Source organism: Phoenix dactylifera, chromosome 5, assembly GCF_051530095.1.
Source record: "Phoenix dactylifera cultivar Ajwa chromosome 5, Ajwa_hap1_PhDact_Kaust_v1.1, whole genome shotgun sequence".
Classification (NCBI taxonomy): Eukaryota; Viridiplantae; Streptophyta; class Magnoliopsida; order Arecales; family Arecaceae; genus Phoenix; species Phoenix dactylifera.
Genome location: NC_143194.1, coordinates 26,126,320 through 26,197,781, shown reverse-complemented (window position 1 = coordinate 26,197,781; position 71,462 = coordinate 26,126,320). Strand labels below are relative to the sequence as shown.

Sequence of the window (71,462 nt, the reverse complement as noted above, 5' to 3'; positions counted from 1 at the left end):
ACATTTAATCATTAATAAATACAACATTAAACATTCATATTTTTTTATTTATTTTGGTAAATTCTTATTTGAAATGCTTTCATGGTTTGCTATATATATATATATATATATATATATATATATTATTAAAAAATTTAGTCTGTTAAATTAAGAATAATAAAATATTTGAATGAAATTAAAATTGTTTTTAACAAGACTTGGAGTTTCGCTTGGCTTTTTTTTTACTTTTAAATAATGTTATATTAATTATCAATTATTATAGTTTAGCTACGATCGAACAGCTCAATGTTTAACTTGAACAGAAAATCTTACTCAGTCTGGTCCAGCCCGAGTAAAATATATTTGGTTGGATTCAAGTCATATGTCGAATTGAATGATTGTCCGGTCTAGAATTTTTCTCTAGAAACTCAATTAAATAATAGGTTACATCCGGATCTAAAATAATGGCATGAAATTGGATCTGGTTGGCATTACGTATGATCCAGTCGTATCTGGCCCATTTTGCAACGTCATATTAGATTCGAAGCATGGATTTTTTTTTATTTTAATAAAATCGCCATGTTATGACATTTTGCTCTTCTTACGTCAGCCATTTATCCCATCACCAACCCACTTGGGGTGCATGAGGTGCTTCCTTTCTCTTTTTTTATGTTTCTATATTCCTTCGATAGATTGGAATCATTGGACTAGGGAAAAATTTCAATGCCCTCCTTTCACCTCCTCCAAAGAAAGGGTGTGTGTGAAAGACGCGAAGGGACGCCAACCACTTCATAGTTCAGACCACCCCTTTCCAGCGGCACCGCAACGAAGACGTCGTCAGGCGTCCGTGAGATGGAGTCCGGGAAGCGGAAGCGGGCGGACGACGGTGTCGGTGACGAACGCCGGACGAGATCCCGGGGCGCTGAGGCCGATCAGGCGGTGACGGACGAGGAGGTGGAGGAATTTTTCGCGATCCTCCGCCGTATGCGCGACGCGTCGCGGTGCTTAGCTGTCGACATGGATGGCGGCGGGGCCGGCCGGCCTAGGGAGGTGGCGGATGGATCCAAGCGGGGCGCCGGGCGGTGGAGCCCGGCGTTCGCGCGGGAGGACTTTGCGGGGCCCGGCGCCGGCAACGATGACGGTGGAAAGGGTCGCTTAGAGGCGGAGGAGGCGTCGGCGGAGAGGGTGACGGAACACGCGACCCCGCGGTGCCTCGATCTCAACGCGGAGCCGGAGCCGGAAGCTCTCGTGGTCTCGAGCCCACGCGGTGAGTCTACCGCCCCGCGCTGCGCCCCTGCGCCTGCCTAAGGGTCCGGCAGCTCCGCGACCCAAATTTCAAGCGGTATTTCACCTATCTTTCTTTTCCCTTTTTCTTGTGCAATTCAGTTTGTTTTCCTAATTATTATGTAATTTAGATGAGAAATGCTTGTTTTACGCTAAGTTCTTCTACTTGAAATCTAGAGATTAGGTTAGCAAGGTGAGTAAAGACCGAAGAGAAACTCAGTTTTCTGTTCTGTAAATATATATATGTTGTTTCCTTCCATGCCATTTTGTTATGGGTGGGCAAAAAATAGCAGGAGATCAAATGAAATGACATGAAAGCAAATAGTATGTCAATATGTGTGTGTGAATCAATATTAAGTCAGACACCGAAAAGCAAATTAATCCGATCATGAAATTGGGAAGTTTATGTCATAGGGTTTCCATAAGATGTTTTGGTAATGTAGCCAATGAAGCTGTGCTAAATTTTCTCATGCATGCTTGCATGTTACTCGATTATCAAGTCCCATTGCAAGTACTGTTCTACTACTTGATTTCTATTCTGGCACAGTTAAAAGGTTCAGATTGATATTTGAAGAAGCGTGGGGTGCCACTGTGTTGGGGTTCTTACACCAAGACATCAAGTAGTTGGTCCTCTTGCTTCAAGAAATGTGAGGGCCTCTCTTGGTGACACCCTTACCTCCATGTACTTGTGCCTAGTAACTTGAGCAGCATATGGATGGCAAAAAATGCTAAACTAACATTAAACCAGATGACAAAAGAAAAAGAAGAATTGCTCAAAAAAACAGAAAGAAAAAAGATGAAGAAGAGAATATGAATTGGGGGCAAGAGAATGTGAATTGTTGCCTGAGTCGCCCTAGGGGACCCTGTAATTAGAGGGCGATTCTTAATGCCAGCCCTCATTTCTCAGTCTTACTGGATTGCCTGGATGTTAGTTTAACATTGCTTTTTATTTGTTATCGTGCATCTCAAATCCCTATTTAAGTACTTATCTTGTCAAAGAAATTGTATTAATATCACCTGTATTGGCTATGCAGTGCATGCTACAGTACTCATGGCATGTGAGATGTTTGTTAAAAGGTCCCCCCATCCTCTTCCCTGCACCCCACCCCCAGAGAAAAGAGAAAAAAAGGAGGGCTCACCTGTGGCCTACAAAAATAAAAGATTATACTATGTGATGCACTGCCAGACCTAACTTTCAGTGTTTTGATGCCAGTTTAGAGTTGATCTTGTATGTTACTGGAGCTCTTGAAATACCCAGTTGATGTACTTATCTGCTCAGATTGTTTATATTAATATTTAATATCATATGTTTAGTTTGTCTGAAGTTATAATTCAAATCTTAACAACACAACACTTGATACGATGCACAGTAGGCTAAATATTCTGGGAGATGTAGATTAGCTAACATTAGTCAATTCATACTGTAGGTTGATATATAGATATATCATACAGTGTACATCAAATTTTTAAGTGTTGGCTCTTATCTAAAATAAGAATTGTTTAGATAAAAAACTAACTTGTAAACAAGCAAAATAAGGGATTATCTCTACCTTAGTCTCGAGAAAATGGTAAAGGTAAAAATAGTTTTCCTCAAAGAAAACTGGTGTTAAAGGAACAAAAATTGTCATATCATTGTTCAATTTCCTATTCTTTTCCCCCCTCAATGTCCTGATTCTTTGCTAAACCTTTTCTAAAAGCTCCACTACAGGACTGATGACAAAAAGATAGGGTAGAAGTTTGCTTTTGGTTGCTCTTTTGAGTTGGCTCCTCCCCCCTCCCCTGTTTCCCATCCCTTTCCTCTTCAATAGCAGCCCATACTTATGAATGGGGCACGACAAAGCACTTTGTTTTTAAGTAGGCTTCTTCCCTTTATGAATGACATTAAAGAGGAACAAAGATGAATAGATTTCTCTAAAGAAAATTAAATTCTCCATCCGAAGTCTCACCGAACCTGAAATGAGTGATACTGGGAGGATGTCTTTTATACAAAGCTGCGAGGGTAACGAAGAAGGTTAATTGATTGGTCTCTGTACATTATGCGAGACATTTCTGCTACATTTAAAATATAATTTGTTACATCTGATTACATCTTGAATGGCAACATGACAAGCATCAAAAGTGCGTAGAAAAGAATCTTCTTCTAATGTTAATGAACTGTTTGTTTGTCCACTCTCTTTAGCACGGTCTCCACCCTTCGGTAAACCAAAAGAAAAAGAAATTTTGCAGTAAAAATCTACTTTATTTTTATTTTTACAAGTACATGTCACATTTGTTGATTTGCGTATTGCAAAGTGGGACAAACCTTTGAACTTTATTTGTTCATCATGTGCTATGCACAGTAACTGCAGACATGTAGTAAGCATCGATGTATATAAATATATGCTTTTATAGTTGTCATGTGGGTTACGATTGTAATGTTCCAATAATAAAACAAAGTTTTTCTTGATAAAATGTATTATTCATTAGAAATTAAAAAAATAGTGGATTTTCTTGCAAATTTTGATGGTTGGTGCACGAGATACGTTCCTTGAGCCTACAACCCGTTTGGCTTGCCTATGTGTTTGATGGAATCCTGTGATTTACACTGATCAAACTCGTATATGGTTGATCTTAGGCTTTGCCGACCATCAAGATCAGATGGCGATGATATTAAAATCTGACCCGTGACCTTCAAATTGGCTCCCTTGAAATTTAGGATTTTTGTGAATTCCGGGCCATCAACAGTCCTACCTTAGGGTTTGGGCGCCTGGATCAAACTGTAACCTAGTCAGTTGAGACCATAGCTTGGAAGCAAGCGGGTCCCACCTCAAAGCATTTCCTAGGCAAATTTTTCAAGGCTATGTTCGCGAGCCTCTACTTAAAAAGTTCAGCTAAATGAAAATGACTGTATTAGGAGGTGCTTTTGATGAAGCAACATTTGTTATTAGGAATGCTAGTGGTGCATCTATTAGCTGTTGGCGGTGTTAAAATCTTTAATATTATAGTTCCTCCAATAAAACTGCGTACAATATGGGTGGGATTGTCTTTTGCTACTTAGATATTGTGGGCCTCATATATTTGTGCAGAGGGAGACTCTTCGGCTGTTATCATATGGCTCCCAAATTTACCATCTTTTGTAGCCATATCTCATCTCCTCCTATAGGATTGCTAGCAAATGATGTGTACATTATTCTCTTTTGAAGTATCACATATCTATAGAAAAGCTAACAATGTAGCTGATTGGATGGCTGCTTATGTGGCTAATTATATAGCTGGGATCCAAAAAACTATTTTCTCACTTTTGTTAAAATATAAAAAGAAAAAAGTAGAAAAATTGAAAATCCATCCTTTGGATAGCAAATCAAGACAAAAGGGAGTAAAAGATAAAAGAGAAGATAGTTCTCTCTAAATTCCTTGTTTCTCTCTCTCCGAGAATGGAGAGATTTAAAGTTTTTTCTTTCTTTTTTTGTTTTTTCTTTAGGACTCGTTTGGTTCACAAGCAAAATTTTTTTTCATTGAAATATTTTTTCTGAGAAATTAATTCCTACAAGTCTGATACGTGAGAAAATGATTTTAGTATGTTAGATTGACTATGAAAAATTGGCAAATTTTAGAATGGCTTATGTATGGTTGAGTATATACTCTTTTAAAAAAATTACATGAAATACCTAATATACTCTTAATAAAGAAAAAGTCCTTTTAATGGATTTTGATGGCTTAGGGTAGTTTTGGAAAAAAAGGACTTCAATTTTCTACGGGCGGAAAAGTAGTTTTTTCATTTTTTTTATTTATAAAATATTGAAATCTTATTCAAATAAGAATGTTACTTTTTTTTTTTTGAAAATTTTAACCAAACAAAAGAGCTTTTCTTTATTTCTTTGTTGACCATACCTTTTTTCCATCTCTTTCCACGAATCAAACGTGCCTTTAGTTCTCCGTCTTTCTTCGATTTTATCCCTACTCCTTTCCTTTCTCTCTTTTGTCTTTTTTATTATCCCTTATGTATCCAAAAAGTGTCCGGAACGAGGGGCTCGGAGGGAAACCACTTCTCTTTGACGGTCTTCTCTTCTTTCCTCGCAGACTGCCTAGATAAGAGATTTTAATTTTTTCTAATTCTCTTTCCATCATAAATTTTTAACCAAACCAGAGAAAATTGATTTCTCTTCCATGTTGTCCAAAACAACGATTCTGACTTTCCCACCTCGTTTGCTCTTCTCTCTATTTCAATCCAAACAAGTTATAAAAGAAACTATGGTTTCAAGCTCCACAAGCAGCTTATGTATGGTCAGTCTTCAAGCCTTTTCCGTCATCTATTGTAGTGACATATAAATATCAATTAATTATGAGAAAATGGATCCTAAGCTATAATAGTTGATGATCAAACACTTCACAGACAATAATCCTCTAGTAATAATGCATACTCCAAAGTGACTACCTACGATCTATAAGTAACATAAATTTAACTAACTCTTCTAGAAAGTGAATTCCGAGAAATGCCTAACCAAAAAATGAGGATGATTCCTCACACTTGCAAAGGGAAAAATAAATATTGAATTTGCTAAAATTACATAACTAAACTATTAGCTAAAATCGACCAGGTTCCTGATTAACCATCCATCTCACCAATCATCTTACCAAACGATGGAATCAAAACTATCCACCAAAAACTTCTTATGCCAATTCCCCTAATTTTCTACTGCGCCGTAAACTTTGAACTTATCACCGGATACAATAGCATTGGAATATTGGATGGAGACATTTACGCCATGGGAATCGAGGAGGCCTGTAGGCTGGACCACATGCGTCGTGTCGTTTCCGTTTCAACCCATCCTTCCCATGCGGCGGCCTCGCTTAAAGTTGAAAGCCAAGCAGGTCGTTGCGAGGATGGGAGTTGGTGATAAAAAGATAAAATACGAGACGTGTGGGGTTGGAACTTCGTTGGAACACCGAGGGGCGCCCAAGGCTGAAAGCTACAGTGATAGGTTCGGGACTCGCACAAAGAGAGGCACGCCGGTGCCCGGTTTCGGCGAATCCCATCCGAATCCGAGACTTTTCCGCAAGTTGGGTCTGCGCCCGACAAAACGAGCACTTTGGTTGGATAGCACTCGCGGACGGTAAGCAAGAGACTGATGCGACCGTATTGATGGTTTATTTTGCCCATGAAAGATATGGAATTATTTTTCCTGTTCCTTTGATGGCGGGTAGTAAGACTGTTTTAGAAAAATGATTGGATGCTTATCTTCTTACGAGTACATTTTTGACGCCATTAATCCAACACAAAATATCCTCTCAACGAAAGTCACCTTTTTTTGTATGCTTCTTGGAAGACTAATAATTATCCTTTTGTTTTGTGGAATTGGAAACGGTAAGCATAGTTCGCATCGCATGAAAGGACCTTCGTGCAAGAGACTTCAATGATCAAAAGCTTGGTTTTGAAGATAAGAAATGGAAATGTCCAAATCAATCCAATATAATGAGGAGAAATGATATCATAAAAACATCATATGTCGTGTGTTGGATGATGTCCTAGCGGTCACAACTAACAGCAGGGGAGAGGCTAGGCTCTAGTTGATTCTTTCTCCGAATGCTACAGCCGCAGACTGATTTATAATCGGGATTACATCGTTGGGATGCAGAGAAATCAGCCTTTTGAAAAGTTTGGCCTGTCAGCATTTCGACAGCTGAACAAGTCATTAATCATCCAAAGAAAATAAAGATGGCTGAACAAGTCCACAATGCGAGCATGCGTCATGATGCAGAGCAGACATGGCGCCACTAGGCGGGCATGGATGTGGACAAACCAGACATAATATGCTGCAGAAAACGGTGCAGGCTTCAGCTGGCGTGCAACCTGAAACCATTGAACGCGCACACACACATACTCGGAGAGAGAGAGAGAGAGAGAGAGAGATGAATCACCACAAGTATGGAAATACTCTTATGCACCGTCCAAGGCGTTCGGTAGAAAAAAAAAAATATAAGCTCTATCTATGAACTGAACCTCTTTCAGGAAAAGGAGAGTGAGTATTTTTGACTTTGAGTACCATCGCTTGCTTCAATAGAAATTTCGGAAAACGGTAATATCATCCTCTTATCATGGTATAGTATGGATGCTAAATATGTAAAAAAACAAGGAGAGATGAAAGCGACAAAACTATGTAAGCTTTTGACTAGCTGAGTCAACTCAAGAAACTTCAATGCAACCACCTGTTCAATTTTGCGTTGAGCATCCCTTCACCATCTCAATTCCCTCCAGATATCTCACCTACCATTTTGCTGTGGGACATGCAACTATGGAAAAATTATACCATTATACCCTACATCACGTTGTCATACATCATGCCAGCCACTTCATCTCCTTTTTAGAGGCATTATTCATCATATGCGCGTATCCGAGAAACTATTATCTACACTGTATGCACCATATGGCCGTGCATGTAGCCAATAATGACCGTTGGTTTCCATGAGCCTCATTCATCAAGTATGAATCTCGGTGTTCCATCATAGGTACCAACAGATGTGATCGGCTCAATGCATGATCATGCTAGTGCACAGAATGTTCGCAATAATTTCTTCTTGTCTTAGTGATTGGCTCCTGAAAAAAAAGATAAGCACATTGGCATGGTGCATGTCATAGTCTTTGAACGCGGTATAGAATATAATTTATCATGACAGAGAGCTTAAGATTGACTAATTTGGAATCGCAGCTTCTTTCTGACTTCATAGACGCTCGCCATGTGAGGAGGCTCCAAATAACGACAACCTTGCTGGGAAAATTCACTCGGAGGAAACAAGGCAGGAAAATTATATTACGAGCGTTGCTCAAAATTAAAAAGACTAACCAAGATAGAATAATTAATCCGAGAAGATTAATAATTTGTCATCATAAGAATTAACAAGATATTGACTATGACATTTCACTGAATTGTAGAGTAATCTTTACCTGATGCCATCATTTAAATATGGCAAACCTACCGGCAACCATTTCTAAAGATATTTCCCAAACATTATGCATTAGCTGCACAACACTTTCGCAAAATGCAAAGCCGTGGGGCCAACGAAAAAAGGTGCCCATTCCATGCGATAAGAGGGTGTTGGCATTATTCCCAAAATCACCATTGAATTTTTGCAAGTGCAACGCCTGACCGCCCACATGACCTCTCCAAAATAAAAAGCCATGGTGCCCATACAGAAAAATTCTCATTCCATGTCGGAGGGTTGTGATAGAATTTGAGAAGAAAGAATAGAAACGGAAACCGTTTTACAAAGAAGATCTGGGATGAAGCTACAGTAATAGAGAAAACAGAAAGAATGGAGTTAATCCCTATAGTTCAGAATTACATTCATTTATATAGTAATGGCATGTATTCTGGATTGTTCTATGATCCGGTTGATCCAGCTGGAGTTGATGTAGTCTGTCCAGCTGGGAATGAAGCTGAATCAGTTGATCCTCTAACTGATTCAGTTGAGTCAGTTTGCTTGAAGCTTCTAGAACTCAATACCCCCCTGCAAGCTGATGGGTGTGGAAATACCCGAAGCTTGGATCTGATAAGATGATGACGAGCAGGAGGTAGCGACTTTGTAAATACATCTGCCGGTTGATCAGTAGTGGAGATATGCCTTAGGCAAACTTCATGAGATTGAACTTTTTTCGGCACAAAATGGTAATCTACCTCAATATGTTTTGTTCTTGCATGAAAAACAGGATTAGTGGCAAGAGCTAATGTAGAAACATTATCACAATAAAGTAGTGTAGGTGATGTCATAGCAATAGAGAAATTATTAAGTAATCTGCGAAGCCATATTATTTCAGAAGACTCCAAAGAATCTCCATCTTCATTGCAAATCTTGGAAGCTGTGGTTTCAGATCTATATGCAGGAACTTTGCTCTGATACCATGATAGAATTTGAGAAGAAAGAATAGAAACAGAAACTGTTTTACAAAGAAGATCTGGGATGAAGCTACAGTACCAGAGAATACAGAAAGAATGGAGTTAATCCCTATAGTTCAGAATTACATTCATTTATACAGTAATGGCATGTACTCTGGATTGTTCTATGATCCGGTTGATCCAGCTGGAGTTGATGTAGTCTGTCCAGCTGAGAATGAAGCTGAATCAATTGATCCTCTAACTGATTCAGTTGAGTCAGTTTGCTTGAAGCTTCTAGAACTCAATAGGTTGGCGTAGACCATGAAATCACCATTAGGATTTCAAGTAAAGCGTCGATTCTTGTATGACATGTTGGAATGGATTTCCATCCTTCTTTTTTCTCGGCAGCAGTGCAAAAAATTCTCACAAAGAGGATGGCCCTCAGAACTTCAACTAAAGCGCCGATTCTTAATTGCCATGTCGGGATAGAAGCTTGTTCACTTATATTTCTCTTTTTTAGTTCATACAACGATTGGGTCTTAAAGCGTTTTTTTGCAACTAAAAAAATATAAGCACTGTTAATAGGAAACGAGAAAGAAACAGCTAACATGATTCATCCTTTTCCATTGACAAACCATCTACTTACGGACTCGGTCTGTGCATATTGGTTAAAAAATTTTGGTAACAGTGATCCACTCCCAAAGATGTCCTATAATTGAGTTCCCAAGTATCTTCCAACAGGAAAATTTTTTAGAGAAAAAAGCAATGTCGCTCGCCGGTTGCCCTTTCAAAGCACCCAAGGGGCAAGGTTTGACGCTCGCCAAATGTTGTCCACCTGTCGCAGAGCCTTGTCGGCAAGTGTCAAATCACAACAGTCAAGCGCATCTGAGACCCCCTTTTTATAGCCGTTCGCACGATATTATTTACAGAACAGATACCTTACGGAACCTTTCAAGCATTCCCCTTGCAACAACATCAGCCATCTAACCGGGAGCCAACTTGATGCCTGATTTCTTTACCTACTCTCTTCTTCTTTTTTCTCTCAAATTGACCCCAACTTCGTATATTGATTACATCATATCGGACGTATGTAGCAGCCTTTGTAGAACAATTCCGGGATCTCTCAAAACTTTTGCACAAACCATGTAAGATTCCCATAGCACTTCGCTGCAACAGGCCAAACGAGCACACAGATAGAAGCGTTCCGCTTTATCGACACCCACATGCCATGGTCAAGGGCAAAGGAGAGTAATGGAAAGGGGCAAATAAGACCCTTTACGGATGATAAGATCCAAACTTTTATATTTAAAATATATACATACACATGCCATGACCCAAAATGACCGATCCACTTCCTAACATTCTTTTATACAGATTCCAACCCGAAACTTAGATATGAAAAACAAGGCCATAATGACTAGAATCCAATGTGGGGACTAAAATAAAACACAAGATTGGCTTGCCGCCTCACTCTCTCTCTCTCTCTCTCCCCCTCCCTCCCTCCTTATTCTGTATCCACATAAAAACTTTAATTACAAAAAGAAAAAAAAAAGATAGATAGCTGGACAAATGTACAGTAGGAGAAGAAACCACTTTTCCACATTCCCTCTCAAAACTAAACTCTCGATTAACTCCTCTTGGATTAGCATCTAAATGTAGTTGTGGATTGTTGATGTTAATATTCCTCAATCTTTTCCCCTTTTTTGTCTCTCAAGTGCTCCAACGGAAATAGAGCACTTGGGGTTTGTGTTATAAATATGTGCAAGGCTTTTATGCCACAGCTGTGATGCTGTGGCTCCGGCGATCGCGATTGAGGCAATCAAAACCCTCGACTCTCACGGCGGCCGGCATCAGGCCAAATTTGGCACGGACACAGCCTTTCCGCGGCGACATCGGCGAGCCGGATTGGACCGGGAGGGTGGCGATAGGCGCCGGCGGCCGGTCCTCGCCGAAACGGGCATCTTGGACCACCGGGTTTGCCGCCCGGCTTGGCGGGGAGCCGCAGAAGAACGGGGGTGACGAGGCCACCTGTTCCCCACCCTGTAAAAGATCACAATGGACGGTGGAGATCAGTCCATGATCCAAATTTCTTATTATGCGCATGTATCTAAATCTTTTAATACGAATTAATCCAGAGATATTAAAGAAATCAATCATGATGGGAGGAAACGCGCTATGGTAATATTTGCGTTTGTTCCCGTATCACTGCAGGACCAAACAGATCCAGCAATCAGAGCCATCCGATAGGCATAACGGTGGATCTGACGCCTGACAAACAGATTCACTTCGGTGTATCCTACACCTCATCCGTCAGATCTTGATCGAGTATTTTTATTTTTACATAAAAAAATAAAAATATCGAACGATTAATAATATATTATATAATATAATGTAATATAAGAGATTGGCTTCTCCGATATTTTTCAGTAAATAAATTTAATTTAATATTTAAAACTGGGGGATTAAAAATTTCACCTTCGTTAGAAATAAATCGAGAAGCTCCGAGCCGGCTTTGAAATCCGAGAGATCGGCCTGATGACTGTTGGGAAAGCGAAAAAAAGGAGATGAAATCAGAGAGAAGGATACAGACATTAACAAGTTTCTAAGAGGATGGGGAAACGGGGCAGAGGTAATTACCTGGCGTGCCACCGGAGGGGGCGGACGGGGTCGGCGGCGGCGGCGGCGGCGGAGAGGGGGTCAAGGCGCCGGGGCTTGGGACAGAAGACAGGGGACCTCCGGTCGACGACGACGGAAGAGGAGCCCCCCCGCATCTCCTCGCAGGCAGCGAAAGCGTTCTGCTGCATCGCGCAGTGGTTCATCTTCGATTACCCCCTCGAGATCCGCACTTAGAACGCCTGCCGAACAATAGAACCGGTCAATATTTGCTATTTCCCTCATAAAAAACGCAAGATCGACTGGAAAAAACCAGGGATTTGGCGGATCTGGAGGAGTTGAGCTCAGATAGGGCGAAGAATCTTAAAACTCTAAAGATTTTACACGCAGGAAATCTCAGATATTCAAAAAGATCGAATTTTCAGCTGATTTTCGGACAGAACCAAATTCAACTTCGACGAAAATCCAACCCGGTTCAAGGTAAAACAGCTCGAAATCCCTAGATCCGGTGGAGAAGGCTCCGAAGGTGGGAAAAAAATGGAGAAAACTCCAAAAATTCGTATCTTCACTTCAAATAACAGCATACAGCACGAGAAACGAAATCAAAAGGCTCGCATCGATAAGAACAGAAGATCCCATCCCCCCCCAAAAAAAACACGTTAAAAATATAAGGGAGACCTAAGTGTGGACGGGAAACGAGGAACAACGGAGAGAAGGAAAGGGATCGTACCTTAGCTGCCTCTCTCTTCTAAGAGAGGGAAGAGATGGTGAAAACTAGGGAAAAGGAAGGTGGAGCGGCGGCGAGGATGGGCTGAGAAGGGTTGGGAAGAGATATATAATTGTTATATAGAGAGAAAATATAGAAGGAATTAAAAATAAATAAAAAAAGAGAAAGAAACCCGGTGAGAGGAAAATGCGTGGAAGTATTGAATAACCGGACAAGGACACCAGGTCAGACCTCTGTAATAATACTAATTATCTTTTAATTAATATATTAATATCTACAGAAAGAAATAATTCTATTACTTTATTATACTTTATTTGTTTAATTTTTTCATGTGTCTGGTGTCTCTCGTGGAAAGCGCCGTCGCGGTCGGCACCCACTCTGCGATTATTCGGTTTTGTTTAAATTAATGAAAATATGATATTTAATGGCTGGTAAATTACCCGTGGAGAGGAAGAGGCTCGCACTCTTTCGCTGCCTCCAAAACTAAAAGATCGGTCCGTCCGTCCACTCGTTCTTTTTTTTTTTTTTCCGGCGTACGACCGTTTCGAAGCACGCAAACGAGATAACGGGCACGTGCCTTGCGGCCCTGGCTCTGCTTCCAAAGACCAGATCTCGTACTTCGGAGGTGACCATTGTTAAGACTCACTGACGTGGAGTTTTAGTTTTCTCACTACTATATTTTGCTGCTCAATTACATAAGATTTTTTTATTTAAAAAAAATATATTGTGTTTACCACATCATTTATTCAGGTGGAAAGAAAAATGGTGTCAACGGTCAAATTTGAGTTCTCCCTATTTTAGGCTAGAAAATCAAATATTTAATTATAAATGAGGTTTGATGGCTAAGCATGAGCTATCTATTTGGCAAGCTATCCAACAATATAAATTTATGACTAAAAATATAGAAATCAAATATTTCAACTTCAAACAGAAGAAGGTGATCCCAACTCATGCTGCAAAGGGCCACCTAACATAATTAATCAAATAATGTCACCAAAGCAGATATAATATCAAAATGTTCGTAAATTTTGAGAAAAAAATTAAATTCTTGACCTCTTTTTAGTTGGATAGATTTCTTCTATAAGCAAATATAAGTTAACAAGGGTTATAAGGCAATTGAAAATCATGCCTTATGCATTGTCTTATCACAAATTTTTTTTTATAGCAACTTTTTTGAGTAGGTGTTGATCCAAATTATTTTCTAAATATTTGTGAGAATTCTTATTGCTTTATCATTTTTCCCTCTCAAAATGTACTATTTCTATCTTGACCATTCGGAGCTTTCTTACTGCATAAAATCTATATATATGTCTAGAATAATTTCATTCTTTTATGATGACATAGAGGACTATAAATACTTTCTTTTACTAATTTTCAAATTTTATGATTCTCTCAAATAAAAGATAATATAATAAAGTCTATATTCTAAAAGTGGGAGTGCAACTACCATTGTCAAAAGAGAATTCGAATTGGGAGGAGGATGGTAATATCTCTATAATGTAAAGCTCTCCACTTACAACCAATCGCAGCGTGGCTTTTCCTTAATATTTTAATGAAAAATTTCTTATGGGCTCCACTTCATACAAAACATTGTTGTCTACTAGCCTCCTAAGATATCCCAACGATTAACCTTCTTTCATGTGCATGGCAAGCATGTTTCTCTACAACTTTTTTTTTTGCAAATTTTTGATTAAAAAAAAAAGTTGTTATTCTGTTTGACATAGGTACATAGCATAACTAGTTCTACCTCTGAAATATACCCTCCTTTCGATAAATAAATTCTTCTTTAAGTCTCTCTCAAACATATCAACCAGATAAAAGGAAAACACGCATGTCAATAAAAAGTATTTAGACTCAATTTTCGTGCCAAATGGATTCAATAGCCTTTTCATTTATTTTGAGATCGAATATTTTATTCATATAAACAGTTGCCCATTGATTATTGCAAAGACTCTGGAGCGCTTTAGTAGGTTATTTGAATTCATAATCCTATCATCTGATAAGGAATATATTTCCAAGTAGGTTATAAATGGATGGAAAGGGCTGAAAATAATAAAATTTATTTGATTGTGCAATCTCATTTTTTTTTAAAAAAAAGCAAATTACCTTTCAAATTATTTGTACATTACCATATACAAATGAAATTGGAGATATTAAAATCAAATCTAATTAATCCTATAAGATATTATACATCCATTGCAAACTTAATAAAAAAATATGGTCTTAATTACTAAATTCGTCCCTAAGGTTAGGGCTGAAAATTATTTCAGACCTCAACCTTTCAAAAGTCGCAATTCCATCCCTGACATTACGAATATTATTTATTTGAGCCACTATTGTCACTATTCTGTTGCTAATCAAATAGAACTGCACAAGTGGCATGTTTTTTTATGATGTAGGGCTAAGACATGGTAGAGAAAGACAATTGGGAGGAAAAAATTGCCACATCAAGCAGGTTGTTTGGCAGAAGGCCGAGGGATTTTAGGATTCATTAGTAAAAAAAGAGAAATCAAATGGAAAAGAGATCAAACCGTCGATTCCTCATCCAAGTCCTCCAATCAAATAGCTCTTCAACCCAAGATTCATTGTTCCATTACTAATTGAGGAGCAAGGAAGGACATTGTAGATTGCCTGGTGAGGAGTCGAGATTCGTTCTAGAGCATGGGCATATGAGGTGGGTGTCTTCTAATCCTGCAGACGCGTTTTGGGTAGAAAATAAAACCGGGAAGGGGTGAAGGACGCTTGTGTGAAGCCCCGAAACCGGACAAAATCTGACAGGGGAGCCCCGTATTCCCCCCTTATGTCGTGGAAAACAAAACCGGGAAGGGATGAAGGACGCTTGCGTGAAGCCCCGAAACCGGACAATATCTAACAGGGGAGCCCCGTATTCCCCCCTTATGTGGCCCTCACGTGGGCACTAGGTGCCTCACGTGCTCCGCGCAGGCGGGGGCGTGACATTTGGTATTAGAGCGGATCTAGCCCATAACCTATATGGACTAGGGGACACTGCAGCACGGATCCATTGGGGCTAACCATGAGCCGATTGTGGTGTTTGTGATTAGATTTAAATGGATTTGAACCCTTAGCCTGACGAGGACGTCAGGCTTTAACGGGGGGAGTATGTGAGGACCCATGCGGGCGGGTGTTTAGTCCCACATCGGTTATTCGCTGGGTAGATCTTGGGTATTTATACAGGATCAAGGAACCCAAATAGTAACTTCCGGCTAGCCATTTTGGGTGAGGTCCTGGGTTGTTACATCGAGGCTTGCAAAAGAAGGTTGTATTGCACAATTTTATCTACTATGAATGCATTTATATGTGGATTTTTTTATTTGTTTTATTGTTACTATATCTGTGAAGATGATTCCTTCAAGTAGGACCGATATATACGTGCATGTTATGTTTACCCTATTGAAGATATTTATATTTGATCTGTATATCTAAAAATGAGCTGGTTATGATTTTATATGTTATGTTTGTGTATAGGGATATATTTGTTTGTGAGGATATGTTTGTGTGTGGGGACTCGCCACAAGAATTGTTGCCAATTTAGTTTAAGAAATGACAGATAAGTAAAGCCACTTTTAGCATAAAAAACAACTTCCAAGCTACTCTTGTCCATTCTCTATCTATCCTCTATGTGTCATAATTAACCTGAGTTCTAGATCTAGTAAAGTCACTTTCATCAAGTCCTTCATGAAATTATGAAATTACCTTATCTGCTACAATGATTATCTGCTAATCTGCTACACTAGTTTGTGCAATGCACAAGTTAAAACATCAATATTGACTTAAAAATTGAGCGCCGAAAAATTGGAAGTGTATACATAAGCTTCTAAGCTCCTCTTGCCTATCCTTTGTCCATCTCTTGGTGTGTATATAAGGTGGGTAGCTACTGCTCATGCTATTGGTAAATAGGAACAAGGCTTTCCCCTAACCTCACCACATTAACCTCTAGGAATATATCCATTTGCATTTTTATCTTACCCATTCCATCTTATTTAGTTGTGATTAGACAACAATGGAGACCTAGTAAGCATAAATCATGAGGTAACAAAATGGATGCCAAAGACCCAAAGTCCAACAAACTTTTTTGTAACAAAAAAATGTTCCACTGTTTTTTTTTTTTGTTGAACACATTGTTTATATCTTTTTAAAATTGGTCTATTTTTTATGTTAAACATTTTTCACCATTTGTTATGTGATTACACTATTTATGTGTTTTATGTATGGCAGATGATCCTGACCATTTTATAGTAGTTTTACACCATAATGGTCATTGTTTTTAAGTGCCAAATAAATCAGATGTTAATGGAAAGGTTGACTGATGTGACTATTGTAATGTAGACGCAATATCTACGTTTGAAATTGATGACATGTTAGAGAAATTAAGATACAGTGGATTTATGAATTATGAGTTATTACTGGAGGGATCCAACAAAGACTTTGGATGATGGGTTAAGGTGCGATTAATATGTGATAGAAATGGTAAAGCAGATCCCTATAAATAAGGAGATTGAAATATACATGGAGCACGTATCTAGAGATATTGCGATGAAGAATGTGTATGAGATTCCAATTGATGTCAGACATGGGTTGTGGAGATGAGGACCATGAGCCTGAAGATGATGGAGTGCAAAAGGAGTCATGCATTAATGGAGTGCACAAAGATTCAGGCATTGACGATGGAGTGCACAAAGATTCAAGCATTAATGATGGAGTGCAAAAGGACTTAGGTATTGAAGATGCTTACTCTGATTTTGATGATAGTGACTATGGCTTCAGAGATAATGATTTGGAATTTGAAGGAAATGTGGACCCAAGAATTGAGAGAGATAAGGGGAAGCAAAGGGAGAAAGCCAAGAAGCCTTGCCTATTTGGACTTCAAAGCAATGTAGTTTATGATGGGAATGACTCTTCCTATGAGGATTTAGATAACTTATATAGTATTTGTTATTTAAGTGATGATGATGGCACTTGTGGACAGATTTACCCAGATTTTAGAGAGACTAATATGAGTGATACCAATTATGTGGTTGGGATGAAGGTCAACAATACAGATCAGATCAAGGCAGCCATTAATGAATATGGTTTGATGTTTAAATGACAGGAGAAGAGTTTATGCAAAGTGCAAAGGCTGACTATGGTCAAATTTTTGGATGAAGGTCAACAATACAGATCAGATCAAGGCAGCCATTAATGAATATGGTTTGATGTTTAAATGACAGGAGAAGAGTTTATGCAAAGTGCGAAGGCTGCCTATGGTCAATTTTGTAAGCAATATTTTGTGTTATGGGAATAAGTCCTAGTTAATAGCAGTCTAATTACCCCCAATGCATTGTAAGCAAATGCCTATAGAGAGAATTCATTAACAAATTCCAAAAGTTTCCAGCCTGCCAAAACCCAAAACCAACAAATGTAGCAATGTGGGATAATATATGAAGTTGAGGGTGGTTTTTTTCTTGATTTTGGGATATACAATTTTGTGTTATGGGAATAAGTCCTAGTTAGTAGCAGTCTAATTAGGTGTTTTTTTGTTGATATAGGCAAATCTTATTTGTTGATGGCTTTTTTTATATAAATTTGGTGTTAAACGGTAAAGATTGAACCGTTTTTTATATACCATTATCTTCTTATAGAAATGAATGAGACAGTTTTTAGCAGTAGTTGTGCTTTAGTTATTAATTTAAAAATATTTGTTAACTCATATAAATATATTTCATAATTTGAAATAGCTAATATTGACCATATTTATGTAAGTGGGCCATAAATAACCAACAAATGGATTGAAAAAAAATATATTATTACTTAAATTGTTTATTCAAGAGTATTGTTAAAAAATTAACAATATTTCTTCATAAGATTACCTCTAATTAAATATAGTAATATTTTTTTAATGCTATTTTCCAAATTAATTTAATTTTCTACCAACCAGATGTGGTAAAATTTATTTTCCGCCGCAATCACTTTTTCAGATAAATAATTTTTAGGAATCATCAGATTACCTTATAATCTGATGTACCCCAACCAAATGAGCCCTAAGAGAAAAAATTTTTCTGATGCACCACTATGCATCTAAGATTATAATTATCCAACTCGTTTGCATTAGCAATTTCTATCTTCAGGTCGCATATCTTAGCACCGTAAATGTTAGCATTTAAAAGATGCTAGGCAGTCGCATGGAGGCCTATAATCACCATCCTGCTTTAACTTTATAGCGTCACAATACATGTGCATAATTCGCATGACTCTCCCAACTTGGTGCCTCTCTAATGCAAGCCGGTGGCCCTTGCCTGAAAAACTTCAGTTACCACCCTAATATAAGTCACGTAAGATAGTCCATATTCTGGTCCCCGCATCCCTTCCGCCGCGGACTCAGTAGATTAACATTTTGAGGGTTAATGATAGACCATTAAAACATAAAGAAGCGGTCGTGTCCCTATCAGGCTTGGATCTAGCGGTATATTGCGAATCCCATGGAAAAATCCAAGTGATTTGCTGGAATCCACCGGCCGGCGGTCGAAGAAGACTTTTCTTTTTGGATTAAAAAATGATCAATAGTAATGCATGTGGGAGAATGAAGTGACTTGATGAATGCATTGAATCAATGTATCCAAGGAGGAAGAGTCGTTTTGTGCGTGGAGTCCACGAAAGCGACGGATCAAATTAGCAAGATCCCGTGTTGAAAAATATTTTTGGAATTTCAAACCATCAGAATAAAGTATGGATGAATTACTTATTTAGCTTTGCCACCGATTGAGAGGTACCAACCGTAGTCCTTGTCGATTCTATTCAAACGTATGTGAGACTGGTAGATGGATTCTAAGTTTGAAGCTGAGTTGGGAATTGGGATTGGTCATTGTGATGGTACGTATCAAAGAGATCGCAATGATAGTTTAAGTAACGCGGCATTACCCTATAGCAGCCCTCTACGAAATTGTTATTGGCTGTTGTAAAAGTTATAGCAAACATTATATATCTCTTCTTCTTTTTTTATTGTTGTAATATTAAAATACTATCAAAATAATGATTGTTTTAATAATATTATCATAAGGAAGTAATGAACAATAATAGAGCATTATATTTCTTTTTTACTTTTAATTAGATAATAATATGCGTATGTATGTATGTAAGTATGTATGTGTGTATATATATAAACCATACAATGTCTTCGAAAAAAAGAAAATATTTTAAAATATAAAATGAATAATTTTTTATTCAGAAAAATACAAGTAAAAAATAATGAGTGTTATAGCGGTTTGTTATAATAAAAAATAATGATCATTATTTTTTTATATTATTTAACCGAATAATATAATGAGAGGTGGACAAAATTTTTATAAAAGTCTCTTTGACCATTATAAATACTGTTATTTAAAAAACTATGGAATGCAACTGGAGGAAAGAAAAGAAATGGGCAGAACTTCCAATTTTATTTTATTTTTTTTTGGAAGGAAAGGGAGGTCTATGCCACCTACTTTATTAAAGATGTTTTCAAAAAAAGTGGCCGAAAATGACTTCCAATCTTATAATTAGGTATATTAACAAAATTCCATGTTTTGATAGGTCCGGTCCAAGTTGATAACCAAAGATACCTTGGCCTCAAACCTGTAGCCAAGTTAAATCTTGATTTTGACTCAGTTTCCTGCAAAAGTAACTTTGATTTTTCAACGCAATTCTATCTTACTTTTCAAATAATCCGGGCTAGCTTCAGATTTTAAGTGCCATTATAATATGAAGCAAAATAATAATTAAACATCTAGCATGATTGCTTGTCTTCTACCTTTACAAGGACCTCTCCCTGAATGTTTACTATTTATCAGATGAGAAAAGAATTATTGTATGTGCCGCCAAAAGGTCACTATATGTGAGATTGTGAAATTCTTGCTCTTTAATGAAGAAAATGTAGATATTGTCTCCTTGCAAGATTTTTTTCAAACCTCATGTTTTTGATCTTAGTAGCTTCATCTTTTGGATTTGATAAAAAAGAAACTCAATCCTCTGCCCTAGATTTCTCGCTTCATCTGATGCTTCATAAGTTTTAGATTTAAAAGAGATTATAATTATATGAATTGTCAGGATTAGAATAAGAATAACCAGTTTTTTTCACTAATGGACCGAGTTGAAGTACCCAAAACAATATAAAATCACAACATTAGGTCCTGATATGGCATTATCGATAATGTCATTAGTCATAAGTACAGCACAATAACTATTTCAAGTCCAGCTTTCGCTTGATTTTTTTTCAATATTCAATCTTTGGACTGCTTATGTAGCATCAAATGGAAATTTTATAGGTGCTATGTCTACTCCAAAACAGTCAAAAACCATCTAAAAATCATGTGAATTGGGACTTCTTTTGATCATACCCCTCAGTTTATCAAGTTTCTGGTTTGATTTTTGGATGGTGCATTTATAATAAATTTGGACTTGGATAACTGCAGTAACAATTTTCCTCTTTTTTTTCTTCAAAACCTTATAAACTAAAAGAGAATCAAGATGAAACTTGTCACCAATAAGTAGGATCAAGTTCCTACTAAGATGGTCGTCTTGTGATCCATATTTAGTTCTACCGAGCTGCGAAGATTGAAGGATTAACTGTGCACTTTTGTAGAGATCGAATCATCAACGGTCTTTTTTTGAAGGATTAATCATGAACGATCTTGGGCTACCAAAAATAAGATCTTTTGACTTGATTGCTTATACATGTGCCATGTGACCAAAGGTTGATGGATCATCGTTGCATCAACCAGTGCTTTCAGGTTCACAATTTTTAATGTTCCATGGCTGGCGTGAGCTCGTTTACAAGGTGGTCCCGTTACCTGCCAGGCGGGAGCTTGGCCCGCCGGCCAGGAACCTCGCCGGGGAAGATGAGACGGCCATTGGTGTTGTTCCTATTCGGCATGCGACAACTTGGCTCCGGTCACGGGACTTTTTCGATGGAGTTCTGGAAGAAAGCATATGATTCTGGAGGTGGGTGGCATCTGCTGGTAGAAAGCCTCTTTTGATGACTTCTCGGACCCCCTCAAAAGGCCTCATCACATGCTCGGGCCAGCGTCTCGGAGGATATCACGGAGTGAGATCTGGGTGGGAAGATAATTAATCATCACGGAGCTAAAGTTAGTTAAATATTTGGCTGAGTTGAGTGCCGCCTGGTTAGGTGCATAGTTGCAATTTATACTCTCCTTTGGATTCAGGGAGACTCTTTTAACACTCATCTTTTGATATTTAAAGCATATTGATAACGAGACATTCTTATCCAACGATGTTAAGAGTAACAGGAGATAGATCTAGTCGGAAAATATTTTTTGAGTTTTTCAATTCAAATAACCGATATAAAACTAAATACACACCCGCATGGAGCCTCATAGCTACCGAGTTGCCATAAAATTGGTTATGAGCTCTGATGTTTAGAGTCACAAAATGATGTCCGATAGAGCAAAATGACATGCTAAACAGGTTCTTTCATGTCGTAGAGAGAAAAGACAGACACCCCATCCATATATAGGTTTATAAGTAGTAGACAATAACGATGATGTACATAGCCGGAGCTGTGATGCTCCTCACCAACCTAAATAACAGTGACCTTAGTCCAATTCGCATCCGTTGGAGAGAGGGGATAAAGAAGAAAACGAACAATGAGGGAAAGCAATTTAAAGAGGCAAAGCCGAGTCGAACGGGACAGACACTCTAGAGAGCTGACACGGTCAGTTCATGTATAGAAGCTTGGGGGCTTGTAGGCGATGAAGCTGATGCACTGAACTTGACGAACGTTGTCGAATCCAATGATCCGGATGAATGCGTCCGGGTATTCCTTCTTGCATTCCTCGAGCTCCTTCGCGACCTGGGTGGCGTCGTTGCAGCCGAACATGGGCAATTTCCACATGGTCCAGTAGCGCCCGTCGTAGTATCCAGGGGATCGGTGGTTCTCACGGTACACGAAGCCAACCTACGCCATACACAGATCCATTCACTCAGATGTTTGAATTCACAACGGAGGCATTTGATGTGGTGTTCTCAAAATTATCTCACAATCTTTAAGACTCCGCTTCGAAATCAGTCTCAAGCTTGATTTATGCTTTTGGACCAACATTTAGGCTCGAATCAAGTCCTTTTACCTGATGGATCAGGGTGGGTCATTAATGGTCAGGATTGGCCCATGGGCTGGGCCGCAATTTCACATCTATTTTGGTCCATCCAGGTTTCAATTATGCAGAATCCATGCTGGATTCGGTCCAGACAGGCCATGCCATCAATAGAATTAGGGCCCCAGGTTGGGTCTAGGACAAAGGTGGCTAATATGTTCTTTCCTGTTACCATTACGAAGATTGGTTCTTTCTTGACCTGGAAGAAGGACTCAAGAGGTACCTTCAGCCAAATTGGATACTTACTTTGCAGAACTCCAAGCAAGGGACCCAACGACTGCGGAGAAGGTACTCAATTTGCTTGAGCAAAGCCTCGATGGGGAGAGGCGGAAGGTAAGAGAGGGTCTCGAACTTCTTCACACCCTCAATCGGCCAGACCTATATATGAAGTAAAACGCATGCATGGTTAGTTATTGCAGAAGAACGAGAGAAGAAACATAAGCTAATGATTCTGTCCTATGCTTAATTTCATCATCTTTTTTTCTCTTCTCTTCAATACCTTCATGCACTGAACCTTGCCTCCGTTGCTTGGAAGCTTTGAGAAGCCGTTGCTTGCCCTCCTGGTGGCTGGGAAGGCAGAAGTCGACTTGAGCCCGGTGAAGGGTGCAACCATGCTTGCTTGGGCTGGGTTCGCCCGGGACGCAGTAGCGGCAGAAGAGACCATCATGGAGGAAGCCATTTCCTGATCTCTTTTCTCCTAACTTCCCTCCCACCCTAACAAAAAGACCTTGCAGCTGGATGGAGGCCTTAACACCCCAACACCGTTCCTTTATATAACCTGAGATCCCTCCTGCCATTGATATTTTTCATCCAACGGCGATCTCCATATGAGGTGGATGGCGTGGATTTTCTTGGCCGTTGGATCTAGAGGGGTGACATTGCACTTCGACCACCACACATGAAGGGTGGGAATGGATCACATCCTTATCAAATTGGGCGCCTCTATTGACGTGCCACGTGTCAAGGGCTGGCTCATCTTATCCCCTGCACGTGAACGAGTGATGGCCCTGAGCCCTGTTGTCTCCTACGCCTTGGCTACTTAAATAGACAACCTACAGCTGGACTACGGTTATCACAGTTGCAACACGGTTTTTTAAACTACCGGAACTTATGGTACCGCTCCGATGAAAAAACCGATACCATGCCCGTTTTGAAAGAATTAGAGCTCATGTTACCAAAAATTAGAGCTCCGTTTGGTGGGAATAGGAGAAGCAAGGAGCCCACTTAGAATTCATTGAAAACGAAAAATGCTATAAATTGGAAGAATATTAAAATGCTAGCTCATCTCTAATATCTAATAGGGTATTTAACCTTTTCTTTTCTTTTATTTTCCTTTTTGTAAAGAGAAGAAGAATAGATCCAGTACCTATTAACTAGACCATTTTTGCGTATAGATATCAAATTGCGATCTCTTGACTTCATTGGGACCACTTGATGGATGATCAAGAACAAATTTCCATTCCTTGCTAGATTAGATTCTATTGTATAGTATTTGTTTGGATGATCATAGTATATAATAAACCCTTGTAATTGTTTTCGTTCTGGTACTGGAGAGTTTGCTTTTTTCAGGAAATTAAATTGAAGTTGCTTTTTTTTTCTTCTTCTTTGGTTTGATAAAAGATGTCGCTTTACTTGCCTTTAATTCTTTTTTCGAGCCAAGATATTACTTGAAGCTTGGCTTCTCAAAGTGTGACAAAAGGTAAGCTTAAATTTGGTAAATATCTCCTGCTACTTTGTATTTACCATGAAGAGAGAGGATTTTGGCTGTTGGAAGGAGTTAGCTGCGTGATCCAGATTGCTTGGTCCTTCGACATCTACATGTGAATGTCGCACCAAATGCTTGGCTATTTAAGCTGTGGTGTATAAAAATCCCTACAATAAGAATCTTCTTTGCTGGCCAATGAAGGGCATCGAACATAACTTCTTGTCGCAATGCTCAGGGCAATCCGTCTTAGACCAGCGATATTTTGCGGTGGTGATGGAGCGAATATTCTTGGCCATCCATCCATCCAATCCAAGGATTAGGCCATCCAAGACTTCAGTTAATAATGGCTGGAAGTCGAGCGGATCAAAATTCTTATAGGTCACGTCGTATGCTCCTCCTCGGATCCTAATGTCCAAGAGCCTCAATTTTGTGGTCCAATTTGTGGGCGAAAAAAAAAAATCGTAGCCAAGTGATTGACCAAAGTCCTTCATTCACTCTTGTTTCTAGACATGATATGGGCCAATGAATTGGTGAGGTTAGATGGAGGACACCTTCCTGCGTGAAGCAACCTAGGCTTGATGGGTTCATTTGGAGAGGTATACTGGCACAGCTAGTAAAGAATCATGAAAGCCAAATCTTAATTTCAGAGTTTCTTATATCACATCGGCTTCTTCCCCTCTCCGTTTAGGCCTAGGATTGGAATTCTTGAATGGTTGTTCACTGTTGCCTCTGTTTCGAGCTTCATGTGGTTGTCTAGCTAGAAAATGTGCATAAAAATAGGAGGGTTTGATATAACGTAGATTCAATCACAAAATATTACGACCTCAAAGATGAAATGAGCATGATCAGGTCCCAAAAAACAGCGAATCTGTAAGTATAAACACTAGCAGCATCTCTAAAAGCATCAAAGGAGAGCACTCTCCCACAAATTTTGCCCTTCATGGAGCACAGTAATCAGCGGAGAAGCTCATGCCGTGGTCCCCACAGTAAGAAGTGGGCGAAGTATCGAGGGAGTCGAGACAACTGCAGTTGCAGGTAGACTAGAGACCCTGGCTCTACCTCCTTTCATGAACCTTTTTGTAACTCAAATGAACAAAAGATCCCAGTAGCCATGTTAAACATGGTTCATTCTAAGACTTGTTTGGTTTCTAGAAAAAAAAAATTCTTTTTAGAATATTCTTTCTAAGAATCCGATTCCTAAGAATATGATACCCGAGAAAATGATTTTAGTATATTTGGTTAATCGTGAAAAAGTGTGCATTCTAGAGTAGCTTATGTTTGGTTAAACATCTACTTTTCTAGAAAAATTAATAAATTATCTATTATGTCTTATTCATAAATTTTGATGGCTTAAAGACAGTTTTGGATTAAAAAAACATCTCAGTTCTCAATTGGTAGAAAAATAGTTTTTCCATATCCTCCATGATTTTCTTTTTATGTAGAAATGTTACTTTTCCACCTCTCTTCTTTAAAAACTCCAACGAAACAAATACTTTTTCATTTATCTGCTTTGAAAGCTCAAATCAAACAAGAGGCCTTTCTTCGTTTCCGGTTGATTACATTTTCCTTGCTTCTTTTTGTGTCAACCAAACGAGTCCTAAAGATGTTTTTCCATTGCGTTTTGGATCCTCCCCAGTATGTTGTTGGACTCGATGTGGCTAGCCTGCTGATCATCGCTGTATGACATGGTGGCCAAGATTGGATGTAGCTTATGTGCTCCATGGATATCATACCATGTGGGTGTATCATACAAGTGAGTCTTTCCGGTTTAAATATATCATAATTAAAACATTGATAGATCCGGAATGTTATTTAAAAGTATATCTAATGGCGATGAAGAGGACACTGTTGGAGCAATGTCTCCGCAGTTGCGACAATTTTCTACTGGAACTTCGCACCTCGTCCTTTATTTGATTGCTATTTTATGTTTAGCCTTACATTTACTCCTTATATGTATCTGTCCTGTGCATGGGCATACTAGTTTCTGTACATAGTTGTTCCTACTTTGTACACTTGTATGAACAGGACCAGAGATTACGTATCAAAGAGAATCAAAGTCAAGGACTGGCTATAAAACTTTCAATCGATAGGATTAAACAAAAGAAGACAGTTAAACCGAGGGACATACATCAATTACACTTCATCAAATTTTCAACTCCTTTTTCCTTTCTTTTTTCTTAATTTTCATTTAGGAAAAGTATGCAAGCTCATTGAATCGTTCCATGGATGCCATTCTTTCACAGGCCACGGCCTGTACCAGATGGCCGTATAGCTGAATAAGTGAATACCATCCCGCTTTCAGTTGTTCGGTCACCACATACCTCAAAGAAACATGACATCTGGGCCAGCTAATGATCTTTAGTTTGGAGTTAACAACTCCTCTACAACCCTGGAAATGGCAACATCAAGTTCAAGCAATTCCAGCCATGACAATTTATTAAAAGGGAGACAACAAATAAGAAGAGCTATGGTTGAGATGGATCTTTTATAGCAAATTATTTGTCCGTGGGGAGGAAATAATAACAATGCTAACGATGTTTTTATATATATAAAAAAAAATCAAGAGCTTAAGTGCAAGAGCTAGGAATATGAAAATGCTTCATGTATTGTTTTGTAACCATTGTAGTCACATAATCATGCTATTAGCCTTAATGAATGAAATTAGTTATCCTATCATTTTTATGGCTCTACTTGTCAATGTGTGACTCTTGAAATTGATGGGGCTAATTTTTGATCTCTCCCTTAAATTGTAGAGGGGACACCTGATGGCTCAAGAGATAGCTTGTTTTTTTTTTAATTTTTTGGTAAGTCGAACAATTTACATAGAACTCCTATGAATACATCTAATAGAAGTAGAAAGCAAAATATCCTAAAGAGAAATGGGCATACTCGCACGATTGGTCCACAACATCTCACTAGAATGCGCAGCCAAAAGATGCAATCCAATCTGCCGCTCTATTAGCCTCGTGGTAGACATGAGTAGCTCGAAAGGAGGTGCACCCTAGCACACTGCAACATATCCTAGAATAGAGGCAAACGATCCCTATTCTCAGCCTACTCCAGGACTCAACCAATCAAAGTAGCTGAGTCATCTTTTAGGTGTATGGAGTCTGCCCGCAAGTGAAGCCTCGCATAGATGGTGCTCGCTCAGGCTGCCCTCAGTTCAGCACTAGGAATAGTAACATCATGAATCTGACTCCCACGAACAATAATAAAGCGAGAGTCCGAGCCTTTGATAATAAAGTCAAGGCCTTCTCTATCATTACTATCGAAGTTTATCTTGAAAAAACTTGAGGGTAGAGGCTCCTAGGAGATAAAAAGAATCCCGAACACTGTGCAAGCTAAAGTGGAGTCCCGAGTTTTTCTAACTATCATAGGCTCTCTAACAGAAGGTGAGTGAATGACTTCAGTAGTCTAAATGAAATCTCTCTCCAATGTAACTCTCGGTGGCTGAATACAATTCTCAAAGATTCAGCCATTCTTGGCAAACGAGATGTGGTATGCCAAATACACAATCCTGATGCCCTAGCCTCTAGTGTAGGGCCTGCTTCTGCACCCCTTCAGCTAAGAAAGGGTGGACTCAATTGGTGTCTCAAATTGAAGGAAGACCAAAGGGGTTTGGATGAGTCCTCATGCCTAAAGTGTCGTTGGGCACCGGAACAAGACGTTAGCCATGGACTCCATAACTAGGCAAACATTACAGTTCAAGGGAATTCTCATCCCTCAACCACTCAAGAGTACTCCTCTGGATGGAAGGCGACCCCATGCCACTTTTCAAATGAACAATACCACCCTCGGGTGAACCCCCAGCTTCCAAATCCAAGCACAGTATCGAACCTAGGGATTGGTAGATAGATAATCTTTTTCACAAGTCTTACTCCAAAGAGACGAGTGATAAGGTTGGTGTCCCATCTCCTCTATCCAGGAACAAACAATTCACAGATTCGCATATTCGGGCTCATCTCAGCATTAACCATGGTGGGCTACTACAGAAGAGATAAATTTGAAATCCAGGCATCTGCAATCACATTCACCGCATGTCCATTACCAATGGACCATCTCATATTCGCCACAACTGCAGGGGCCCAAAAATAAATTTCTCTCCATATGAATGAGCTATTCCAGCCAGCTCGAATACTAAGGTCTCGTTTGGGGGAGCTGTTGGTAATAGAGCTTTTAAAAGTAGAACTTTTGGAAGTAGAGCATTTATAAAAAGTTGTTTGCTGTTTGGTAATTACATTTCTAAAGTCCTGTGGAACTTTAACATGTATTTGGTAAACACACTGAGAAATTACTTTTGATATAAAAAAATGACAATAAAAGACATTACATAGTATTATCCAACAGAGCATAATAAAATATAATATATATTAATACATAAATATATAACATAGTATAATATTAATGTAATGTAATATAATATTGTATATAATAGCATAATAAATTATTTAACATAATATATCAATGTATTATGATTTAATATAATATAATATTATATTTATAGCATAATACAATAATAAAGATATAAAATATTATAATTATTAGCATAAATTAATCTTTCATTCTCTCGATAACTGTGGTATAATATAACATAATATCAAATTATTTAATATAACATATTAATGTATTATGATATAATATAATATAATATAATATAATATAATATTTATAGAATAATACAATAATAAAGACATAAAGGGACATTTTGTGTAATTATTATATTTTATTATGAGTATTTTGGTCTAAAAAACTTTATAACTCAAAATAGCTTTCCAACAATTTCTAAAAGTGCTTTTTCCGAGAAGCTCCAAAATGAAGCTTTTTCTAAAAAGCTATTTTAGCTTTTTGAAAAAGCTAAAATAACTTTTCAAAAATTTTACCAAATATTTCTATTTTATCTAAAAGCACTTCTGGAGGTCCAGAAAGTACTTTTTGGCTCTCCAAAAACTCTTACAAATGGGGCCTAATAGATGATATCTATGGCTATATTTGGCCCATCAAAAAGGGATTTATGCCACACTGTAAAGTTAAATGTAATAGCTAGAATCAAGTAAAAATTGGGAGAAGTTGCTTTCTAGAAACTTTTATAACTAATAATTCTCGAAGGGTTATTTGATTATTTATGAGGTTTTCTTTTAAACAAACGATTATAAGACATGATTTCTACAAAACGTATTTTGCAAAACATAATGGAGAAACCACCTTCAATAAAACTTATTTTTGAGATTTGATGACTTACCAATTTTGACAAAGTGGATTTTACTATAAAAAGCATGCAATCATATTTATAAATTTTGTTTATTATAAAATTTGTAATTTTTCAGTAAAATTTGTCAATCAAAGAGTCTTTTGAAAAAGTGCATGAAAGATTGTAACTTATGCTACAATTAGCATTGTTGCAAATATCCTTGGCTCCTCAATCTGGTTGTTAGATCTCCATCATACGTATGTATTAGAAGTGTCTCCTATTGAAAAATAAAAACGAAGACCCATCTCAGACTGCATTAGAGCCGCATGTCGGCATGTGTACCTCTCACCTGATCAAGGAAGGGACGCACGCAAAGAAGGGACATTTGTCCGGTATAAGACGTGGGCATCCATGAGGCATAGCACCTGCACAAGATGAGTCATGTTAGTGGAATCAACTTTTGCGTGTCTCCTTGAGCCCTCGTCGAGTTGATAGGCCACGGAGGTCATGAACTAATTCATTGTACAGATGTTTGATTGCGTGACAGAATCCCCTTTATCAAAAAGTACAGGTAGTATCTTTCGCACAAGAGAATACAATCCGAACCCTCCATCAAACCTACTCAGTTGTCGCATTGGCTGAGTTACCACCCTTTCACGGCCATAATAACGTTTTTTTCCACGGGCGATGTCTAGAGAATCACGAAACTAAGTTTCAGCCCGAGTCTGTACGTCCGAGCGAACTGGTGCAGCACGTGAGAGCCAAGATACTTTTTGTTATCCTTTTCTTTTGAAAGGAAAGAGAGAGGAGACCAACATTATAATTATCTAGTCATAGGTACGTAAGGATGTTTCATCTAAAAAAAAAAAAATCTTTTTTTAAATTTATTCATGAATGAAACATCATCCATTTTAATAAATTTTTAATATAACAATAATGATATGTAAATTTGATTTTAGTTTCCTTTTTACAACTAAATACTATATTCAATGAGATCTCTCTAAAATATTCTAATATCTAAATCCTAACGGTCTAGGAAATACTAGATTTCTCCGGGAACAGCAACTCTAGTTTTCAATATTTCAATCCTTCCTATCCAATCTGAGTTAAAGATTTCATACTTATTTCTTATGTTTTTATTTCCATGTGGTAGTGTTTTTCAAATAAAAATATAAGTTTATTTTGTATTTTCTTCGTAAAGGTTTATTTTATATTTAATTAGAAAACCTGGAGCGGTCGGCCACGTTAGTTGGACTTCGTATGGTTGGAGCAACGTGGCCAGATTAGTTGGAGGGTTCAGCGGAAGTGGCGCTCTACGGTTACCAAGAGCAAACTTCCCACTTCAAGTGGGACCCATAGTTCCAACACCTGAACCCACCAGCAAAGCCTATCAAAAGATGACACATGGTCGAACCCAGAATCCAAAGCTGTTCGACCCCAAACAGGGGGTGGGGATCCCAGTCGGTAACCGACGTTTCAGCTTTCTCGGATTACTCTTTTGGCGTGCCTTTGATCTTATCAACTCTATCACGCTCAGTTCGCCGCCCCACCAATTAAAGCAGGGCGTGCCAAGCACCGCCGCGGCCTGCACCCATCCGCAAAAAGTAAAAAAACTCAAGTGCTTCCCAAAAGAAGCACGCAGTGCCGTCATCAAACTCCTAACCAATACCCACTCCGCTTCCTGTCTTCTTATTCTTCTCCAAGGAGTTGTGTGTACTAACTAGGAGAGGAGAAGGGAGTCGGGCATGGCGATGGAGCTCCGGTGCGAGTCGACGGACTACAGGACGGAGCTGCTTTCGCCGATGAGGCTGAAAGGGGAGGCGGCGGCGGCGGCGGCGGCGTCACAGAGTTGGAGGCTTGACATGAGCGACTTCCAGATGCCGGAAGGGCCCAAAGACCCTTCCTTTGTCTCACGAGTGTTCCGTAGGACCCATGGTATGTCTCCTCTCGCGGTCCTCGCCTTCAACGCTCTCCTACTCGTCTCGTGCTATTAATCTTATAACGCGGTGGGGACATGAGGTGATTGAATGGAAACAGAGACTATTTTGCTAGTAAAAGATTAGTTTGATGATGCACGCAATTAGTTTATAGAGGCAGAATCCGATTCATGCGTTGGGACGATTTTGAAGGCAAACTTGTACATCAGGAAGTATTTTTTCAGAAAATAGAAATTTATAAAAAAATCTCTTTTTCTAGATGCATTTGTTTTATCGCTCTATCATAGAGTGCATGCGCACACATTCACAACCACACGTTCATGCACGCACGGCTGCACAAAGGAAGTCCATTTATATATTGTGTTATCGAGACACTTGTGTGTGGCCCTAAAAATCCATAACAGATATTAGTTAGCTGGAGTACGATACGCATGGGACGTTTGAATATTTATGAAATTTTATAGCTATCAATCGGCAGAAAGTTGAACCTTACTTTATGAGAATGCGCCAATGATACAAGTATCTAAATAACTTAACAGAATATTATTTTTTTATATCTTTGGTTAGTAATTGGAACGAGAAAAAAATAGATTAAAAAAATCTTAACAAATAATATTTTTAAATAAAAAATAAATATAAATATTTAGTTGTAGTATTAATTTTATCCTATCGTATTTTTTTTTTCTCTCTTGCCGACTCACATATTTAGATATGTATCACAATCCGTTTCTTGTGTCCTGTTTGATGATGCATGCAATTAGTTTATAGAGGCATAATCGGATTCGTTGGGATGATTTTGAAGGCAAACGTGTACATCTGGAAGTATGTTTTCACAAAATAGAAATTTATGAAAAAAATTCTTTTTTTCTAGATGCATTTGTTTTATCGTTCTATCATAGAGTGCATGCGCAAAGGAAGCCCACTTATATATTGTGTGACACCTGTGTGTGGCCCCAAAAATCCATGACAGATACTTAGCTACATACGATACGTATTGGACATTTGAATATTTATGAAATTTTATAGATACCATTTATAAAGGTTGGTAAAAGGTTGAACTTTTCATTATGAAGATTTAGATATAAGTATCTAAATAATTTAACAGAATATTATTTTTTTATATCCTTAATTAGAAAAAATAGACTAAAAAAATCTTAACAAATAATATTTTTAAATAAAAAAATAAATATAAATATTTAGTTATAGTATTAATTTTTTCCTATCTACATCACAATCCAATTCTTGTGTCCCGGTTTATGCAAAAAATGCATACCTAGAAAATTACACGCGCGAGCACGCCTGCACCCAGACCCACACACAACCTCGTATGCGCACGCATTCCTATATGCCCACGAAGACACCCACACCCACACCCAGAAACCAACACCCACCCACGCATTCCTGATTTAATAAATACTCGCAATTCATTCTGCCCTTGCCCTTTATAAGAGACAGAGAGTCATAGGAAAGAAAATAAAGTGCAGCAATAACGTTCATATTTGGAGACTTTTATACACACACACACACACACACACACACACACACATATATATATATATATATATATATATATATATATATATATATATATATATATATACTGTGTGTGTGTGTCATACATACATACATAGACATACATATACGTAAATGTTGGATTTTCTGTGTCTGGTCTATATATATACACAATAGGCTCATATACTATGGTGCAGTGGCTTCACTGATGGTCGTGCTCTGAGATGGGAATTTTCGCTTGACGTACTTACAATTTACTGGAGTTTCTTTGGGCGGGCCCTCTTCGCTTATAGTAAATGGAAGACCTGAGAAATGAACTACTGTTGGTTTTTGGATATTTACTACTGGAGTCTCTGTAATTATATCGGGCACTGTAGATACTGTAACACCCTACTCAAGGTTTAACAGCGTTGATTAAAAAGCCAAACACAATATACAGGCCAGCAGCACCATAAAAGAAACAAAGGAAAATTTGTTTGGCTTTTGGTTGAAAAACAAAACTATGCTGCCCTCACAACTTATCCTGAAAGCTACAATCCAGGTCTATCCATTAAGTGTTGAGGTCAAAATTAATTTTTTCCTGTAAAATAATGCCCATAGAGTCCTTGGTTTTTAACTGTTGGGGAATCTGCAGGACAGCGTAGCAGTTTCTTGTCTTACAGGTTCTCTTTCCACTCTTAAAGAGAGAAAAAATGGAGTGTCTTTGCTTAATAGCGAACAAGTTGGCAGCCAAGTCTGTGTCTGGAAGTGGTGGAGACACGATCAAAAGATTTCTGATAAAGATGGTCATGTATCATGAAATCTACAATCAGATCGATAGCCTTGCAGTTCAATCTGACTTGACTGTTTCTAGATGCCCATTTGCATAAACAATTAGCAATGCATTCTGCTGATTAAAATCAAAATACCAAACTTAAACTAAATCGAACAGAGATTCAAGAATTCAAGCGATTCATGCTTAAACTAGGCGGAAATATTCGGTCCAAGCAATGGGTGGCCAATTTAGGCTGATAGAACCAAATGCTGCAGGCCTGACTTTTTTATTTTTCTAACAAAAGAAAAGCAGACTGTATGAGATCCTCCATTACATTTCATGAACTACTATATGGTTCTTTTGAGAAAAATGTAGGGCTATATAATTTAGGGCCATGTTCTGTTTGTGTTTGATTTGACGATCATTCAACTTTTATATTTTTCTCATCCAATTTCTTATAGCCATTCAACCTTACAAATTTCTCCTTCAAGTTGTGTTTAAATCATTTAAAACATTCCATATTTTCCAATACAGTACAATGTGATTTCTTATCTATATTGATTTCCAATACTTTTATTTCATCGAACTTCTCAAGGAATTGGAATGGGAATTGTTCATTATCTTTTGGGGCTATGTATTATTGGTTATACTTTAGGATAAAAGTTATAACCATAGTAGAAATGGTTTTCTCAGGTTAGTTAACTCCAGCACAGGATTTGAAATCCCAGATATAGATTTCTATCTCTATTAGCCTTGCAACACCTATGCATTAACTTGATCACTTCAGGGTCGTTGTATTTTACTCAAGTAATACATAAAATCGTATGAAGGTTCTACTTTGTTATTTATTGTTTGCATAGTAAAATTTATATCATGTCAACCTAATCTTCTACCTATCCTTAATAAAGTCAAAACTGTAAAGTATCTGTACCTTAAGTTTTAAAAATTATTATGGCATGCTCTGATCTCTCAATCAAGGATCAATACCGGCAATGATTATTGACAAACATTCCGAAGACACATTTGAACTATTAGTCATTATTTATGGTTATAATTTTGAAGTTTATTTACATTACTTATTGTATATGCAAAGTTATGTCTTTTTCTCTATATTCTGGTTTTTCAGGTAAGCAAAGTAAAATTGCGAAATACTACAAGAAGCAAGAAAAGCTTCTACAGGGATTCAATGAAATGGAAGGCATCACTGAATTAGGTTGTCAAGCAGGAGCTTCTACAGAGGTCTATCATCTTAATTTCCCTTCTTAGTTATATGTTTTCCTTCTATTTGTAAGGTACTCAAGAAATGTTCTAAAGAAAAAGAAAATCAAGAAATGTTCTTCAATTTTCTCACAAGAAAAGTTCTTCAAAAAAAAAAAAAAGATCTAAATAACATTGTAAAGTTCTATCATCCAATATCATTTTGAGATGCTTGGTTACCAAATGTATGGATGCTAATTGGCATTCATTAGCAGTGACATCCAAACTTCTGCATATGTATAAGATTATGGAAGAAAGGGATAGGGTGGCATTTTATGCATAATATGAGAATGAAGTTACCTTTTAAAAAATCATCGTATGGACATCCATTGGTTGCATACATTGTGTACAGAACTTACTGATGATTCTTACTTTATCTTCAGGATGAGCTGAGAGAACTAGAAAAGAGCGAAAGAATGGCAATTAATACTTCCAATGTTGCCAATTTATTCCTCTTTGCTGCAAAAGTATACGCATCTATTGAGAGCAAATCCTTGGCAGTCATTGCTTCAACTTTAGACTCTTTGCTGGATCTTCTGTCAGGGTTTATTCTCTGGTTTACGTCATACGCAATGAAGAAACCTAATCAGTATAGCTATCCAATTGGCAAGAAGCGAATGCAACCTGTGGTAAGCCTGTTTCCAACATCATGTCATCCTACATTATGTCAAAATGAAAACAGACGTTCAGTTTTTCTGCATGTGCTGCTAGTTGATCATCTTTCCTTTTTTCTTTTTTTAAATTGAGAGATAGAAAGGGTGGGAGACTCATCTGTTCACAAGACTCAAAGCCAGAACATCTGCTTGTTAGGTGGAGGGGCATTATTAGCACTTGTATTCTGAGCACATAGCAGGGTTCTCCAAATGGCCTTTTCTCTTCTTATCACCCAATAGCCCAATTTACTACAGCATAACCCCTGTGCCACACTAACAATACAAGCATTGCATCCTTTATGCTCTTTTTACACTTATTCCTCACCTAAATATGGCATTCCCCTAAAGAGAAGCAGGAGGGCTGCCTACATTTGGTCCAGTATGATGCTGTGGTGGTAGATATTGACCAACTAGAATATAAATTAAATGTTCTAACTGTAAATTCTATAAATATTTATCGGTGCTAATTGAAATTATTTAATAAGGTTTAGGTTAGCATGTCATATCTTCCAAATTCTTCATCGTATAATTGAGCACGTTACACTATGGGAAAAAAATCCTTAAATTATCAGTAGTGCAAACTTCTGTAGGTAACATGGAAAGCGATGACTTGATGATACCTTTTTACTAAAGAATGAAAGTGGGGGAGATCTCTGTAGGTGAGAACAGATTAATATACATTTCAACTCACAATCAATATCTTTGATAAAAATCTTGATGCCACTTCATTGAATTTTGATTGGGTTTTCATATACAAATTGCTCAGATAATTAACATATTTAAGCTGTTACATTAATTTTTATGCTAAGGGTAAATTTAGATCTACTGCTTATTGAGTTTCAGGAAACACAGTGGCATAAATTCTTGAAGCATAAGAAGATGCGGAACAGATACCTTTACAAAACTTTTGACTGCTTTAGTTTGTTTTGCTTTTTGTTTGCTCTTTTTTCCTCTGTATCTCTTTTGTTGGCTTAATGAAATATGGGTTGCTTCAACTACCCTTTTCTTGAAAGAAAAAAGAAACAAAAAGAAAAGATTTAACTTACACTTGTAAATTGCTCGGTTATTTGCGGTGATCTTCCTGTAAACAAGTTAAATCTTATTATTTTTACTATGCAGGGAATTATAGTTTTTGCTTCTGTGATGGCTACACTCGGTTTCCAGGTGATGTTAGAGTCCGGTCGAGAACTTGTTACCCAGGTAGATGTTCTTCAAGTAAACCTAATAGTAATTGATTTGATATGCCTAATGAAATTTGTGTTGTTGTTGTATGGTATTATTAATGACGATGACCCTTAATCGTACATTAAATCTTTTCTCAAGGTCAGAAAAGTTACCTTGTTCTTCTAAATGTATGACACGAAGTGACATATGCTCCATATTGTAAAATAAATTGTATATATTTTTTTTAAATTTAATCTGATTATAGCTAATTGATCTTTGATTTTACTTATCTTTCATTATAACTCCCCATTTATATAACAAACCTTGAAAGCTGCACAATCTTAGAGAAGCTTATCTGTGTGAACAATTATCGACCTAGATGCTGCTTTCTAACACCAAAATGAACACATTGCAGGCTCACCCTACTTTTGACCATAAAAAAGAGAAATGGATGGTTGGCATTATGGCTTCAGTTACAATAGTAAAGTTCGTCCTCATGCTGTATTGCCGCACCTTCCAAAATGATATCGTCAGAGCTTATGCACAAGATCATTTCTTTGATGTCATCACTAACTCCATTGGTCTCGCAACAGCTTTACTTGCTGTTAGATTCTATTGGTGGATGGACCCTGTTGGCGCAATACTGGTAAGTTTATTTGCAAGGATGACTTATTTACATTTAATCGCATCTAATTTATAAACATATGCCTGCCTGCATACATCCATGCGTCCACAGACATAATTATGTACAAGTGCTCTGTGCAAAAATTAAATTCATGCAGTTTTAAGTTTTCCAGTCCTATCATGCAAATGCCAACAACAATACTAGTAATACTTTTTTTTTTTTTTGATATCAAGCACAAATGTGTTCATGAATTAGTTAACTTGTGATGCAGATAGCTCTATACACAATAAGCACATGGGCGAAGACTGTACTCGAGAATGTATGGTCATTGGTTGGGAAAACTGCACCACCAGATTATCTAACAAAGCTGACATACCTCATTTGGAATCACCATGAAGAAATCAGGCATATTGACACAGTCCGAGCATATACATTTGGTTCTCACTATTTTGTCGAAGTAGATATAGTCTTACCTGGTAATATGCCTTTGAGCCAGGCGCATGACATCGGGGAAACACTCCAGGAAAAGCTTGAGCAGCTACCGGAAGTCGAACGCGCATTTGTGCACATAGATTTCGAGTTCACTCATAGGCCAGAACATAAGACCAAGGTCTGAAATTATTACGAGTGATGTTAACAGTGATGGCAAATGCGGTGCTTTGAATGAAACGATTTCTAATAAATGTCTTTCTGTCTCATGAAAAAAAAGAACAACTGAAGATGAGACAGTGGATGTTGGTATTATCACTCTTGGTATGTCATGCTCCAATCTCTTCTCTTTTCTATATACCTGCTTCTTCGATCTCTATTTTCACTTTTCCCTTTTCCCTTTTTTTTCCCCCTCCCCTACCATGGAAGACGGAAAAAGAATACAGTGCTTCGGCTTTCCTTAGCTTTCTAGTAAAGGGCAAAGAGGACGAATAAAGACAGATACTACGTGCTACAAAGCAGCGTAATTAATTCAGTTGGTCGATGTATCTATCGATATTTGGCCCAGGACCGGCTAGCAATGCTCCATCCATGAGTGTGCTGATTCGTACTGGATTTTGTTGCAGATAGCTTTATACACGATGAGTACATGGGCAAGGACTGTCATGGAGAATGTATGGTCATTAATTGGGAAAACAGCACCCCCTGACTTCTTAGCGAAGTTGACGGTATCATTTGGAATCGCCATGCAGGAATCAATCATATCGCTACGGTTAGAGCATATACTTTCGGTTCTCAATACTTCGTTGAGGTGGACATTGCCTTGCCTGGGAATATGCCTCTGTGCCAAGCTCATGACATTGGTGAAACACTCCGAGAAAAACTTGAACAGCTGCCAGAAGTAGATTTTGAACAGAGTCACAGGCCTAAACATAAGCCTAATGCGTGACGACATTAAATTTATAGGTGACACCAACAAAGTTTTGACAGCTTTTATTAGCACTTCGATGAATTTGTATGTGCTGAAACTTCTTTTTCTTTTTCGTTTTTTTTTTAATCCACATTGAACAATTATTTTTGCAGGTATGATGCTTTGTTGAAGATATTGTAAATTAAAGTGCTTGTCTTGTTATTAGTCCTGTTGTTTAGATATCTGTCTTGGTCCTTTGGGAGATCAGGTATCGATAAGAATGCCAATCTTCACATTCTCTGAGCATAACCGTAGCAAAGTCAATGCCTGGACTTGGTCCTCGTGGAGACCAGCAACCTTCTTGAAAGATCTTATATGATCTTGATATTTCTCTCTCATTTAAGTTCGATTGCTGGAGCAGATTAATCGGTGCATATCCCTACAAATTATGGCCTCCATACCAGTTCTTCTTTCGATATCGCTTCTTCTTCAAGATGGGAGAGAGAAGTCCCATCCAATAAGAGAAGAGGATGTATCCAAACATTTCTGGGATATGAACTCGTAAATTTAGAAATATTATTTTTCAGAAAATTTAATATCGTGAGGAATAACATCACCCAAGAACTTGAGTCTTTGACACTCGTTTTCCAAGCAAGGAGGTGCGTGTCACTTCGAGCTCGGCCTTTCTCCGCTCGCGCATGACCACTCCCTTAAGCGGCTCTGTAGATACTACAGAATTTTGTCGGTGAGAACTAGATCTGATGTGAACAAGCTGCATGGATGCGTTTGAGTTATCTTCCGAAGGATCGATTGCCTGCCCGAGAGAAAATCCTAAAAGACACTTTGGCCCCACTGCATTTTGTATTTTTCACGGATCACGTGTCCAACCATCTGATGCTTGGCGACATCAAAATGTAAGCAAACATGTTGCTTGATCTCGGTTGAGATGAAAGACCAACAAATTAGAAATATCAAGCATCAATATAGTAAAATAATGATTTAAGTTAAAGTTAACATATTGATATCACATGCAGAACGATGGCCATTCGAAAGACCAGCGGGCAAGGGGTTGGTGACACGCCCTGAAATTCCAGTCAACTCTGCGGGCAATCCAACAGCACGGAGTTCAAAAAGTAGGGGCCGCTGCTGAGGCCGCGCTGCCTTTATTCCACGGCCGTCTCTTACTTCGCACTTTCCACTTCACACCACCCCACACCTTCTTACTTCTTTGAGCGAGTGAGAAAAGAGGGCGATGGGAGAAGGGAAGGCTTCTACGCTTGTCCACATCCTTGTGGTCGCCCTCAGCCTCACTGCCTTCGGCTTCGCCATCGCTGCCGAACGCCGCAGGAGCACCGTGAGCGCTCTTCGCCCTTCTTATTATCCGCTGTACCTCTTGGTTATAGTGAAGTAGGGTGTCGCTCACTTGATGTTGGATGGAGATCTTTGTGATTTTGCCTTTTAGTCTCTGTTTCTTGGCCATTATGTGGATGTCTTTGCGATTAGGTCTACTAATTGAATCAATGAATTTAGAAGTTATTTGGTCTACTAGTTGGTATTTGATTAGGTCTAGTTTGTATGGAAACTGTATCTTTTAGGGTAATATGCAATGTAAGTAACAGAACACTTCTGTTAGAGTAAAAGGTTTCAATTTGCATTGGAATTTCAGAATGCTGAATGGAAGATGGAAATTGTGACCTTGATTGTAACCGTAAAAGATGATTTGAAAGGGGGAGGGTGGACTAGGGAGCGCATTTTGTACAAAGATTTTTAAAAACGTACACCAGGGAAATTGGAGCAGAATAAGTAAGGTTCAAATACAAGATTTTAAAGTGTAATGACTCAATTCATGGGCAAGCTTGGTGTATGAGTTCATCCTTTGCAACCGGACAGCAATGCCTAGGAAATTCGAGTTACTTCTTGGGATTGTTGACGCTTCCTTGATTTTTGTTTTGTTTTTTATTTTTACATATGGCCTTGCTCCTTTACAAGCGGTAGGTTGTGTATGTGTGTGTGATAAAATACATGCAGTAAGTATTTACCTGGAGGTCCATGAATACTTCGTACGTTTGCTACTAGTTTCCCTAGTAGCAGATGGATTTTATACCGATGGCTTGTGCATTGTGTCTGCACTTATGACTGCAAGTGCTTTGTTCAGCTACATGTTGTTCTTGCATTACCTTGTATTTCTGGTTGACCACATTAAAGAGGAAATTTTGCTGGTGCAAACTTATCCTATAATTTCTTTTCTTTAGTGCCTAATAACACTGATGCTACATCTATGGCTTGAAGCAAATAGTCATTCCAGATTTGGGACTTCAAATTGCATCATATTTCTGGCTTTTGATTGACCCCCATCCCTGTGGCTCCCTCTGTGCTTGCATGAAGGTTTTGACACATCGTTGTGTACTCATGTTCAATCTGCTGTGGGACTAGAATCTCACAATCGCTTCATCGCTGGATGTTTATGAAAATTTTAGCACATGCCACAACAGGATTCTGAAAATGTGACTTTTTTTTTGAAACAGAGTTGGCAAATGATGGAGATAACCGGTTAAATGTGTCCTTCGGATTATTGATGTCTAGAGGTGTAATCAAGCTTATTTGATTGGTCAAATTTGGCACATTTCCTATTTGATGGAGCTTAGTATCAATATGAGGTTAAACAAGCATATTTTCCGCAGCTTGTTACCCTCAAAGTGAGCTGGATTTAAATTAAGCTTGATCAAAGCTTAGGTCAAGCTTGAATTTTAGGGCTTTGTTTGAATGAAAATAGCCTATGATCCATTAAACCTCGTCCGCGGTGTGGGCCAAGTTAGCAAGGCTCGTCCGCGGCGGAGGCCGGTGTAGGCCAAGTCGCAATCAAACGCCGGCGGGGCGCTTGGGATGGTCGGTTTAAAGTCTGTGGTTAAGCCTTTACTATCACCTGCGGGTTTTAGTGAGATGGCAAGGCCTACGGTCCTAACAGTGGTATCAAAGCCAGTGGCACGGGTTCGATTCCCAAGATAAGCGATTAAAAAAAAAAACTCCCTTGCTGGGGGGGATTTTAATTAGTAGATTAAAAGCACCAACTCTGGTGTATTATTTTCTTTTGTCCTTAATCATTTCTATACCCGGGCCGATTTCACCATTAAATACTTATATAAATAGATTAATCTTTATTAATTGTTGGAATTGTAATTACTATAAGGACTTTTACCTAGGCAGATTTCATCATTAATTACCTATATAGTAGATAGGTAAGTTTTTATTAATTGTTGGGGTGGTAATTACTATAAGGACTTTTCCTTTGTTTACTTTATATTTTCTGGAAACTAGTTAATGTTCTAACTCTTGCTCCTGAGTGAAATTCCAATGCATGTCATGCTAACTTATTTTGTATGTGTGTTTCTTTTTTCTTTTCTTTTCTTTTTTTCTTGCACCATTTGAGTTCAAAGTAATAGCTCTTCATTATAACACCAATACATGTCTAGGGTTTTAAATACATTCTTTTTCCTTTTGTTTTCCTTTTTACCATCTTTGGCATTGGCTTTGGGGCACCATAGATGAGCCGGATTAGTGACTATGAGCCTAATTTCTGTTACAGGTTGGGAAAGAGGTGACTGTTAAATTATTAGGATTGAATTTTAGAATGCTTTAGGTGTTTGTAGAGTTCACAAGACAGCCTATGAGGATCCTAATTTGGATAAGCTCTCATTTTGTTATATGTTTCCTTTTCTGTTGTTGCATGTTAATAAATCTCCTCATGAAGGGCTGGTTAATCCCTTAAAAGTTATGCTAGGAGGCCTTGTATTGTGAAGAGTAGGTTGTTCTTCCTTCTTTTCTGTATTTCCTTATTTCATTTCTAGAAAGGAAGTTTACTTTTATTCTTGGTGTTCCTAAAGCTATAGAGGATCCACAAGGGTCTATACAAGGGCTATTTTTGATAATATATTATTAATTTCAGTTGTGATAAATATTTGAGCTTTGCTTCTTCTCTATCATGGTGATGGATATACATGAGCATTTATTGGGCCAATTCTAACCTAGCATGAGCTAAGCATCCAAACCCCCATGCTAGCTCAAGCTTGGCAGGGCTCAATCTCAAGCCTAACTTTCCTAGTCCAAGCCTAGCCTTGTTGAATAGATCAAAGGTCCAGGCAAGCCAAACCAAGCAAAACGCTAGACCCATTCTTGTCGTAGCATCAATGTTCATGAGCCACTCCTCCGAAGTTCTAATGGTTTCTTAGGATTAGGGCTTGGAGGAGAGGATGAAGAGGCAAAAGGGAAGGCTACTAGGTTAATGTTTACTTATTATGTAGTATACATTAATAAATATATTAGTAACATCTTTTATTTTATGTGCTTCAGGCTAGGCCTAGCCAAACCAAGGTAATATTTATTTAGTCTGGGCCAGGTTGGAAATTAAGCAGGTGTAGAATACGGGTTCGACTTGACTTCCTAGCTCAGATACCCTTGCCAAGGCTTGCCCTGTTGTCAAATTGCTAGCCAGGCTGGTCTGATTTTCCAAGTCTAGTGATGATACCTTTGGGTAAATCTAGTGTTTTATATGGTGTTATTGACTCTGTTACTGTTATCTTGTACTTCCTTTCCTGCTAATATTTTTCTAATCCATCTGTTATCTTGTATGATCCCATAAAATTCCTTTAAACTAGTGATTTTGCAATCTCTGAATTCAAGCAGATCCTATATAGTTCATCTTAAGTATTTTGTACTTAGGCCTACACCCCAATTCAGGTCTGCAACAAAGATGACAACATTCTTGAAATTCTTCATAGAACTCTGATATTGGGCTAAGCAAACCTTAGATTACTAATCTCCACACCTAGCCTTGCCTATTGAAACCTATTTCACTTGTTTTTGCCATCTTAATTGTTCATCTTTAATAAGCCTGATTTTCTTTCTCTTCCTACATCACTTCATCAGTGCTGTAAATGATGAATAGGGAAGTTTATATGGAGGACCAGTAGGTGTAAGGTGGCGTTGGTGGGTCTTAGAGTAGGCTTTGACGGAGGCATGATTTACAGAGTTTTTCCAATTGAATGGACCTTTTTTGGTTAGGAACCATTGGTGGAATAAAATCCAGAAAGTTGATCCCATATTGATTGGTAGGACTTCAGGAAAAGGAGAAGCAAACAAGAACAGAAATATTTTGGATGAAAAAATATTGAAGAATGATGTGCCAGCAATTCTGGTTTTCGAGGACTTGGATAAGAACAAAGAGCACATATTCTGTGGCCTCCCACCCTGTGGCCTTTATGGAGCCACATGGTGGTTAGCCCTAGGAGTTGGGAGATGTGCTGCAGGCAGGAGTTACAAGGGCCCGAAGTGCTGTCGGGCCTCCACTGCATGGGCCAATCACTGTAGGACTGCACAAGGGCCCAATTGTGGAAGGCCCCAGAGATCACTAAAGTATGAAGTTTACCTGACCTCAGGTTCGATGGGTGAGTCTTGTTGAAAATTTTGTTTATGTTTTTTGATCGAACCTTTAATTTAGACTATTGCTATCAAGTTGTTTTCTTACCCAATCTATACAGTTTCTTGCATAAATGGAAAATGGGTACTTAGGTAAACTATTGGAAAATGTTTTCTTTGTTTTAGCCAATATAGTTTTCTTTAAGTGTAAGAATGAATGCTAGTAATATTCAGGAGTAATTCAGATAAGTTTCTTGTTCATGTAGAAGTACCTAGAAATGACTCATATAAAACAATAATTTATATTTTTCATTCTTTAAATTGATGAACTTAATATCTTGGTGCGCTGCAAGCTTGATTTAAATAGAATACGACATCAGCAAAGTTAGAAAGTGGGTAAAATCATAAAAGAGTGGGGAAGGGACTCAAAGTGGACGTCACAAGGTCAATTGTTCCGGCCACAGCTTCTGTTCATCTTCTAAAGGCATGTGACAATGACGGTCGGCTTGCATTGTATTCACTGAAAGAATAATAAAAAACGAGGAAACAATTATGTTCCCACAACTCACCAGATTATTGAAACTGCACTTTTGGCTGTTCTATGCTTCTAATGTTTCTTGTTTTGTTTGTTGGGCCTTAGCTGTGGGGTTAGACATTGTTTTGGGGTTCCTTCTCGCTCCTATGATCCAGTTTGTCTCTATGATTAGTGAAACTCGAATAGTCAATAATAGCCCAGTCACATATCTTGATATAGTTAATGGCTTTTTTGTCCTTGGGCTGGGGCAGAACTATTTGGAGTCTTCTTGGAGATCTACCTAGCTCATTCATCAATATTTCTTGCAAATTGTAATCTGTGATTGACTATGAACACCGATTGACATGTAACCCATATGATTAAAGAAAATTCTGACATCCTTATCTTTTAGCTATTTAACCTTGTATTTGCTTCTGGGCATTACTAAATTCTCTGTTTTGCATGCCAGGGTACCATAGTTACTGATAACCTCAATGCTACATTCTGTGTTTACGATTCGGATGTTGCAACCGGCTATGGAGTTGGTGCTTTCTTGTTTCTTTTCTCTAGTCAATCTCTGCTCATGGGTGTCACAAAGTGTATGTGCTTTGGCCAACCATTAGCTCCTGGTGGAAGTCGAGCCTGGTCGATTATATATTTTGCCTCTTCATGGTGATCTTTCTTCCATATAGGATCATAATTCTCACAAATCCATTATTCTGTTTATAAATCTTGAATTACTTCGGGATGCATTATGCGAATGTGCTTGTTTGCCAACTGCAGGCTGACTTTCTTGATTGCTGAGGCATGCTTGTTAGCTGGTGCGACAAAGAATGCATACCACACAAAGTACAGGCATATGATCTATGCTTCAAACTGGACTTGTGAGTCTCTGAGGAAAGGAGTATTCGTTACTGGAGCTGTCTTCGTGGTCTTCACCATGATACTCAATGTGTATTACTACATGTACTTTTCCAAAGCTACAAGTCAGGCTGCGCATAAAACCAACAGGGCAAGCTCAACTGTCGGAATGACTGGTTATCCTTGACTGCAACCAACTCAAACTCCACAGTTCTAGAAGTTTATACAAATGCTCCATCTTATCTCCCGTCATGTAATATTTGACTTGTTACCTGCAACTGGTTTTGAAAAGGCTGAGTTTGATTCTGGTAATTGTAGATGCTTCAAGTGTCTTAAGGTTGCTACTGTGTGTTCTTATCCGCATGTTTCTGCTTTTGTTTTGTTTGTTTTGCTTTCCATAAGTGATGATAGCTCATTATTACTCGCTAAAAAGTTGGTAATTGTGATGGTTTGAGAGTCAATTGAGATATAGTGAGTAGTTCCGAACCAGAGCCAGAAGACCTTATGATGAGGGTCTTTGGCCTAAACTGAGAATGCAATGGGAAGGCATTGTTACTGTCTCAGGGATCTCTTGCTGTTGGTCTAAGAGAGCAAAAGTAATATCGGATGGTACCTATTGTGGGTTGCTGCAGTTAAGGAGGCAACCTTATCCTTTGTGAGGAAAAGGTAGTGATCATACCCATCATCCGTCAGCAGAAATTCTTGGTTGTGGATATGAGCATGGAATCCGGTCCGGGTTTTACCAAACCTAGACCTATACACATGGAGATGTTGGGTTTTAATTTATGTTCCACCATTGATGAATTGGGTCTGGGTTTGGGTAACATATGTGTATCGGGTTCAGGCGAGGATCAGGTCTTGGTAGTCATCAGGTTTTAGATGTTATTATCTAAGTTAAACAATTTATACTGAGAAATGTATAAATATTGAGTACATGCCACAAAAATATAAATCATTAACAAGCACTTGATTGTTAACTATGTAATAATAATGGACTAAAAATTGAAATTTTAAAGTCAAATAGAAATGTCTCAACATGTTTTAACATGTCATTATTTCATATTTTTTGGTCAAAACTTCTAGAAGAATTGCATAAGATCTGGTTGCATATTTATATTGTAGAACAAATTCCATGTGTTAAAATGTCCAACTTTTTATTTTGCTCTTAACTGACCTTATTGTTCTGTTTGACTTTCTAGCATCTCATAAGAAGAATCATCCAAAGAAAGCCGTTACTGGTTGCTTGTCCTTGTTAGATCCGTTGCAGACCCAGCAAAACCTGTGCATTATATATCAGCATTTGAAGAATTGGCTAATTAGTGCTCTTTATTGTTATTTATTTGTGAACTTTTTGGTATATATTGATTCAGCAAAGTAGGGACTTGGATTTCATTTGTGTGGGTTCGTATAGCATCCGGTGACTGGAGAGGTGATTACTGGGACAAGCTCAGATTTTGATATTATCACAATGCAAAATAGATCATCTCTATACAAAACCAACCTCCTCATTGAATCATACATTCGTGCTAGTACAAAAAACCATATAATAATATATCATTAATCGGTGGTTTGATTACCTTGATGCTTTGAATTCAACTAAATGGCCAATATAGCCAGAAACTAATAGCGAGCTTGGATCATCTGACTTCTCATTTTCCTTGCAGGCAGCCTTCTAGTATATAATACCATTCCTAGTGTTCTTATTTTCCATATGCGATACATCTCGCTCATTTACTAAGGAACAATAGCCGATGCATCGCCAATAATTTTTCAGATAAGATGGAAAAGTACCCGTATCAAGCACTTGTTGAAGCCCCTACAAGGATTTCTTGTGCCAAAATCCTCCTTGAAGCTTAGAATATGAAGACTCCCAAGCCACAGTGTTGATGATGGGTGAGAAATGAAACCCACAAGCATGGCCAGGCATCCAAATTCCAAAGATTCCAACGACACCAAAATATTAACTTACTACGTGGTTTGTTCTCCTTCTCCGCATTATCAACATTTGCTCAGCATTGCAGCATTATTATTATGCCTTGGAAGTAAAGAACTTTTGTAAACGAAGTCTTGGTCTACTCAATTAGAATTTACGATCAGGTGTTCTTCCCCGTACACTACCAGTGTTCTCCCGGCTCAACGTCTACATGCCATGACCATAGGTCAGAGTTGCGCTGTACTCTGAACGATGTTTGCGGCGGTGTCACGCTCGTGTCTTGAGGAGCCGAAAAAGGAGGAGAAATTATATTCCTGCACCATGTGGCGGTGCACCGCACCAATCAGACGTCCTAGTTTTTGTGGGCTCCATATATTACATGCCAGCCGCCCTGCACATCTTGTCTCGATCTGTTTCTATGGCGCACCACTGATGTGGTTCACAGAGTGCAGGGTATATTTTCTCCAAAATAAGGGGCATATGAATTTCTCTATTGTGCGCCGCTGATGAAACAATGGCACTAACATAACCACTCTTTCATGTATGAGGCCTTTGATGCATAATTCACATAGAATTAGAAGGTGGTTTTTTTCCCCTAAAACTTGCTCTACTGAAATCTCCATTAATTAGTTAAAATAAGAAATAAAAGGAAATACGAATTGGGGCTTGTCTAAGTGGTCATGCTGCTTTGCTTAGGTTCCCGAGCGACGCATCACCAAAACTCTGAACTCAGGTAGTTATGGTACGAATAGGTCTCCCTCCCAGTCTCCCTCAAAAAAGTGGAAAAAAGAAAGAAAGAAAGAAAGAAGAAAGGAAGCTAGAGTCTTGTGCCCAACAGACCATTTCATGGTCCAATGTCGCACCACCCTTCAATCTTGCATTGAGATTTGTGAAACATGGCCACCTCTGGTGCACGACAGTCGTTTTGGATGGCTTTTGCTAGCAAGGTTTGGTTCAATTGATCAAAACTCTCCTATTTTTTTTGGTGTACATCAAAACTCTCCTTTTAGTGCTTTCATTTAGGGGAGTTCTGGGTTCGAAACGTAAATGGTGGCATTTTCATTGTATATTTCTTAAAATTTTTTATCAGAAAACAGGTGAGTGTTTGATTCATCGGACTTTAATTGATGATTACTTTCAACCGAGGCAGCCAGGCAGGCGACACTAACGGAGGTTGATGATATTTGGATGGTTCTTGGATGGAGCATCACCTGACATCAGCTTTTAGATCAAGACAAATCCATTGGCAGAAATGTGAGCAATCGAGACCAAGGCTGTGGGGCATCCAAATATCCAATAGCAGAAATGCGAGCGGCGAAGGCAATGGTACGGACAAATAAAGCGAAACATGAGCAGCGAGGGCATCTAATGGTAGAAAAGCTCTTCCTTCTGTCTTTCCCTCCATCTCCCACCACCGAAGCCGACGCTGATTGCCGGCGTCGCCGCTCCGTCAAACGACATATGAGAAGATTCAGGCACTGAGATCGTCGGCGGTCACCGCTGGAGTTGAGGGACGGTGTCGGGGGCGCAGTCGAATAGACACAGGCGCTGCCGGCGCTGGGACGGGGGAAATGCCTCTCATATGCTGCGGACGTCCGCGTATGCTTACTGTGCGAATCTACTACCACATAGAAATATTATGCGCTCAATAGAATCAAATATCCTACGTCCGCATATTTATCTATGCAGGATTTTTTTCTTTCGCATAAAAGTGTTATGCGCGAATGGAATCCGAGCACCTGTTGTTCCGCATATTTTCTGTGCGGAAGTAAGTCCACACGAAAAAAGTTATGCGAGATTGACCCCTAGTGCACCAAGTCTGCATACTTTTATCTATGCGCCTTTACAACCGCACAAGAGTTTTATGCGAGGACATTTTTCGCATATTTGTTATGTACGAAAAAATCGCATAATATTTCTAAGCGCACGGACTATTCTACGTACCACGTGTCCTCCTGTTTCTATGGCGATTGGCTTCCGCATAATAATAATCCTGTGTGCACGACGGATCCCATAACCTCAATGTCTCTATTTTTATGCGCTCGTCTGCATGAAGCCGTTATATGTAGGCTTTTTTTTTTGGAAAACGCAGTGTGTTTCCTAGAGCGTTGGTCTTGTGACTTTAGGATTCGCGCCCATGGAAAATTTCCAGAGAGAACACACTCGTTGGGCAATGGGGCGGTCGTCGCCGCCGCCGGCGAGAGGGGAGAGCCGGATGGGACCAATCGACACATTTCTGAAGGACTAGTTTAAAATAGTGTATAGGACTAATTCGGTACAGAATCGTCCCCCTACTTTGACAGGCTCTCGCTCTTCATACTTTGCTTTTTGTTTTGTTTTCTTTTTCCTTCCTCTGATTTACACACACACACACACACACACACACACACACACAGAGAGCGAGCGAGCGACGGGAGGCTTTTCATGGACTTCAGTCAAATTAAGGTCAAATGATTGCATCCAAGAAAAAATTCTAGAGAAGCAAAATTTCATATGAATTTTCTGCTAACAAACAAGGGTAATCATATCCCATTAGGTAAAAAACTCAAATGCATAATGTTGGGGGAAAAACCCCAAGTCATACCGTCACGGAGGCGCTCGGCCAAGGAGTGCCGACCGGAAAGGCGCTCGACCGAAGAGTGCCGACCAGTAGGGTGCTCGGCTAGAGAGCACCGACCAGAGAGAGCGCCAAGAAGAGGCGCCCAACCAAAATGACCAAGTAGGGATGCTCGGCCAGAAAGGCGCTCGACCGAAGAGTGCCGGTCAGCAGGGTGCCCGGCTAAAGAGCGCCGACCAGGAAACCAAAGAGCGCAAGACGCTCGCCCAAAGGGCGCCGAGCAGAAGTACTATGAAGCAACCCCGCCACAGGGCGCCCCATTGGGCGACCAGCTCGGCTCGGCACCCCTGCCGAGCCGATTGCCTTGGACCAAATGTTCAACTTCCGCCTAACCCTCTAAGCCTGAGGGACCTGACAACTCCACTACAACCTGCCGTTATCTCCAAGCCATCAAGGCATAAGATCTCCGCAGGTATTCGGCACGACCTGCCATTAATGCATGAGACCCCCTCGAGTCTCCGATGCACTCAGTCATTTAATGAACACGGCTCAAGGCGATCTCCGGATCACCGAACCATCAAAGCGTATGGCTCTCCCTGACCGCCGGTTCACTCGGTAATAAATGCACTTACCATCCACGGACCCCAGGCCTACCACGGCCGGCGGTTCAACCACCCCAACAGGTCCGATCGACCGTGACAACTCCCTGGTTCCGGTCTGATTCGGCCTTATTTTCCACCACGCCATTAATGGGCCAAATCGTGCCCAATTATTACAAAACAGGACAAACCTCCTGTCACCTCCCAGGTAATAAAAATCCTCCTATAAAAGGAAACCTGGGGGGAAAAGGGAGGAGGAGGAAAAACCCGAAGCCAGAGAGAACCCTCCTAGACCGGGTGGAAAGAAGTGAACAACACAGACAATGGAGGAAACTGATCCTCGGGAACTTATCCAAATATTCTCTCTGTCTTCTACACATACTCTCTTCCCTGCTCTCTCCACATATCTGCCCCCTCTGACTTAAGCATCGGAGGGCCGGCGCCGGGGAGCCCGGCCACCGATTTTCTTGCAGGACTTACGCCCTCCAGGAGGACGCCACCTGTCGGCACGCCACCGACCACCGCTCCTGCGGCGGAGCTCCACCCTACAGGAGAACGCCAGTAGCCGGCGCACAGTCATCCACCGTTCCTGCGGCGGAGCCCCTCCTTCCCCGGCTTCGCGGCGGCCCCCGGGTCCAATTTCCAGCAACACATAACATATGCTAAGGGCTTGTTTGATTCGCGGAAATCGTTTTCCCTCCAAAAAATATTATTACTGGGAAACAGATTTCTAGGAAGAGAATGCCTAAGAAAGTACTTTTGGTATGTTTGGTTGACCATGGGAAAGTGACAAATTTACAAAGTGCTTATATTTGGTTGACTATCCACTTTGCTGAGAAAGTTATGTATAATTTCTATTATGCTCTTAATAAAAATTAGGTATTTAATGCCTCTTTAATGCTTTTTTAATGCTGAAGAATTTTTTTGGAAAAAAATAAAAATGGAGTGATTTCTGCCTCATGAGAAAGTAACTTTCACATGTTTCTAATGGAAAGACTTTTTCATAAAATGTGAAAATCATATTTTCATGGAAATACAATTTTTACGTTTTTCTTCTTTGAAAATTCTAACCAAATAAGAGGCATCTTATTATTTTTTCATTGACCATATTTTTTTCTCCTATTTTTCCCACGAATCAAACTGAGCCCTAAGAAATTCCGACAATACCAAAAAAAAAAAAAAAAAAAAAAAAAGCGCTGAGACCGAGACTTTCCTCACCAACCTCTTGGGTCTCCGACTCCCTCTTGGCTAGGCTAGGACATTTAGGAAGGATTGAAGAAATGTGAAGAGATGTGCGTTGAGCAGTGTGAAGAGGCTTTTATGGTGATGATAATTACTGATCGCATTTAGTGCGATGGAGAAGGTGGTGAGAAGTGGTTGAGAGGCCTGTGAGATTCCATGTCCAAACAGCTAGGCGACGGTGCAACGCCGTTCCTCTGACCTCTCCTACGTCGCAACTTCCTTCGTGCCAGCACTGTGTCCACTCCATGCACTGTCTAAATGTCACAGAAGACGATGCACCAGGGATACCATGATTAATCGCCCTCATCTTGTCACAGCCTCGCCGTACTTCCCGTATCAATGGACAATGCGGACCCGATTACAGTAACCCAGTAAATTTTATGGGTGAAGCTAAAAGAGATATCAGCTGCGTAACCAAGAATTAAGTTTCTTATAAAGATGAGTACTAGATTACTTTATTGATTAAGATTTCCAGTGATGGTACCGGAATTTTGGGTTTGAATGCCACCTTAACTCTCACTTCATTTTTCAATGAAATATGAAGAGGGCATGTCACCGTTATGCTCAAGAAAACAACAGCTTAACCAGGTCTTGGAGAATTAGAAGAATCTAACAGTGTTCGAAGAGTAGCTAGCCGAGCAGATTCTAACCATGCCGGTCATGAAGAGAGCGACAGCAGATAGAAGGGTGTGGAGCATGACCGCATTGCCAGTGGTGAAAGTTCGAAATCTCTCAAGGCTAATCCGAGGGCCTGCAACTTAATAAATTAAGAGCAATTAGATCTAGAGGATACGCATCCACCTACAAAATGCCTTGTTTCTCTATAAGGTGGCCTGGAGGTGCCTGCCCACCAGAGCTGTGTTGGAAAAATGGGGAATGAGAATTCTGATAGCTTGTGTGACCTGTCTAGAGGTGGAGAAGTCCATTTACCACGTCCTTATCGGATGCCCATGGGCCAACCAGGTTTAGCACTATGCTTCGGCCTAGCTAGACCAGTGGCAGAGGTGGTCGTCTGTTGAGGATCTCCTACGTTTTCTGGAGGCCTCGATACAGAGCTCTGAGTCTAAGAAGAGAGGGATTCAAGTTGCCTAACTGGCCTATCAATACTGGCTAGATAGCTACCACGACAGTCTTTGTCTTCTAGGAGTCCCCACCTTCTAGTTTCTTCAAGATAAATTTCGATGGCAGTGTGTCTAATGACGGGAGATGCAGTGGTGTGGGTTTCACCATCCGAGACCACGACGTCAGACTAGTTGAGACGGGAGATCGGCGGACTTTTGACTCGTCAGTGGCATGTGCTGAGCTTAGAGTAGCCTGGGAGGGTATCTGCTATGCGAGGCGGACACTGGGCGCGGACCACATTATCCTTAAGGGGGAATTGGTCACGATGGTTGAGTAGATCTGGGATCGGGATGCACAGCTGAGAACCGACCGCTGATCAATGAGATTCGTATATTGCTGGGGAAGTGCCACTTCTACCGGGCCTCATACGTCTACAAGAAAATAAAAAAGGTTGCTGACTGGGTTGCTTCCTTTACAGCCCATCACTCTCGTGGGTTTGTCTGGTTGGACAGTGGATCCGTGCCAGAGCCTTTATATGACATTTTATTTACTGACTTTGTTGATCGCATCTACATCCATCATGTGTGAGCTGCCGTTATTAAAAAAGAAGAAGGAGGAGGAGGAGGAGGAGGAGGAGGATAAAGTAAAAAAGAATTAGAAGAATTTAGGGAGGAGTATAGGAATTTATTTAGAGAGGAGTATAGGAATTTGTAGTCTGCTGTCTATAAGCCACATTTGTCAGGACAGAAGAAGCATACTCAAACGAAAAGACCACATGGCAGGGATATACTGGTTGTCTTTTTCTGTTTCATTTGGAAGCAACCCAAATAGCAATTCATGCTAAAAGGAAAGCAACAGTGGAGTTGCACTGTCATTATGTAACACTTTTTTTACCAAAATCAATTACTTCGCTATGCTAATTTACTCGGATAGGGGTAGGTGCATCATTGAATGGCATCCAGCCATCAATGACTCGAACCACTGCAAACAGATATGAGATTATAGCATACCGCAGAAAGTACCATAAATCCATTTTATGTTTAAATTTATCACAAGCAAAGATCGACGAAGAGCATACAAAGCCAAGAAAAAATTGTAAAAATAATGTCAAGTAATTAGAGTATATACAAGAAGCTTTCAACAAAAAAAAAAAGGGAAAAAGAGTCATATATAAGCTTGCATTCCAACATCAATGGTGCCAAAATATATACTTGCATATGAGTGAAAATTCATGTGTATAGGAAATACTACAACTATCAAGTTGATGGACCGTTGATCACTCGATCTCTAGGATGTGATTGAAGATACCTTTGTGAAACCACAGAGATCAAAGATGAAAATCACTTGTGTACGTGAGAAATACCTCGTGCGACATGGCCATGACGTCTATAAGCGGCTAATTCACAGACCAATACATATATTAATAGTGCAAGCAATAGTAGAAAGCATGGAATTTAGAACAATCCCCGACTCCTCTAGTCCAAATTTAGCCTTTAAATCTCTTTAAGGGCGCACGGCCAAACTCCTCCCTGCCAAAGTACATAAGATTTATTATTCTTGTATGTACTTCACACACACACACATACATACATACATACATACATACATACATATATATATATATATATATATAATTAAATAATTAAGGACTCGTTTATTGGGAAGGATACGGCAGCTGACAGGCGCCTCCTCCCATCTCTGAGACAGACTGATTTGATTTTTGGACTACACACAACAACTGAAAGGAAATGCGAAGAGTATCAACTGAAAGAAGAAATGGCGCACAAGTACTTACCTTTCACTACCGATTTTGCACTTGCCAATTTTGAAATTATCTCATGTCACCGCACCGCAACAGCCGATACCATAAAAAATTTTAAAACTGGAAATAAACAGAAATCCATATGTCTAATTTCTCAATAGAACGCTAATACCTTTATACATAATGGAGCCCTTATTTCTACAAAGTAGAAATTAAAATCTATAAATGAACATAAGAACACAACTAGACTGCAAATTTTTTCCTTGTTTCCATGGCTATAGCACTTGACCATGGCTCTGTATCGTAAATCATTGCGACCAAGAATCTCAGCTTAGTTGATTACACCTCCACCATTTTAACACAAATTATTGACAACAGTTAAAATAAAAATAGGAGATTCCATCAATACAGAGCCTCTCTTCCTCCAGCTGTACACAAACAAAATAGAGGAGAAGGATACATGTCGATATGCCCCGAAAAATAATTGTACCAATAGTTATAACATTATTTCTTTTACCGGTTGTGGAGGGGATCGGGGCAGCTTGGGACTCTTCGCTTACTGTCGTCCAACCGTTCGCCGTCGCCCGCCGGCGAGCTCCAGTGGGGGGGAGCCACCCTCCGGCCGACGAGGGGGGTCTTATCACGTGGCGTTGCCCCGGAGTTTGGAGGAAACATCGGAATTGCCCCTGCTCGGCAGGGGAAGCATAGCACCCAGACAACGTAAAGGACCGCCAAGCAAAGGACCCTTCTCCTCCTCCTCCTCCCCCCCGCCGCTGACATCGCCGGAAAACTCTCCTGGTCTCGCCGGAGTCCGGCTACATCGCCGGAGATAGAGGGGTTTTCTCCTACATAAGGTTGAGGCCACGTGGTGCCGAAGAGAGTGGAAAGTTGGAGTGCTACATTTCCCAGTAGGAGGCGGCTTAAGAGAGGGGTTGGTGAACCATTTACCCCTGATTTGAGAGCACATTTACGTCCGTGCCATTAGCTTGGGGTCCCAGTTCCGAGCGCCGAGGTTACGCGTATTGCACTTCAAAGAAGCCGGGAACGTTGCGCTAAAAAAAAAAAAAAGGAAGAAGAAGCCGAGAACGTTGTTTTGCTTTTTGAAGTTACCGTAGAATAATGTTTGACGGTCGATAATGGCATTATGCCGAGGCTTGCTCTTCCCTTAGCCGAAGGGTCAATTTAGAGTTCGCATAGAAATGGGAATAATTGCATCTGGTTGTTCAAACATACGAATCTACGTGCATTTTACCTCCACAAGTTTAAAGTAAACAAGCAACAGAGTAGCATTTTACATCTGAAGTCACTGTTGCAGGATTGGGGCAATCTGACTTTAGGGGCACGGACAGAATAGATTGGTCAGACTCCTAGTTGAGTTGGTATTAGACTGTTAACTTTGAGTTATCAATAAATCTAGCTAGTAAGCTTAATGATGCAACTCAAAATTTGGTTGAATTATTGGATGAAATTGTTAGGATTGAGAGGTAACAACAAATAAGATAATTAAAATACAATAGAATCAGCAACTCTCCCACCTTATATAAACCTATTAGGAAACAAACAACTAGAGCCAATCCACCTAATATATATATATATATCAAGGCATTCACAAATACCTAACTGATCAAATTATCAGAAACACAAAAGTAACATCGAATTTTTACGTGGAAAACCTCCCCAATATAGAGAGTGAAAAACCACAGGATCGTAGTCCACCCAAAAACTTTTACTATCAACCAATAATGGATATTACAATCTGTTCTCTCTAGCTAAAACTAGAGACATGTATCACTACATAATCTCAAGAACAATATTCTTGGCAAACATCAACAATAAGAAAGAAAAATTGAGAAGATTTCATATGAACAACAGTCACATTTCTACATAATGTGATTGTGCTAGAAGACTGCAAATGGCAATCACAACGTACATATTGAAAAACCACTTGTTATAAGCCTCTGTCAAAATTTCAGCTCAATCGGACTACGGATCGCCTTCCAATCGTTATTTGATCAAAACTATGCTACCAATTCTGCTCATTCTCCCCCTCTTTCCTCTTTTTTTTAATGAAGACGACCTCATGCCCCTGCCTTCTCAACATAAAAATTGTCCTAATGAACCTCACTTTGGGCTAAAAATTATTCTAAATAGAATGGTCTAAAAAATAATTAACTTAGCCTACATTTGTTGGGCTATTCTCCCACATAAGAGGGACAATCCAACAGAAACAATAACTCGAATTGGTTAAATTTAGATGTTTGCTCTTAGGAAAATTCTTTCGCAACCGTTTCAAGTGTACTAAACAATTTTTGCACATAAACTTTTTTTCCTTTAGCTTTTATATATTTATTTATTTATTTATTTCATATTTTCAGTCTCTAGACTTTTGTGCCGTCTATGTTAATATACTAACAAATTATTCTTCTATCAATCCAAATGGACTGTTTCAATCAATGAAAATATATGAGAGATCACATGAAAATGATTTTATATGCTACTCGTAATATCATGAAATGTAGATAATTTTTATATCATATTTTAAATTGCTAGGTATTGCGATATAGGAACTACCTAAATCATGTGATCTTTAGACAACTAGGAATATCAAAATCCATGAATCTCATAGGGCTATACAAAGCTCGCTCTTTCTTTCTTTCTTCTTTTTTTTTTTTGTTGTCTCTGTCAATAATAATAATATATATTAATACATGGTGTTTTCTCACCAAGCAAAAGAGCCACTTAAGCTCAAATAAGGTTGAGATATACCATCCCAAACTCATCCAAGTTCGGACGCATTCGCCAACCTACTGAAGTCCCAATATCGGCAAACTCAAATTTGAGAGAACTCGGCTCGAGTTACACCTAAATATCAAGATTTTTTTTTTCTTTGAAGGAAAAGGAGACTAAGCTACCATTGTTATTAATGAACCTAAACATCAAGATTCAATGTCGTAAAAGTGTGAGATTTGCAGGCATTTGTGATTGCCTAATGGCACAATTTTTAAATGCCATATGATTTTAAATAAATTAGCTGGAGTTGCCTCTATGAGCAATCAAAGAAAGAAGTCTAATCAAATACCAAATCAGAGTACAAATGGAATCCGTCAGGCTGGGGTCTTTTGGCCGCTTTAACTCATTTGGCGGTCTGGAGAAAAGGTTTTAGAAAGAAAGCCTGCGACATGTTTAAAAATCTAGACCACGTCTCGGCATGAAAAGCGCGGATGAAAGGTGGGTGTTGCCCTTCCACAGCCGGACCTCCCGCTTTTGTACCACCTCAAACTCCGCGCGTGAGAAGGCTGAACCTTGGGGCCTCCCCGTTTGGCCTTCGCATCCTAACTAGTTGGCACCTTGTGCTCGTCCACTTCCTCTTTCTCCTTGCTTGTGAGGTTCGTCCTCTGCACCCTCAATAAGTACTTGGAGATATCTCATACGGTCACACCCTAGAAAACTGTCTTTTTTATCCTTCAATCATTTAAGTTCCGAGTAATTGAGGTAGCTGAGAGAAATTATATCTACGCTATGTGGACCACATTACCCTATACCATACCAATCATCATCATCATCATCATCATCATCATCATCTATAGAAAAAAGACACGCTAGCTGGTTGACATGGTGCACGAGTATGTTGGTACATAAAGTGTAGGATATAATTTGTCCTAGACCGATCATCATTCTGCCCTCTTAAGGATAGTCTAGGTAAGTCGCCACTTAGTTTGTAATTTTGGTTAGATGTGGTTGGTTTGGTGATATATATCACCCAAATTAATTGATTCGGAATCAATTAAGGTTTAATGAATTGGAGTTTTGTGTTGACTTAGGATCAATTTTAGCGGGGATTTAGTGCTGACTTTATACTTAGTTCTAGGTTGCTCCATGGGATGTTCCTTCAAAATAGTTTCAAGTCATTTTGTTTATGCATCTAAGTTAGGTCAACTCGATTCAATTGCATTCCTATGGCTTCTAAGGGAAGCAAGGTAGTCAAGCAAGCTCAAATCAGATAAGTTTGAGATTTATATAGTTTAGGTTCATCTTCAACTTATGGGTTGTAATGCTGAACGAAAGTAGCAAATGTATCAAACAACTTTTTGTACATTGGACTGAAATTGATTTATCAGCTTGGATTTGTTGTCCAGAATGAAAAATCCGAAAATCCAACAAGCATCAAAAAGTTGCATGTTGTGTAATGGATTGGATCAGGATCCAAATTTGAGCCAAATTTTGTTTGACTTGTGACAGCCTGGGCATCGTGCTCGTGCCATTTGGACACTCCACAACCTCTCAATAAATAATTTTAAAAAGAAAAAAAAAGGCACTCAACTTTGGATGGCCACCAAGCTCATGAACTGAACAAGACTTGCCCACGTGTAAAAAAAAAAAACATACTTATAAAACCATCGTGCCATGCTACATTATGTTAGTGAAATAATTAGCCCAGCCAGCCTAAAATGGCTACACCATCATTGCCCCGTGGTGGTTGAAACATTTAAATTCCCTCAATCAAAGTCAAATTAAATGTAGATTAGAGAACCGTTCGTTTGGTGGCCTCACTTGCTGTGACACTCGAGGACTTTTTTAAACCTGAACGACTGAGAACCATGCACTCATATCCGGGCCCCGGGTGATGCGATTTAACAAACATTAGCCTGTACATAGTGCGATATTGCGCATGCACCGGCAAAACTGCAGAGGTTTTTCTTCTGAATTGAGTGAAGTGACTGATGTAATCTGCCATTTGAGAACCGCTGGGTTCGTTTGCGCTTTATTTTCTTTGTACCTCTGCACTTTTGTTGCTTTACAATAAATTGATGGGATGTTTTCCCCCAATACCTCGCTCGCTCTCTCTCTCTCTCTCTCTAAAAAAGAAAGGCAGAAATATGCTGCTCATTTGGTCTGTATCGAAAGCCACGAAATGCTAGAAGTTAATAGCTCTTTATTAGTGTGATGCTCCATTTCCAATCTTCAGTACCAGTTTTGGGCAGGAAATCATATGCTCTGACGAAACTTGTAAGCTGAGAGCCTGAAGTATTTAGTCCTTATGGGAACTCATCACTGTAACCCTGTCATCACCATTAATATCTTGGCCTTTAAACAAGAGAAACGCAAAGACCAGGTCCCTGCAAGCACGATATTGACTTAGAATCAATTTTCCAGCTGCCCATTGAGGTGAGTAATTATTATTTGGTCCTTTCTAGCACGGTGAAATGGCCTACTTTTTCGCATGCTCTCCGCAGATAAACTTATGGTTCGAATCTCCTTGGGAACGAGAGGCAGTTCTTCGGCGATCTACACTCGATCTACACCACGTAAATTAGCTTCTTATATTGAAAATACAACAACAAAAATGAGTCAAAATAATACCTGGATTGCTTAAATAGTTAATTAATATAAAGAAAATTCAAACTCATGATCTTCAGTAAATCCGAACTCTAATATCATGTTAATCAACTATTTCCACTTAAAAATCTTAAAGTGATATTAAAAGTGTCAATAATATATATCAATCTTTGCATTAGGAGCCTGAGTCTGGACAATGAAATTGTAGTGGATCCCATGTTTGGTCGGACCTCTGTCTACATTGGAAATCTCAATTTCTGGATGAAAATGAGCCAAGCTTCAGTGCAACGGATCATTGGGCTGACCCTATAAAATAGTTGAACAACGTAGGCACATAGTTGGACAACGTAGGCCCATAGTTGGACAACGTAGGCCAAGGCCTTTCTTATCTTCATTCCTAGTCTAATTTTAATGGTCCTAACACATCTAAGAGAAAAATCAAGCAGGATTGGACTGGAATTTATATAGAAATTGGACTTGTCAGCCTGCCTGGTCCGTTTCCTTCTGAAGGTTCCTCCTAGTTTTGTCCTAAATTTCATTTATGGCCTTGTTGGACTGCAAGATAAAAAACTATCTATGGAAGTTTTTTTTTTTTTTTTGCGCCATAAGATTTGGCCTAGAGAGGGATTGGGCCGATATAGGTTTAATTAAATAGACTATGTAATTTATGGCCTATAGAAAATCTAGCTCGATTTTGTTACATTTTCGAAATAGACCCAAAAAGAACTTATTTAGCCCGGCAGTTTGTTATCCTCCTTGTAGTACCTGGTTCGGTCTAATTGCACGTATTAGGAGCCTCTTTGATCCTCTTTTACGTTTACTTTTCACTTTAGCCACGAATCAATTGTCCTAGATGATGAGCATAGCTGTGAAGATGCAAAATGACATGCTAACTAGAGTAGGATGATCGTGCCGGTCCGAGATCCAAAATAAACACCAAACACCAAAAAAAATATTGCCCGAGAATTGCGAGAAAAAAATAACAATGAAAAAAAAAATATGAGAGAAAATGAGATGTGGAAACAATAAGTTCGGTTTCTCCCACAAAGAAGTCTTCACACAAAAGGAATTTACTTTAAAAGAATATTTTTCTTGAATCACAATCTTCTCTAACTGTTCCTTGTGATGCCTTTCTTTCTTTTTTACCTTTTTAATTTTTTCCGCTAATTTGTCTATTGGGCTTCGATTCTTTTAGCATAGAATAGCCTTACTCCTGCCACTTACCGCATTGGTAAGAGGTTGAGTATTCCATTCTGGTAGGAGTCACCGTCGAGGGATGGGGCCCGGCTTAAAGCATACCCAGATTCAGATTTTAGGAGATGCGTCACCTAAGAATCAAGCGTGAAATCTTTGTTTGCTGAGTAAAAGAAAGTAACCACTTTGGACAAGCCCCAATTCATGGTAAAATGTGAGCATTAGAAGGCGAAAATTTTCATCAAATGATGCAGCAGGCTTTGTGAACTTCAGTTCTGTTAGGGTGTCTTAGTGTAGGTATGATGGTATGTGTTTATTTATTCATATACTTGTGCATGTTCACATAAATATGTTTGTGAATGTGTATATATGTGAGGACTCATGGAGGCACATATTAAATTCCACATGGTTAGCATCAGAAAAACCTTAGAAATTTATAGAGGACTAAAGAATTTAAGTAATATCTTTCGGCTAGCATTTTTGAGGAAAATCTTAGATTATTACAAATGGTATCAAGGGAGACTGGGAAACACGATAGCACGAATCCATTTAAACGGACCATGGCTTGATTATGATGTTTATGATTGGATTTGTGATACTTATGATTAGATTTGAATGGATTTAGATTTCTAACATAAGAGAATGCTAGAGTTTAAACGAAGAGAGTATGTAAGGACCCACATTAGTTGTGTATTTAATAGATCTTGAATACTTATGCAGAACCAAAAAATCTAAATGATACTTTCTAACTAGCCTTTTTAGGTAAGATCCTAATTAAGTTGTTACAAAACATAAATTCGGTTGATTCCAAATAAAATGATAAAGAAAAAAAATTAGGCCAACATCATTTTAGCATCATGATCCAGCAGCTAACTTCGATGAGCTCGTATGAAGCCTCGAGTCCAAATGACCTAGCAATCAAACCCCATCTCACCTAAAGTAAGCTCAAGCTTGATGCATCTCTTCATGGAACAACATTATGACTGTTAGAGAAGAAAAAGGAGATGCATCCCCACAAGAGATATTGTCCACTCTAGGGCAGGTCATCCTCGGGCCTCTTCGGCTCTTTGGGGCGCCATATACCCCTCAAGGTTTTGCTCTTTAAAAGGCGCCTCCTGAGGAAAGAAGTTTTTGCCCTTTCATTTAAGGTATAATCCTTTCCGCTACTCAACCGATGTGGAACTAAGTTCCTGGCTTTTTCCACCCCCAACACTAGCCTTTCGAGTAGAAAGGATTCGTGCGGGATCTATGGGGGGTCCACGCTCACCACATCATCTGTTAGAGTAAGAAAAGGGGATGCGTCCCCATATAAGATATTGTCCGCTCTGGGGGTAGGTCACCCTCGGGCCTCTTCGGCTCTTTGGGGTGCCATATACCTCTCATGGTTTTATCCTTCAAAAGGCGCCTCCTGAGGAAAGGAGTTTTTGCTCCTCCATTTAAGGCACAATTCTTTCCGCTATTCAATCGATGTGGGACTAAGTCCTCCACCCCCAACAATGACCATATTAGCTGTCATGTATTCGATCAATCTATGCGCATTAGTTGCAAGATTCGAGTTTTGTTAGCCATATTAGTTGTTGCATGGACAGCTGTAAATGAAATCAAAATAAAGCCACAAATTGAAGTCGTGCCCTCTTAATTTCAGGCTTTCAAGTTTTGAGTGGTATATATTCTTAGCTTACTAAGCGGCAGGAAGCCGAGAGTCACAGATGACAAGCGATAATGAAAGTTTGTCGAGAAAATAAAAGTTGGTTCTCACTTTTCGCGCTATTATTTTAAGCTACGTCTCCGCACTGTCATCCAAAAGACTATCTCGCGGCTGAGATTGTTTGGTCCAAAAGCAAGTCGTTTCACAACACATGTTCGAATAGATCGCCATGACTCCATAAATTAAGAAAAGGACATCCGATCCTCTCAGCTTTTGGAGCGATCCAAGCTTAACAAAATTATATAGTGTAGTAATTAAGACATCACAATCCATTTAGTTTCCAGCTGCTTGCTCCAAACAACAGTTCAAAATTGGTACGGACCCTCTACAAAGAGTTCGAGTTGCATCTTTCATGCGAAAGAATAATTCATCTTCTTTCATGATATCAACCATTGGATCGTACAATAACCACTTCGTGATCTCTGTAGGCGGATGAAAGAAGAGATCAGAGTGCTTTGAGATCCATGCAAGATGCGATCTAATAATTGTCATCACAAAAAAAGATCAATCATTCTTTCATATAAAAGATACAACCCAACCCCTCTGGATTGTTCGTGAACCATGAATCCTCATCTCACAAGAATGATGCAATCAGCGAGTGCAAATTGTCCGCGACAGTGCCCAAGGAAATTAAAAAAATGCATCGTTGACTATGGATTGTCAATTGCCCATTCTCAAAATAAAGTAGTTCCCTATAGATCTTGAAATGATCAGATTAGTATCAAATTCTTTTCAGCAGGGACTCCTTATAAAAGTATTGAATAGAGAAGCCGGTCGTACATTAAACGCAATGTATAAATATATTCGAGGAAGGTAGTTTTAGATTATACTCATCCGTTGAACTACTTGAAGGAAAAGTCTCATCAGCTAAAGGTTTTAAACTAATCCGCGTCCCATGGGATGACTTCGACTTGGCTCCAATTAAAATGTAAACTAAGAGTTCTCTAATGCATTAATCTATTTTTGAGAGATTTGCAACCTACGTACTATTTCCCACTGAAACTTTGCTTGATTCCAATGAGCCCACGTTCTGGTATTCTTCGTGGGGAAGTTAGGTTTCAAGTTGAAATTTTCTACAACATACCGTGCCCAAGGATGTGCCGACATGGGCAGGTGGAGTTTGGCCGGCACACGCCTGTTTTTTTATTGATTGTTCCCTGATATCATGTCTGTTGTGTTTGTTAGATGGAAACAATTGGAAGTCCCATGGACAACTTGCAACTCAACCTGCTAAGACTAAGGCAAGCTTAGGTCTTTGTATTTAACTAAGCATGCGAGGGCGAGGCCGAGGTCTCGAAGAAACATCCTACAAACTTTGGCTCTCCATTAGAGAAACATTGGTCATGGATTCTTAAAAATGAATCACATGATTTGGTATCTCGAAGAAAATGATATTTGCTATGGAGACCTGTGTGGGCGTATGTTTAGTCCCACATTAGTTATTCGTCAGAAGATTTTGGATATTTATATAGAACCATGAATCTAAAAAATATCTTCCAGATAGTCTTTTTGATAAAATCCTGGATTATTATAAATAGTATTTGTTGGGGGAATACGGTTTTCCCCCAGTAATACAATAACCCTGCCACCGGAAGACTACGCAGTCGACGACCCCGGACGACTGAGGTCGGCGCCCGACCCCAGAACGTCCGATCCTGGATCATCCGACCTAGAGGACTTCCGACCTCAAAGGCTGGTCTTTGTCGACCACCTGCCGCGGCCGTACCTCTCCGAGGTCCGGCCAAGGGCCATATCCTGCCACTGCCCCAGCATTTATTACACATGATCCCGGCAAATTCCCAGTTCACGCAACAATTAATGTGAATCTCCGGCCTACGCAACAATTAATGTGAATCTCCGGCCTACGCAACAATTAATGCGCGTGGCTCCTTTCATCTACGGATCCTCAGTTCTCCACGGCAAATCAGCTCGGCAGAGTCCTGTCCGCCATGATAAGTCTGACCCCAGCCTCACCGCCGACATCAATGCAATGATTCACCCGATCGCGTGACGGCTCAGGTCGTACGACGGCCTTACCTCCGACATCAGTGTAATTATTTACTTGTCCGTGCACCAGATCAAGCAACGTGCCGAGCTGTACGACGGCCTTGTCCGGTCACATCGCAGGTAAACCCCCCCTATAAAAGGGAACCGTGCTTCTCAAGGGCGGGGGGGGGGGGGGGGGGGGGGAACAGAGAGGGAGAGAAAAAACACTACTGCTCCCATTTTCTTTGAACACTATTTTGCCCCCTCTGACTTAAGCATCGGAGGGCCGGCGCCGGAAGACCCGGCCACCGGCTTTTCTGCAGGCACCCCGACAGAGGACGCCGCCCGCCGACGCATCATCACTCCCTCGCGTCCGCCGATAGCTCCCCCTCCTCGACGGACGATCGCCCCCGGGTCCAATTTCCAGCAACAGTTGGCGCTAGAGGAAGGGCCCGAGTTGCGATCATGAAGTTGAGAAGTAAGGGAGCCTCCAACATCTCCCGGCGCCCCCCACAGAGTCCTGGACATTCCGTCCAGAATTCACCTGCTCCGGCTGACCCGGTTCCTCAGGTCCAGCCGAAGCAATTCAATGCCCTGGTGCAGCAAGTCCAGGCCTTGGCGGCCGCCGTTCAAGGCCTGCGACGTGAGGAGGCCTTACCAACGCTCCCCCCGCAGGCCCAGCTCTTGCCGGAGTCCCCTCCCAACGGTCCGGTCCCCCAGGGCCAGAATCTTCATGGCTCTTCAAGGGCCAACAATGAAGGGCGGACCTCCCCCCGGAGAGAGCTGCCTGGGGAAGGTCCCAACGGAAGACCCCAACCCTCTGAAGCCGAATCTGCCCCAGACCACTGTGAGCCGGAGCAAACCACGGCGACGGTTCCTCGGGTTGGGGAGCTCGATAGGAAAGTCGAGCACTTGGAGCGTCAGATTGAAGCGCTCCACAGCAAGAAGGCAAGACAAGATGGGGATTTTGAGTTCACCACCAAGTCCCCCTTTTCCCGCCAGATCGAGGATGAGCCGGTCCCCTTGAGGTTCAAAATGCCTCAAGTGGAGCCCTACAATGGAGTCACCGACCCCCTCGATCACTTGGAGAGCTACCGAGCTCTTATGGCCCTACAAGGATCCTCGGAGGCTGTGCTTTGTAAGGCCTTCCCGGCGACTCTTCGAGGGACAGCTCGACTCTGGTTTTCTGGGCTAAAGCCGAGCACAGTATCTTCCTTCGAACAACTTGGCAGACAATTTGCCACCAATTTTGCCGCCAGCCGACGCCAACGGCGGACGTCAGATTCCCTCCTGGATGTCAAGCAGAAGGAGGGAGAGTCCCTGAAGGAGTATCTGGACCGCTTTACCGCCGCCACATGGGAAGTTCGCGAGCTGGACCAGTCCATAGCCATGTCGGCTTTAAAGACTGGGGCCCGCTCTTATCGATTCCTTTTCTCTATCGAGAAGAGCTTCCCGGCCGACTTCACCGAGATGCTGGCCCGAGCTCGGAAGTACGCTAAGGCCGAAGAGGCAATCGCCTCTAGGCGAGGCGCAATCGAGCCCGCCTCAAGAAAGCAGAAGAAACGCCGCGAGGAGCGCGGCCGCCAAAGAAGCCGATCCCCTCGCCGAGAGAAGAATCTCCCCCGACTGAGAAGCCCGCCTCGGCAGCGGGGACAACCTCAACGGAGGACCTCACCACGACCAAGGTCCCCACCACGGCCTCGGACACACCCAGGGAGGTACGAAAATTACACCCCTGTCAACGCTCCCCGGGCCGAAATTTTGATGGAGATCGAAGGCCGGGATTTCTTCCGACCTCCACCTCCCATGCGGGATACGGGATTCCCGCGCAACCCCAGGAAGTACTGTCGCTTCCACCGAGGCCGCGGACACGACACGGAGGACTGTATTCAGCTCCGAGATGAGATCGAGGCGCTTATTCGCCGTGGGGTGCTCAATCGGTTCGTTCGGAACCGACGCGAAGAAAGGAGGCCAGTGGAAAACGCAGCACCGTCCGAGAATCCGGATGACAACAGGCCCATCGCCGGCACCATCAATGTAATCGGAGAAGCCTCGGCGGGAGGACCAGCCCAAGGAATTTCCCCGAAGCGCCCGCGTACTGCTGAAGTCATTTCGTTCTCGGACGAGGATTTGGAAGGGGTTGAGACCCCTCACGATGACGCTGTGGTCATCTCCATGATTGTCAATAAATTCGATGTAAAACGTGTCCTAGTTGACAATGGAAGTTCAGCCAATGTTTTGTACTATCATGCCTACCAAAAAATGGGGTCACCAGAAGGACAACTCCGAAAAATTAATGCCCCACTTATCGGGTTTACCGGAGACTCGGTCCCGGTCGAGGGCGAGGTCAGCTCTCTTGTTACGGTCGGCCTCGCTCCTCGAGAAAGCACTGTGAGGACGGACTTCCTTGTGGTCCGTCTACCCTCGGCCTACAACGCCATCCTGGGGCGACCAGGGCTAAATGCCCTCCGAGCTGTGGTCTCGACCCGACATCTACTCATGCGATTCCCCACCAACCGAGGAGTAGGCGAAGCCCGCGGGGATCAGCTGGTCGCCAAGCAGTGCTACATGGCGGCTCACAGAGTGAAGCAGCCAAACGAGGCGCCGACCCAGGCAACGGGTCCCTCGTTACCCATAGAAACCCTGGACGCAAGGGATAATCCATGGAAGAAGCAAGTAGAGCCTGGTGAGCTGCTTGTTCAAGTTCCCCTACGAAAAAATCTTCCCGAGCTAACTGTGCAGGTCGGCTCCGGCCTTGGCGTCCGCGAGGGGGGTCACCTCATCAGCTTCCTGCGGAACAATGCTGATGTCTTCGCCTGGTCGCCCGCTGACGTACCAGGAATTGACCCTGAGGTCATAGTCCATCGACTCCAGGTGAAGCCAACCAGCTGACCTGTGAAGCAGAAAAAGAGGGGCTCCGCCCCGGAACGACAACGGGCCGCAGCCGAGGAGGTAGACAAACTCCTCAAAGCCGACTTCATCCGGGAGGTCTCCTACCCAGATTGGCTCGCCAACATAGTCCTTGTAAAGAAGGCCAATGGGAAATGGCGCATGTGCGTGGACTATACTGACCTGAACAAGGCCTGCCCGAAGGATAGCTTCCCCCTCCCAAGTATCGACCAGCTCGTGGATTCTACCTCAGGACATCAACTGCTGACATTCATGGACGCCTTCTCCGGATACAATCAGATCCGGATGGCGCCGGAAGACGAGGAGAAGACGGCCTTCATCACCGACAAGGGCACCTATTGCTACAAGGTGATGCCTTTCGGTTTGAAGAATGCTGGAGCCACGTATCAGAGGCTGGTCAGCCAAATATTTGAGGACCAGATCGGCCGAAATATGGAGGTCTACGTGGACGACATGCTGGTGAAAAGCCAAGTGGCGGAGCACCATGTGGCCGATCTCAACGAAACATTCTCCAAGCTCAGGAGGTACCGAATGAAACTCAACCCAGCAAAATGCGCCTTCGGAGTCACCTCTGGCAAATTCCTGGGCTTCATAGTGACCCAGCGTGGAGTTGAAGCCAACCCCGAGAAAATTCGGGCGCTGCAGGAGATGACGCCCCCAAAGACAGTCAAAGAAGTGCAGCGACTCACTGGACGGGTCGCCGCTTTGGGGAGGTTCGTCTCCCGATCGGCCGAGCGCTGTCTCCCCTTCTTCAAGATCCTTAAGCGGCCAAAGGACTTTCTGTGGTCAGAAGAATGCCAGCGGGCCTTTGAAGAGCTCAGACGCCTTCTGGCCTCTCCCACGCTGCTCACCAAGCCTCAGCGGGGCGAGGTCCTCTACTTATACTTGGCCGTTTCCCCGACCGCGGTAAGCTCAGTCCTGGTCCGGGAAGAGGACAAGCTCCGAAAGCCAGTCTACTACATCAGCCGGGTCCTCAGGGATCCTAAGACCCGATATTCTAAACTTGAGAAGACAATTTTTGCCCTTATCATCTCGGCTCGGAGACTCCGCCCTTATTTTCAAGCACATACAATAGTCATACTGACCGACCAGCCTATGAAGCAAATATTGCAGAGGTCGGATCGTGCAGGGAGGATCGCCAAGTGGGCGGTAGAGCTCGGAGAATTCGACCTCGAATATCGGCCCAGGCCGGCATCAAAGCTCAAGTTCTCGCCGACTTTCTTGTGGAATGTACCTTGCCGGACGACCCTGAGCCACCATCTGCGCCTATGGACGGAACCCCGAAGCAACCGTGGGTTCTATATTCGGACGGGTCTTCAGCTTCGGGGGGTAGCGGGGCTGGATTAATCCTCACCAGCCCAGACGGAGTGGTGGCCGAGCAAGCCTTCCGCCTCGAGTTCCCGGCCTCAAACAACGAGGCGGAGTACGAGGCGCTTATTGCTGGGCTTAAATTGGCGAAAGAACTGAAAGTGAAAGATTTGAAAGCCTTCAGCGATTCCCAGCTGATAGTGAGCCAAGTCCAGGGGGACTTTGAAGCGAAAGAGCCATCAATGCAAAAGTATCTTCAAAAAGTGCGGGAACTTACGTCCGCCCTAGGCTCTTTCAACATCCAGCACATTCCCAGAGCGGAGAATCTCAGGGCGGACCTGTTATCCAAGCTAGCAACCTCCCGCATGAGCGAGCTTTCTAAGGAGACGACGCTCGAATATCTTCGGACACCCAGCACGGAGGAACCCGAACCCACCATGTGCATCAACTTCGAGCCGAGCTGGATCGACGGGCTCGTCCGTTATCTCCGGGACGGAACCCTCCCTCAAGATGAGATTGAGGCTCGCCGGATCAGGCGTCAAGCTCCACGGTATGTCCTATACGAAAATAGGCTTTATCGTCGATCATTCACTTCTCCCCTCCTCAGATGTCTCCGCCCTTCTGAGGTGGATTATGCCCTCCGAGAGGTCCATGAAGGAATTTGCGGAAACCACCTGGGAGGTCGGTCGTTAGCCCATAAGATCCTGCGACAAGGATATTACTGGCCCACCCTCCAGAAGGATGCGACGGACTTCGTTCGGAGGTGCGACCGGTGCCAGCGGAACGCCAACATCCAACGCCGACCTTCGGCCCTGCTGACCTCAATCACCGCCCCCTGGCCGTTTGCCCAGTGGGGAATCGACATTCTGGGACCCTTCGCTCTGGCAACCGGACAAAGGAAATTTATGGTCGTCTCCATCGACTACTTCACCAAGTGGGTCGAAGCTGAACCTGTGGCTCGGATCACCGAGCATAAGATGCGGGACTTCGTGTGGAAGTCCATTATCTGTAGATTCGGACTCCCCCGTATCCTTATATCCGACAATGGCCGGCAGTTCGACAACGTCCACTTCAGAGAATTTTGCTCTGAGCTCAGCATCGACCACCGCTTCACCTCGGTCGCCCATCCCCAGACAAACGGAAAAACAGAGGTAACAAATCGTACTATTTTGCAGGGACTCAAGGCCAGGCTTGACCGATCCAAAGGACAATGGGTTGAGGACCTGTACAACGTCCTCTGGGCTTATCGGACTACGTTCCGATTGCCCACCGGCGAGACCCCCTTCAACCTGGCATACGGCACGGAGGCTGTCATCCCACTGGAAATCGGCCTCCCTTCCCCAAGAGTGGAGCATTATGATCCTGACTCCAACTCTTCTCGGCTCAGAAACAACCTGGATCTCGTCGAAGAGACACGAGAGGTCGCCCGGGTCCGTATGGCAAGATACCAACAAAAAACGGCTCAATACTACAACTCTCGGGTCAAGCCCAAGCTCTTCAAAGTAGGGGACCTCGTCCTCAGGAGGGCCGAGGCCTCTCAGCCAACTGAGCAGGGAAAGCTCGCCCCGAATTGGGAAGGGCCGTATCAAATCGCCCGAGTACAACGACCCGGAGCATACAAGCTGAAATCTCTCGAAGGGACCCCCATTCCGCGAAGCTGGAATTCCGAGAATCTACGAATGTACTACCAATAAGACCCCTAGGGGTTCAAGACAACCAAAAACATGGATTCGGTCTCCTTTTTACATATGATCCGACCATTCCAATAATTACAGTTATCTCTTCTAACCTTGGGTCGTTTGTGATCCCCAGATTCCTCGGCCAAGGTCGGGATGCCTCGAGGCTCGACCGTAGAGTTCCAAACTCCCTTGACCTCGGAAAGTATTGCAGGACAGCGGAGCATCGACCTGGCGCACGATCCCTCGACTAAGGTCGGGATGCCCCGAGGGTCGACCATAGAGTCCCAAACTCCCTCGACCTCGGAAAGCGTCGCAGGTCGGTAGCGCGTTCCCAGACCCACCGACCTGGCGCATGATCCCTCGACTAAGGTCGAGATGCCCCGAGGGTCGACCGTAGAGTCCCAAACTCCCTCGACCTCGGGAAGCGTCGCAGGTCGGTAGCACGTTCCCAGACCCACCGACCTGGCGCACGATCCCTCGACTAAGGTCGAGATGCCCCGAGGGTCGACCGTAGAGTCCCAAACTCCCTCGACCTCGAGAAGCGTCGCAGGTCGGTAGCGCGTTCCCAGACCCACCGACCTGGCGCACGATCCCTCGACTAAGGTCGAGATGCCCCGAGGGTCGACCGTAGAGTCCCAAACTCCCTCGACCTCGGGAAGCGTCGCA

At 40.9% G+C, this 71,462-nt stretch overlaps 4 protein-coding genes and 1 non-coding gene across 7 annotated transcripts; 3 read left to right on the top strand and 2 right to left on the bottom strand.

Annotated features, from left to right (window-relative positions):
* Positions 1-468: 468 nt before the first annotated feature.
* Positions 469-2,587, top strand: LOC103712929 (uncharacterized). The gene is made up of 2 exons (XR_015987213.2): positions 469-1,321; positions 2,298-2,587. It is a non-coding gene; the product is annotated as an uncharacterized LOC103712929 (transcript).
* Positions 2,588-10,362: 7,775 nt separating this feature from the next.
* On the bottom strand, positions 10,363-12,661 carry LOC103712909 (uncharacterized). Its single transcript, XM_008799617.6, has 4 exons — positions 12,457-12,661; positions 11,751-11,968; positions 11,589-11,652; positions 10,363-11,153 (listed from the first exon to the last, which is right to left on the bottom strand). Exons 2-4 carry the CDS (start codon positions 11,930-11,932, stop codon positions 10,884-10,886), a joined length of 516 nt encoding a protein of 171 aa, XP_008797839.4. The 5' UTR covers positions 11,933-11,968; positions 12,457-12,661; the 3' UTR covers positions 10,363-10,883.
* A 9,265-nt stretch (positions 12,662-21,926) lies between these two features.
* On the bottom strand, positions 21,927-23,516 carry LOC103712908 (ribulose bisphosphate carboxylase small subunit, chloroplastic-like). The gene is made up of 3 exons (XM_008799616.6): positions 23,098-23,516; positions 22,845-22,976; positions 21,927-22,402 (listed from the first exon to the last, which is right to left on the bottom strand). Exons 1-3 carry the CDS (start codon positions 23,275-23,277, stop codon positions 22,166-22,168), a joined length of 549 nt encoding a protein of 182 aa, XP_008797838.1. The 5' UTR covers positions 23,278-23,516; the 3' UTR covers positions 21,927-22,165.
* Positions 23,517-31,114: 7,598 nt separating this feature from the next.
* Positions 31,115-38,970, top strand: LOC103712907 (metal tolerance protein 7-like). 3 transcript variants are annotated; one of them, XR_015987212.2, is made up of 8 exons: positions 31,115-31,426; positions 34,821-34,933; positions 35,335-35,580; positions 36,724-36,804; positions 37,184-37,414; positions 37,665-38,146; positions 38,252-38,788; positions 38,906-38,970. XR_015987212.2 is itself a non-coding variant. In XM_008799615.6 (6 exons), exons 1-6 carry the CDS (start codon positions 31,237-31,239, stop codon positions 38,007-38,009), a joined length of 1,206 nt encoding a protein of 401 aa, XP_008797837.2. In that variant the 5' UTR covers positions 31,115-31,236; the 3' UTR covers positions 38,010-38,970. The 3 variants fall into 3 exon arrangements, 1 of the variants encoding a protein (XP_008797837.2); XR_015987211.2 differs by having other exon boundaries at positions 38,252-38,970; XM_008799615.6 differs by having other exon boundaries at positions 37,665-38,970.
* Positions 38,971-39,779: 809 nt separating this feature from the next.
* LOC103712906 (uncharacterized) lies at positions 39,780-45,899 on the top strand. The gene is made up of 3 exons (XM_008799614.4): positions 39,780-40,086; positions 45,128-45,330; positions 45,442-45,899. Exons 1-3 carry the CDS (start codon positions 39,985-39,987, stop codon positions 45,704-45,706), a joined length of 570 nt encoding a protein of 189 aa, XP_008797836.1. The 5' UTR covers positions 39,780-39,984; the 3' UTR covers positions 45,707-45,899.
* Positions 45,900-71,462: the final 25,563 nt, after the last annotated feature.

Excerpts from the sequence above, each read along its gene's own strand:
- LOC103712909 (XM_008799617.6), bottom strand. The coding sequence starts at position 11,932 with ATGAACCACTGCGCGATGCAGCAGAACGCTTTCGCTGCCTGCGAGGAG. Across the intron at positions 11,653-11,750 it reads CCCCTCCGGTGGCACGCCAG|TCATCAGGCCGATCTCTCGG; the intron begins GTAATTACCTCT and ends CTTTCCCAACAG. Across the intron at positions 11,154-11,588 it reads TCGATTTATTTCTAACGAAG|GGTGGGGAACAGGTGGCCTC; the intron begins GTGAAATTTTTA and ends GATCTTTTACAG.
- LOC103712908 (XM_008799616.6), bottom strand. The coding sequence starts at position 23,277 with ATGGCTTCCTCCATGATGGTCTCTTCTGCCGCTACTGCGTCCCGGGCG. Across the intron at positions 22,977-23,097 it reads GCAAGGTTCAGTGCATGAAG|GTCTGGCCGATTGAGGGTGT; the intron begins GTATTGAAGAGA and ends CTTCATATATAG. Across the intron at positions 22,403-22,844 it reads CTTGCTTGGAGTTCTGCAAA|GTTGGCTTCGTGTACCGTGA; the intron begins GTAAGTATCCAA and ends TGTATGGCGTAG.
- LOC103712907 (XM_008799615.6), top strand. The coding sequence starts at position 31,237 with ATGGCGATGGAGCTCCGGTGCGAGTCGACGGACTACAGGACGGAGCTG. Across the intron at positions 31,427-34,820 it reads AGTGTTCCGTAGGACCCATG|GTAAGCAAAGTAAAATTGCG; the intron begins GTATGTCTCCTC and ends CTGGTTTTTCAG. Across the intron at positions 35,581-36,723 it reads AGAAGCGAATGCAACCTGTG|GGAATTATAGTTTTTGCTTC; the intron begins GTAAGCCTGTTT and ends TTTACTATGCAG.
- LOC103712906 (XM_008799614.4), top strand. The coding sequence starts at position 39,985 with ATGGGAGAAGGGAAGGCTTCTACGCTTGTCCACATCCTTGTGGTCGCC. Across the intron at positions 40,087-45,127 it reads CCGAACGCCGCAGGAGCACC|GGTACCATAGTTACTGATAA; the intron begins GTGAGCGCTCTT and ends TTTGCATGCCAG. Across the intron at positions 45,331-45,441 it reads ATATATTTTGCCTCTTCATG|GCTGACTTTCTTGATTGCTG; the intron begins GTGATCTTTCTT and ends TGCCAACTGCAG.